At 36.1% G+C, this 72,089-nt stretch overlaps 2 protein-coding genes across 6 annotated transcripts; both read left to right on the forward strand.

Annotated features, from left to right (window-relative positions):
* The first annotated feature begins 22,684 nt into the window (after positions 1-22,684).
* On the forward strand, positions 22,685-37,873 carry LOC116128828 (regulation of nuclear pre-mRNA domain-containing protein 1B-like). Of its 2 annotated transcripts, none has more exons than XM_031414591.1 (8): positions 22,685-22,938; positions 24,039-24,159; positions 24,904-25,151; positions 27,887-28,042; positions 28,184-28,340; positions 31,767-31,906; positions 31,999-32,034; positions 36,730-37,873. In XM_031414591.1, the coding sequence occupies exons 2-8, from the start codon at positions 24,081-24,083 to the stop codon at positions 37,630-37,632; spliced, it is 1,719 nt and encodes a 572-aa protein (XP_031270451.1). In that variant the 5' UTR covers positions 22,685-22,938; positions 24,039-24,080; the 3' UTR covers positions 37,633-37,873. The 2 variants fall into 2 exon arrangements, with proteins under 2 accessions (XP_031270451.1, XP_031270450.1); XM_031414590.1 differs by having other exon boundaries at positions 24,051-24,159.
* A 13,178-nt stretch (positions 37,874-51,051) lies between these two features.
* On the forward strand, positions 51,052-60,072 carry LOC116128810 (serine/threonine-protein phosphatase 5). Of its 4 annotated transcripts, none has more exons than XM_031414570.1 (13): positions 51,052-51,272; positions 51,543-51,712; positions 51,791-51,862; positions 52,607-52,757; positions 54,224-54,433; positions 55,240-55,348; positions 55,441-55,558; positions 56,384-56,531; positions 56,826-57,074; positions 58,319-58,444; positions 58,544-58,644; positions 58,795-58,833; positions 58,915-59,057. In XM_031414570.1, exons 1-12 carry the CDS (start codon positions 51,098-51,100, stop codon positions 58,816-58,818), a joined length of 1,653 nt encoding a protein of 550 aa, XP_031270430.1. In that variant the 5' UTR covers positions 51,052-51,097; the 3' UTR covers positions 58,819-58,833; positions 58,915-59,057. The 4 variants fall into 4 exon arrangements, with proteins under 4 accessions (XP_031270430.1, XP_031270431.1, XP_031270429.1 ...); XM_031414569.1 differs by lacking the exons at positions 58,795-58,833; positions 58,915-59,057 and adding exons at positions 59,339-59,413; positions 59,592-60,072 and having other exon boundaries at positions 51,054-51,272; XM_031414571.1 differs by lacking the exon at positions 58,915-59,057 and having other exon boundaries at positions 58,795-58,838.
* The last annotated feature ends 12,017 nt before the right edge of the window (positions 60,073-72,089 follow it).

The raw sequence follows: 72,089 nt of genomic DNA on the forward strand, positions 1-72,089 counted from the left end.
AATATTATTATGGTCTTATAACAAATGACCATGGTCAGTAATGCCTATAGGACTAAACATAATTCAACAGACCAAGCCATAGCCCACTTGTTAGTAGCTAGTCTCACTGGCTCTCTCAAATCCTGGTGGGATAGCCAACTACAAGATCAAAACCAAAGTGAAATTCTTAACGCAATCAAGATTGATGATAATGGAATACCAATTTTGGATGAAGATGGTAATGAAATTCAGGATGCTGTTAATACCTTAATTTTTGCAATAACTCTTTGCTTTGTAGGAGACTCTACAAACGTAAAAGACAAAAGTCAAGCTGCATTAATGAACTTAAAATGCAAAACCCTTCATGATTATAGGTGGTATAAAGAAACATTATTTGTTAGGGTTATGCAAATGCCTGATAGTAACAAAGCTTATTGGGAGGTTAAATTTTTGGCAAGATTACCCAACATCTTAGCTGAAAACAGTAGCAGATCCATAAATTTCTGTTAGGGTAGGCCAAAATAAAAATTAATTGCACATTAATATTTTTGTCCATTAATATTTTTGTTAGGGTGGGCCAAAATCCAGAAATTATACATATTAGTATTTAAAAAAAAAATAAGGGTGGGCCAACTAGGTTGGATCAGCCCCTGGCTGAAAAGGTTAGAGAAAAAATTAGGAAACAATATGATGGTATTATACCATATGACAATTTAACTTATGGACAATTACATAGTTTTGTCCAGAAAGTTGGAATGAAAATTTGCAAAGATGAAAAACTCTCCTACCAAAGGCAAAAAGAAAGAAAACAGTTAGAAAAAAAATTAGGAAAATTTTGTCAACAATTTGACAATCATCACAAAAATTCTTTTAAAGGAAAGAAAACCAAGAAAACAACAACCTGCAAAGGTCAATGTGATAAAACCATGAATAATCGTAAAAACCGTACATACAAACCCACATTCAGGAAAAAACCTTTTCAACAAAGAAAATTTTCTAAAATAGGCAAACCCACAAAATAATTACGTGCTTCAGATGCGGTAAACAGAGTCATATCGTTAAGTATTGCAAAATTAGAAAAGGAATTAGAGAATTAAGCCTTGATGAAGAAATCATACATAAAATCGAAATGTTAATGATACAATCCTTTGATTCAGATTCAAGTGAAAAAGAAATGTCTAATGACAACCAAATTGATGAAATCGAAACCTCAAATGAAAATGAAATAAATGTCTTAACCAAAGACCAAGAATTCCTCTTAGAAGTTGTTAATAAAATTGATGATCCTCTTTTGAGAAAAGAGTATCTAGAAAGACTAAAAAATACCTTCGAAAAAACTGATAGGAAAATGGAAACCCATAAAGCCTATAGTTTTCAGAATATTATTGACAAATTCGAAAAACAAGAAAAAAGGAAATTAACACTTGAAGATTTAACAAAAGAAATCTGACAAATAAAAATTGAAGTTAAAGAATTAAAAGAACAACAAAAACAACATTCGAAATTACTTATTGCTAAAGAAAAAGATAAATCTGAAGATGGTGAAGATTTTATAAATATGCTAACCTAAATAACTTATAAAAAATGGCATATTAAGATAAAACTCTTAATCAATGATGAATTTATCCTAGAAACAATTGCTCTATTTGATACTGGAGCAGACTTCAATTGTATCCAAAAAGGATTAGTTCCTACAAAATACTATGAAAAAAACACTAGAATCTGCTAAGTCAACCAATGGCTCAACCCTTTTTATCAACTACAAATTATCAGATGTTAAAGTCTGTAATCAAAATATTTGTTTAAAAACCTCCTTTTTATTAGTAAAAAATTTGAGAGGAAGTATAATATTAGGAGCACCCTTCATTAATTTAATACAACCATTTAGTGTTGATGACTCAGGGATATCCACAAAAATAATGGGTGAAGTTCTTATCTTCAAATTTATACACAAACCAATCCAAAAAAACCTTAATATTCTCCAAGAATACTCAACGTCAAGGAAAGAAATTAATCACCTTATCCTAAACAAACAAGAACATATACACTTCCTCCAAGAAGAAGTTAAAACTAAAAGAATCAAATCTCAACTTCAACATAATGATATCCGCTCAAAGATAAAACAAATACAAAAAACTATTGAAACTCAAATCTGCTCTGACCTACCTAATGCTTTTTGGGAAAGGAAAAGACATATGGTCAGTCTACCTTATGAAATGAAAAAGAAATACCTACAAAAGTCAGACCAATACAAATGCATAAAGAATTAGAAGAACATTGTAAAAAGGAAATCAATGATCTTCTACAGAAAAAATTAATTAGGAAAAGCAAGTCTCTTTGGAGTTGCTCGACCTTTTATGTTCAAAAAAATGCTGAACTTGAAAGAGGAGTTTCAAGACTTGTCATAAATTATAAACCTCTTAATACAGCCTTAAGATGGATAAGATACCCAATCCCAAACAAAAAAGATTTATTACAAAAACTATCTAATTCAAAAATCTTTTCCAAATTCGACATGAAATCTGGATTTTGGCAAATCAAAATTAAACCAGAAGATAGGTATAAAACCGCATTTACTGTACCATTTGGTCAATATGAATGGAATGTAATGCCCTTTGGGTTAAAAAATGCCCCATCATAATTCCAAAGAATAATGAATGAATAATTCACTCCATACTCTCAATTTCTTATTATCTATATAGATGATGTTCTTATATTTTCATCTAGTATAGATCAACACTTTAAACATTTAAAAACATTTATTCACATTGTCAAAACAAATGGTTTAGTTGTATCAAAAACAAAAATAAACATTTTCCAAACAAGGATTCAATTTTTAGGCCAAATAATCTACAATGGTACAATCATACCTATTCAAAGATCCATTGAATTTGGTCAAAAATTCCTTGATGTCATCACTGATAAAACTCAGTTACAAGGATTCTTAGGAAGTCTTAATTATGTAATGGATTTTTATCCTAAACTTGGTCAAATTTGCAAACCTTTATATGAAAGATTAAAGAAGAATCCAAAACCATGGACAAGTCAACACACCAATATAATCTACCAGATTAAAGCCCAAATTACCCATTTGCCATGTTTACATTTAGCAGACCCATTAGCCTTCAAAATTGTAGAAACAGATGCCTCAGATTTGGGATATGGAGGTATTCTCAAACAAGAAAAGGATAACAAAGAACAAGTTGTCCAATATACTTCCAAATTTTGGAATGAAACTCAACAAAAATACTCCACTATCAATAAAGAAATTTTATCCATTGTCTTATGCATTTTTAAATTTCAAAGTGATTTACTCAATCAAAAATTTCTACTTTGCATTGATTGCCAAACTGCTAAACATGTTCTACAAAAGGATGTTCAAATTATTGCACCAAACAAATTTTTGCAAGATGGCAAGCAATTTTATGTGTATTTGATTTTGACATTGAATACATCAAAAGAGAAGCTAATTCCCTACCCGACTTCCTCATCAGGGAATTCCTTTAGGGGAGGTAACCATCATGCCAGCCAAAAAGACCAACCCTCTAATTACTTAGAAACAATCAAAAGCTTCTTATGCCTAAAAGCCCACAAACACCACATCATGGTATGAACTAGTATGTGAAGAAGAAGCCTAAGAAAAGGCCCAATAATCAAAAGGAAAAGGCATAGCTTCAACAATCTCTTCTCAGAGCCCAATAAATACAGAGCAAATCCAGAATTGGATCAACTCTTTTTAGCAAAGTCTAGAAGCAGCCTTAGCCATGATTGGGCTGACACCAAATTTACCAAAAAATGAAATTTTGAAATTTCAAGATCCTCAAACTCTTCCAAAAAGCTCCCAAGAGTTTCCCCAATATGAAAAAATTTTGTTAAGTAAACTACAAAAGGCAGCTCAAATTGTTCTTTCAAAAAACAAAGAACTTGTTCCTGTGACTACACCATTAAAAGCCCTTAAACTAGGACAAAAATATATTCAAAAAGGAATTTCTTCAAATTTTTTGGTTTTCAAAGAAGGGTATGATTTTGAAAACCCTAAACAATTAGTTCAACAAATTTTTCCAAAAGGTTCTCATTTTTTTCCTGAAGATTTAAGGAAAACTCAAAAATTTTATGAATTTATTCTTGTTGATTCAGACTCTTGTGAGTTTAAACACTATGTGAAAGAACAACATGCATGAAGAGTGGTGGAAAAGAAGAATGAAAGCATGAAAGGTTGGATTCAAAAAATCGTTTTCAAACAAAGCTTATAAAAAGGGATTATACCTACTCCTTTTCTTTTGATTGATGAAGATTAGCCTCAAAATGATGAGACCTCCACACTTTAACACCACCTTGAGAGATTTAGAGAGTGGCCGTGGCTAGGGAGAGAGTTTTTGGTTTGCTTTGAGTGAACTATATATATTATGAACTAAAATGCAACCTTTTGCATTTATATATACTTGGGCAATTATGTAATTATTTGTTTTTCACTTCCAAGCCCAATAAAATCTTTTTTTAAAAGGGAGCCCAAGTATTTATTATGTCACCCTTTGAATAATCAGTATTATTCAAGGGTCCATGTAAACTAAACTAGTTTACATTAACAACCCATAAATTTACCCTTTTACCCTTTAACTATTAAAAGGTTATTTTTGTTCATCTCATTAATCTTAACGCTTTAAGATATAATAATTAAATATAATTAATTATTGCTTGACCATTTTAACCCTTAAAATGTCACAAAAAATTTACTATGTAACTATTACTATAGAAATCCTGTCATCACCCTCGGAAGGTGCTAGCCCTTTCGGATAATCATTTCTCTCTCTCATCTTTCTCTAACTTCTCAAGGATATTGGTGTGACCATGTAGGTCCACCGTGGATTAGCCGTGAGCCGATTCTGGATGAATCCAAAACCTATCCGGAGGCCCAACGACTATGGTAAACATCTAGCAATATGCCATAGTCCCTAAACCACGATGAAGAAATACTTCATCAAACCCATTTCAGATCATACGTACCATGCAGGTAAAGTCCCTCCATTGAAATATCCTGATCAAGCATGGATTCATGGAACGTCAAAATCCTAAACTCGATCTTCTATCGAATCGTCGATTAATATGTCCGGAACTCGTCATCACAAACTTGCTTTTGTATGACTAATAATAGACTCTGGCCAGAGATTCTGATTTCTGACATTTATCGACGTTCGTCTAGGAACTTGAATCCGGCTGGAGTCAGTGGTACTCCCGATCCTATATTTTCGAGTCAATGGATCCGCTCTTGACCATCGTTCGTTTCCGCATATGAACAACACATGATCAAATAGGCTTTATTATACGATACATGATTAGTCTCGTACTTATACACCGTATGAACCATACACATCCGTATCGAATCCAACTACAATGTCTCAGGTCAAAGGACTACATCGTGCACTGATATTACCAAACGATAAATCATTGACTACATGCTTTTCCAAGTGATTTGTCGTTATTCGGTCACGTTTGAAAAACAGTTCACCAACCGCTAATCCTTACCAATGCCCTAGTGACATGACTATCATCGTCATCCATACTTATGTCAACTCATGATATCTTTCGGAAGCATCTAATATGTATACTGTGCAATATAGTTGCCCGAATTATATTGCTTCCGTAGGGAACCCTTTTCGATAATTCATTTACCGATTAAATGAATCATCTGGACAATTCATATACATACTTTATTTTAAATGTATAACTGAATAAAGGAAGCAATTTATATATATGAATTGAAGAACTCTTTCTTCTATTATTTATGATATATAGATACAAGACAAAATGCTCTGAAACTGACAACACGAATGGTTTTTAGGGCATACACTAATATACACTAACACTATGAAGATAAAAACCAACCAAGATTTATCACTCATTCAAACCTTCACATCATGAGAATCCTTAGTCCTTCTGATTGGGGATCCAACCCAAACCAATTCAAAAAAATTTCCCAAAATTTTGACCCACCTGGCTATAATTATTGGGACTATCAAAGGGCTTGGAACATATCACTCTTTCTCCAAAATAGTCATCACAGACACTCCTGGATGATTTATTTCAAAGGAAACACTTTATTCAAATTTCCCAATTGGTTTTCCCAATGGTGGGGTCATTTTGGATTAATTCCTGAAATCTTACCCCCAACTATCTATGAAGGATTCAATGAGTTAAAGCTCAAATTCAAAGTTTCCGAAGCAGATTCAAATTTCCCTCCATCATTTCATTTCTCAGCAAAGTTCCATCTCTCGTGGATTTTACAATGGGAATATGAAATTGTCCAAAATACTAGCAATCTCCCTAATTTGATCCGGAAATTCAAAGTCTTGTGGTGGGAAAAATATGATGCATCCCATGTGTCCAAAGAAAAAATTTAACTTTGTCTCTCAAATTTACCTCATCCAACTTAGGCAATTACCCTTAAAATCGCCAATTTTTTACAGAAAAAGATTGTGGCATCAGTATCCTTGTATATATATAATAATATATATCCTTATATCTAATATAAAATTTATTATTATTATTAGATATTAATGTATTTTATATGTATTAATATTTATAGAAAATAATAATAACAATAAAAATAAGGGAGACCGACATTTTCCCACCCGTGAAGTTTCAAAATGACACTTTCCCACCCACCATTATGTTCCATTAGCAAAATCTGTTACTATTTGATTGTAAAGACGAAAATACCCTTTATTGTTTGATTTAATAATTTTTTTATTTTTTTATGTCATGTTAATAGAGTCAATTACCAATATACCCACTCTTAAATATGAAATTATTAATATGCCCTTAACTATATATGAAAGTGTAAATTACCAATTTGTCCCTCCATTTTTTTATTAAAAATAATGTTTTAAATCAATGAAGTTACAATTAGATTTTTAAAAATTTGAAACCTTTACAATTACCAATTTATTACCAATTCATCCCTATAGTTGCTGCAACGCGTTTATATTTAAATTTTGTCAATTTAAATCCAAAAAAAACTAAGTATCAACATTACTATATTCTTAAATAAGAATCCAGATTGTAAAATTCCAGTGCATATGTATAAGTAATTTTGTCAATTCAAACCCCCAAAAAATAGAGAATTCAATACAAAGAAAGAAGCTTTTCTAGTTTCTTATTCATTTCTTAAAATCCAAAAAATTTTCCTTTCACCCTCCCGCTTTCTAGCTCCTTGAAGCTTGATTTTCCTTTGCTTTCTAGATCTTCAAAAACTTCTTCACAATCCTTTGCTCTTCCACCAAGAAAGCTCGAATTTGATGTATTATTTTTAGCCGAAGTTACCATCTTTAGTACCTTTGCAACTGCCTTAAGAGGCTATTCTCCATTTAACTTAGCATTAATGAATTGCTTCACCTTATCTTCACTGAGTTTTGGAGTTGCCTAAAATAATCCAGAATTGCATAAAAACCAGCTTGAATGAAGCTTACACCTATATGAATTTGTTATCTATTAGTATAGAGAATAACAAAATAGAAAAAAATATTTATGTTCCAAAACAAGTTAGTGGTAGAAAAGAACAAAGATGAAGTTCACACCCATGTCACAAGGCTCTACTGCTCACACGACAGAGTATGACCAACAGGCTTCCGCCTAGTTAAGAGTTCCAATAGGACAAGACCAAAGCTATAAACATCACTCTTTGCACACATCTGTCCTATCATAGCGTATCTGCAATCCAAAATCAAATATTAAGGCCGGAGTATTTATAGGTGCCTTAGGAAAAAAAAAAAAAGAGACATAATTTTCCAAACCAAGGTTTCAAGTGTACCAATCAATCTGACATTCTTTTTCTATTTGTTTCATCACTTTTAACTTCACTTCTCCAAGAGGGGTTCTGACATAGTTTCTCAATTAATTGTAAGCAAAACCAAGCACTATTAAGTCATATGAAAAAATACTATGACACGCCAAATGTAGCATAATATGCAGAATGTTCCTACATGTACCATCTCTACCTTGATAACATGTTTGATGAGAAGCTTTATGATAGTATGAATGTGTATCTAGAAAAATGAGATATCTACAAATTGCAAAGTTATAAATCTTTGATTACCATGGGATTTACTCCAGAATTAGGCTGTAGATACAAAATCTTTCTCTTATTTTTTCCTCTGAAATATTCCTTATTGCCACTAGTTCTAGAATTTCTAAGGACCTTGGGGAGGCAAATATCACACTAGCTTTCCATTTGCAATGATGGTAAGTCTGGCCGCTATTAGCTCAGAAAATAGCTCAATGAATTTATTTGTAGCTTAAACATTTTGTTCTCATATCACATGTTCAACCTACAACGTTAAATTTTTGACACAAATTTTTAAGGCTATCTTTTAAAAGCAAAATGAGGGCAAAGATAGATCTAGGAATAAAGTTTAGGCGGAGGGAGAAGTTGGGGTTGGAGATTAAGGAAATCCAGTGTTTGGGTACAACTTTAAATTTGACCAAGGATTTGATAGGGAGGCAAACAAATATTTCAATTAGAAGGTCATAATTGTTGGCGATTTTTTCGACTGATGATGATGATTGGTATTGCTGAGAAGAAGAGGAGGCTATAGATTTAGTAGAGTGAGCTATGGCTTTGTTTGTGGAAAGCATGATTGAGCATATGGTGGGAAAACTACAATATATCAAGTGCGGTAATTAATCGAACACTTAGAATGCAGAAACAATAGTAAGAAATCCAAATAAGAAGCAACGATCAACAAATGAGGAGATAATAAAAACACAGTGGGACAGAAATAAACAACACAATGAAAACACAAAGTAATGTGATGTAGAGGAAAATATACCTAAATTCGTAGGTAGTGATAATCCTCATTGTAGTTCTACAATTTCAAAGAAACCCTAGATTCTTCTCCACACGATCTCTTCTCTTGCCAGTCACCAACCGTAAGCTACCACTCGCCAAACCTAAGTCGCTAGTCGCTAAGAACAAGGAGAAATGGAAAATGACTTTTCGTTAGTCGGCAACCCTAAGTCACTAGTGCTTCAGTTACTGAGAATAGGGAGAGTTATAGACTACAGAGAACAAGGATAAAAGGCTTCTCCCTTCTTTTTTTCTAAGTACTTTGTGGGACACGTGGTAACCATTCAGGTGAAGTTTCAATTTTTAAATTTTAATTTTTGGGGCTTCATGTAAATAGACCATCTTACCCTTCTTCAAAACGGATTTGCCTAACACAACATAACGGTGGGTGGGAAAGTGTCGTTTTGAAACTTCACGGGTGGGAAAGTGTTGTTTCGCCAAACCTTGGGTGGGAAAAAGTTGTTCTCCCTAAAAATAAAATACCAAATAGGCAAAGAGTGGATATAGGAATAAATATATTCCAATAAAGGAAAATGGTTAATGCTATTCCAATTAGGAATAGGATATTCCAATAAAGGAAAAGAGTTAATGCTATTCCAATTAGGAATAGGGTTTTTATTTGTTGCACTATATAAGTGCAACTTTAAAATAAAAACATGTGACATTATCAAACACAAAAGTGAAAATACAAGAAGGAAAAAAAGCCCTAGCCACTCACTCTCACTCTCCCAAAAACGTGAAGTAGAATTTTTCTATTGGAAAAATTCTACACTTTTAATTTTTGAGCCAATTGATATTGTTCTAGCACACAAATCAATTGGACTTCCTTCTATCTTCGTGTGGATCACCGTTCGTGCATTCCTAACCTTGGAGTGAAAGCAATTTGAGTTTTGTAAAGAGAATGAGCCATCAACACAGGTATAAAATAATCTCTAAATTATTTTGTGCAATTTAACATATAAATAACGCAAATCAATATAAGGACTTATGGACATTCAGGGTTTTAATCGAAAAATTTAAATTTTGCGCTCCGTATAACTTGATTAGAACCCAACACTTTATTATCGACCTAGAAATCTACTACTATAAAGTCATGCCATTTGGCATTAAGAACGTGTTAGGAAACGGTCCATATACACAATGGAAAACAAAATCATAATAACAAGGATCGTTCCTATTGAGCCAAGATCAAAGGTACAATTTTACAATTTATGTTAAAATAGAAATCTGCAGAAATTAATCATGAGTTTAGAAAAACATACGCACGTTTGGAGGCTCTCCAAATTTGTCAATGAACGTTTTTGCTACCGACCCAAGTGTAGGATCGAACCCACGTAGTCCACACGAAGACAATCATAAAGAACTAAGGAGGGATTTGCTAGATCCTCCTTAGCTTTAAGATTAAAGAAGAAAACTTAAATGAATTGATTTTGGGCAAAATGGAATACTGCCGTGGGAGAGGAAATGGGGCTGCTGTGTTTCTCTTTTTCACAATGAAAAATAAACTAATGAAAATCACACACATTTTACAAATAACCATTTTCTTTCATAGTAAATTAAGTTGCCCTATTCCTATATGGAATAGGCTTGGGCTTCAACCCAAATACCCCATGTTACCAAACACTTCCAATTAGATATTTATTTTTATTTCATCATTATCTCAATTAAAATCAATTAATATATATTTAATCTAATATATATATATAAACATTTAGCAATAATGATGATTTAATTAAATATATGTGAACACATATTTAAACGTAATTTCACTTATTTAATTTTTCTAATAAATTAAATAAAGGCTACGACCTTAGCAAATTTAATTACACTGTGAAATTAAAAAAAATACCCTTTCACCTAAAAAGACGAAAACACCCTTCTTTCTTCCTGAGTCTTAAATTATCTTCTATGTGTGTGACCTATAGGCTCCTCATCATACCGGTAGTGTATAGTATCGCGATTAACACCAATTAATCGTTTCACTAATACAAAGACCAAGATTGGCCCCTAGCAAGGCATCATGGCCACTCGATAGATTCGGATTCAGCAAAGTAGCTACATGTCAACGATATGGTTACCGTACAATTCGATCCTTTCATCATACGTTATCTCGACGAGACGAAGGCATAGAAATAGTGTGAACCTTCGGTTACTCTCAATATTATGTATTCAGTTTATGGACCAATGACCTGTATTATAATCTAGATAGAGCAACAACTCAATCCCACTGTGGCCACAATTTTAGTGTCATTGCCATATACTGAATTGCGCCGTGAGATAACTTCTCCCGTACCCCGGAGTGATGAATCCTCTGTCTATCCACCATAGTCTTGATACACTCCTTGATGCAACCAATCACCACCGTATTGACAGCTCTGAATGAAACTGTGTTAGGCTAATGTCAAACTACACCAATCGGTGCACAAGGTGCTCCGGTGATCTCAAGTCTAAGGATCACATGCACCACCATTCGTTAGAGGATTTGTTCTATAAATACTAGGGTTACCATCCATATGGAATCCTCTGGTGGGTCAGTCCAGTGAACTTGTTGCAGTGTATTCGCCTATAGCAAGCACCCATGTGTTGCACCAAGTTGTCACCAAACAACCTTGACAAGTGAGATCAATCACTGCCTTTCGACAAGGTCGTTCAACACTATGATAGCCTTACTGTATTATCTATGCCCTTACGTCATAATAATACAGGGGCTACGGACGTTTCTAGAATGGCCATCATATGTGCTCATAGGGTTCTCACTATCAAGATTTGAAACACTTGATACCCTCGTCATGGTTCTACCATTCTAAGGACATATATCAATACATATTGCAATAATAATGATTTACGCAATATAGAATACAATATCTTTTATTGATTAATGAACATTATTACAAAGAGTCAATTCTACAATAATTGATTGGCTCTAGGGCACCAACTCTAACAGAACGTTGGAGCGACCTATGAACAACTCATCAATAAAATGTTCGCATAACTTATTGGAAAAATGATGGAAGTATATGTTTATGATATGCTGGTTAAATCAAAGGTTGTTGAATCTCATGTNTGACCATATCTTTTTGGACACGTGTATTAATTTCACCCATAACATTGTTATTATTTTAAGGTTATATGCCCATTTATTTTAAAAATTTAAGGGTAAATATGGTAGAAATGATAAGCATTGTGGAGCAATGTTTTAAAACCCGGCCCGGCCCGGCCCGGTCAGTTCAACCGGGACCCAAAAGCTTCAACGGGCCGAGTTTAATTTTTTCCTATTCATCCAATACCCTAGAATTTTTGGTGATGATCGGCGAACAATTAACTTTCGGCATGTTGGGGCTTTTGAAGATCAATGTCCGGTGAATGTAATGGTGGTGAAAGAGTTCATTTCTGGTGAGTAAATCGACCGGAAATCGAACAAAATTGGCAGCGGCAACGATGAGATTTTTCCGGCGATTGACAGGGCTAACGGCGATGGGGTGAGGTGGGTTTTGGTCGGAAGGAAAAGGGGAGTAATTCTAGGGTGATGGGAAGGGTTGTTGTTGCCAGAATCGATGGGATCTGGCCTGGAATGCCGACGTCAACGTCGGTGAGATCTGGCCAAAATCGAACCTATTTCGGCTAGATCTTGGGTATATTTTGATGGAAATGGACTGAAGGGATGATTGGGGTTGTATCTGAGGTGTCTCCGCCTCTAATCAGTAGCCGGTCGATTTGCAGTTGGGGTGTGTTTGATAAATTTCAAACATATAGGGACTTCACGAATTTTTAGGGGTATATTTGCTTAATTTTAAATTTTTTTGTCAAACCTGGTCAAACCGTTTAGATCGGTCAACCCGGGACCCGGAAGCTTTGCTGGGTTCCACCCCGGGTTGGGTTTTAAAACATTGTTGTGGAGTTGAATTGTTGAAAGATTTATTTATGGTAGTTTTTATTTAATATATAATCCTTTTGGGTTTAATGAAATTATTCGGCATTATGTAGGAGTTAGATAAAGATATGGCTAAACGGCGTCGTTTTAAAGTGTCGAAAGTAGGTGGTTTTGTTCCAAGATAAAAAGGGTTAATGACTTTGCTAAATTATGAAGATTCCAGACTCTGAGAATAAAGAAAATATCATCAGTGACCATTTTTGTCGCTGTAGCATGGATTGCGGCTGCTGGGTTATTGTATTCCTAGTCCAAATCTGAATGGTTTAAGCATTAAATTTTTCCTAATTAACCTCCAAACCCTAGCACTATAAATAAGGGTCTTTAATTAGTTTTTAGAGAGATTAGAGAAGAGAAAGAGGGCTACTATTTGGAGTCAGAATACTTGCAATTTTCGTTACCAATTAGAGAAGTTTTTCTTTTTCTTTCTTGAATTATTTTGTTAATACAATGGTTGTTTTATTATCGCAATTATGAATTAAATTTCTTTTGGCCAAAGATGTAGCCCAATTTATGAATATGTATTGACTTATTGTTGTTAATTAACTGAACATTAATTAGTTTGTTATTGTGTGTAATGCTTTCAATTCTTATGGATCCAGAGCTGAATGATATCATGGGTTGTGTTGAGAAGAAGATGAAACCTGATTGTTAAGGTAAAACTATAGATTGAGCGAAGCTAGAGATAGGTTACTGATCTGTGAGGCTCTGGTAAATTCCATAGAACTTAATGATCTCTTAGCTTCTAAAAACTTTAGAGATTTTTTGGTTATTGCTTAAGGTTATTCGCTAATTGTTCGAGAGAAAATTAGAGAAATATTAGGGAGTTTGACCTTTAGAATAAGCTTAATTAGGTTAAAATAATTATCAATGCATAGATTAAATTGGTGGAAATCCGTGCCTAGGTTTAGTCATATGATCTTTTTACAAGAGTATTAATAAATAAAATATGCTTTGTTTGTTTTTAGTTTGTTTATTTTTATTAAATCCTTCTTAAAATTCCGTTTTATCAAATACTAATAAAATAGATTAGTTGGTACTTGTAAGTAGTTCTCTTGGGATTCGACACTCTTTTACTCGAGTTTTACTACTTGCGGATTTCGTACTTGCGAATAACGTCATCATGTTCTCTTTCCTTTGCTTCGATGTCCTCCATTTTCCTCCATCATGGTTTAGTTTCTTCTTGCCCGAAGGGAAGCCTTAAGTCACTTGGTTAAGGCAAGAAGAGACCTGAGCAATGATGACATGTCTCTTCCTTCTCGAGGTGTTATAGTGTGAGAGGTCCTAAGAGTTTTGTTGGTTATCAAGCGTGCTTATTATTGGTGTGTGTTCTTGTAGGTTACAAGTGTGGGCGATGCCTCCCCCTTGTTTGGTAATGAATGGTTCAACATATTGTAAGGTTTTGAATTTAGTCTCAAGAGTGTGATATGAGCCTTTTGTGTTGTTGGGTGGTTCTTCTTGTATGGGCTGCAAAGCCTTTTCTTCCTTGTGGTGATTGTTACATCGAGGGCAAACCTTAGGGACTTGTTGTGGTGGTTGCTTTTCTTCTTGCCTTCATTGACATCTTCATCTCAATTCGTGTTCAAAGTCATACAATCATCTTCCACCGAATAGGAACAACACTTGGCTATGTTGTCGTTTCCACGAATGACGCTAACTGTTGACAGTCATTTTTGGGCAAATGCCAACTAGGATTGGACCGGGCATTGGGCATTAATAGTGTCTTCAGGTCTGGACTTGCTTGGTCAGACTTTGAGTGCTCAATCAATCAATTAGGTGAAATTCTTGATTAATCCTTGTCAGTTCAAGTTCCTAATTAATGGTCTAAGTCGCTCAAGTCAATGTTAGTTCGAGTAAGGTAAATCCGATGAGTGACTTTTCATCCTTAAAAAACAAGTCACGATTAAAGGGAGTCACAAGGTGGTTTGTTGGCTTAGACACTGATGCTCAATCAAAATCCAGTGTACAGAAAGTCTAAAGAGAAGTCTCAATAATTATTGAAAGAGAGAAATAACAAGTGAATAGTAAATTAAAGTTACATGGATCACAAATGAGATACTATTTATGAGGTGGAGGTGAATGGTCCTGCATGAAAACCCTTGAGGTAAAGCTGCGTGGCGTGATCATTGGTGTACGGTCATTGGAAATCATACTTTACAATATTGTGGCCGAACGAATTACGCATACCAAGGTTTTTCGAAACGACAAGTTGGTACCCAAAAGGTTTTGAAACGACAAATAGGTACCTTCCGTCATGTTCTGTTAGTGATTTCGTTGATAATAGTGAAATGACTAAAATGCCCTTGAAAGTTTAATATTTTAGTTTTATAAATTTAAAAATTTTAAAAAACCCCCTAGGTTTGCTAATTTGACTAAATACCCAATATATAAATTTTATAAAATAACAAAAACAACCCCGCCACCTCGCAGCTGCTAGATTCCAGCCACCCGCCAGGATCTGGCCGAAAAAATTGTGTTACGACACAGACCCATCGGATCGTGTCGTAACACGTAGATTTGGCATTTTCCGGCAAGATCCATGGCTAATTTGAACGGAAAAGGCCAGACTATGGCCAGATCTGGCGTCGAGGCGAAATCTTGCCGAAAAATTGGTTACAACACATACCCGTCGGATCTGTGTCGTAACACGTCGATCTGGCATTTTCGGCAGATCTGGCCGTCGAGGCCGAAAAAGGCCAGATCGAACGCGTTACGACACAGATCCGACGGGTTTGTGTCGTAACACAATTTTCTGGCCAGATCTCGACGGTGGTGGCCGGAATTTGGCACTGCGGGTGGAGGGGTGTTTTGTTATTTTATAAATTTTATATATTGAGGTATTTAGCAAATTAGCAAACAACTAAGGGTTTTTTAGAAATTTAAATTTATAAAAAACTAAAATATTAACTCTTCAAGGGCATTTTAGTCTTTTCACTATTATCAAATGAAAATCACTAACAAAACATGAAGGAAGGTACCTTTTATCGTTTCAAAATCTTTTGGGTACCAACTTGTCGTTTCGGTAAACCTGGGTATGTGTAAGTTGGTCTCCCCAACTATGTACACTTTCCCGTTTTAGTTGAAGAGGAGAACCAACATCGGGAATGAGTCCTTAGGCAACGAGTTCTTGGGCGAGAGGATTTTCTTCTCATTTTATTGATTTCTACTCCACTTCTCCCTTTGTTGATCAAACTCTTATTTATAAGCGACGTTGAGTCCTTCACCTAGAAACAAAAAATGATGGAAGTATATGTTTATGATATACTGGTTAAATTAAAGGTTGTTGAATCTCATGTGGAACACCTCAGAGAAATGTTCGATATTCTCCGAAAATACTGAATGAAGCTAAGCCCTCTCAAATGTCCATTTGGGATAGGCTTAGGGAAGTTCCTAGCATTCATGGTGAACCAGTGAAGGGTAGAGGAAAACCCTGAAAAAATCCAAGCATTGTTAAGCATGAAAAGTCTGACAAAACAGAAGTAGGTGTAGAGCTTGATCAAGGGAGTAGTAGCCCTAGGTTGATTTGTCTCATGATCAATGGACATATGCCTGCCATTCTTTGAAATTTTGAAGGGCAACAAAAAGTTTGAATGGATTGAAGAATGCGAGCGAGCCTTCCAAGAGCTAAAGAAACATCTTGGCCAACCTCAGCTACTATCAAAGCCCATCCCAAAAGAAACCCTTCTCTTATATTTATTCATGTTGCTACACGTGATCAGCGTGGCTCTTGTCCGCGAGGAGGAAAGGATCTAGTGGCTAGTCTACCATATAAGCAAATGCCTTCTTGACATTGAGACGTGCTACCCTGAGATGGAAAAATTAGCTCTAGCCTTATTGACCACATCAAGAAAGTTGTGGTCATACTCTAGGCCCACACAGTCTATGTTCTAACGAAATTTTACAAAAACCAGATTCTTCAGGAAGGATAATTCAGTGGGCAATGAAGTTAAGTCAGTTCGATTTCTACCACATCTTGCAATTAGTAATCAAGGGTCAGGCCTTAGTAGACTTCATCTTAGAGTTCTCGTATCAACATAACGAAAGGGCGATGCCATTGAAAACAAGCAGTCGTAGCATCAGCATCCCAACAAGCCATAAATTGGAAAACATACTAACATGGAACATGTATGTGGATGGCTTGTCAAACAAAAAAGAGGCAGAAGTTGGGCTCTTGCTCGAAAGCCTGAAAGGAGATCACATCCGAGCCATAGTAAATTTTGGGTTCAATGCCTCCAACAATTAGTTTGAGTATGAGGCTATGCTCGCTAGTATTTGCTTGGCCAAAGGAGTCGGTGTGGAATCAATCCACATTTTCAACGACTCCTAGCTCGTAGTCAATCAGCTGATGGGATAATACTAGGTGAAAGAAGAAAGAATGATACTTTACTCTAAGAAGGTAAAATCTGAACTAGAGTCTTTCAAATCCTTTGTTGTCGACATAATCCTTAGAGAGCGAAACTCTACCATCGATGCACTGGCTCGACTGGCATTCTTAATGAGTAATGAAGCTCTAGGTTCGATTCTAGTAAAATTCCCACCTAAGTCCAGTATCGTTGAAAGTGAGTCAACGTCAATGGCAATCGACCAACAGCCAACATGGAACTATTGAACCACTATAAAATCTCTTGTGTTCTTTGCTTTATTTCATCTTTTTTTTGACCTTGCTAGTTACTAGTAACCACACGTACATCTTGCTTGGCCCCTCCTGAGTCCAACTAGGTTTCTTTGGTTGGTATGAATATCGCATCAACAAGTGTGAGTGAGAACGCTTTACACATGATCCCAACAAAGCCACTCTTATCTCCATTGAAGTTTGATAATTACCTATGTGCTCTCTTGGATCAATTAACCTCTGATATGTCTTTACTTGAGGCATCCTAAATCTTGTCGAGTATTTTTCCATAGTAATTTGATCAATGAATGACACACAATGGTGATCACTCCCTTTTCCTTGTCCATGTTGTTCTAACATCTCTTTGAGATGACAAATTTATTGTTGCATCATCCTATATCCCTTTGATTGTCATGATTCTCTACTTCTTCTGCAAAAAGGTAAGATCACGCACTTTGGCCTATTGTGTAACGTTTGATCTAAAGGTAAAGTTATGGTGTCTAAGACTTCTACTTCTTCGATAATAATTTCTCATCTTACCTTTTCGATACTATTTCTCTCTCAATCTCTTCCAACATCATTTCTTTCCCTACCTCTTCGATAGTCATTTCTCTCCCTATCCTTTATCCATTATTTCTATCCCTACCTCTTTGATGGTCATCCCTCTCTCATTCTTGAAGATTGTCCTTGTGTTCATCTGATAAGAGCTAGAAAATACATGTTTTGTTAGTGATTCAATTGGATTATTTGTAGAAAAATGTGTTTAATTTGTGAAATTTGAGTTAATTACTTCATAAATACATTTTATGGGATCACAAGTGTATTTTCAATATTTTTAGTTTAAAAATGATATTTGAATGAAGAAGAATGATATCGATGGAATTTGTGATGAGTAGGAACAAACGGTGCAAGAATTGGAGTTGAAACGAGAAAGTTATGATGCGTTGAAAACGAGACTTAAAACTTGGAAATTCTTCAAGATGACTAGATGAGTATGCTTTGATGTTTTTATCATAACTTGAGCTGTAGAAATCAGAATTCTATGATTCTTGTGGCGTTGGAAAGCTTCTTCAGAGAGATACAAAGTTTGTGTTAATGACTTTGCTAAATTATGAAGATTCCAGACTCATGAGACATAAAGAAATATCGATGCAGTGACCATTTTTGTCGCTGTAGCGATGGATTGCGGGTCTGTCTGGGTTATTGTATTTTCCTAGTCCAAATCTAAATGGTTTAAGACATTAAATTATTTCCTAATTAACCTCCAAACCCTAGCACTATAAATAAGGGTCTTTAATTAGTTTTTAGAGAGATTAGAGAAGGAGAAAGAGTGGCTACTATTTTGGAGATCAGAATACTTGCAATTTTCGTTCACCAATTAGAGAAGTTTTTCTATTTTTCTTTCTTGAACTTATGTTTGTTAATACAATGGTTGTTTTTATTATCGCAATTATTAATTAAATTTCTTTTGGCCAAAGATGTAGCCCAATTTATGAATATGTATTGACTTTATTGTTGTTAATTTTAACTGAACATTAATTCTGAGTTTTGTTATTGTGTGTAATGCTTTCAATTCTTATGGATCCGAGAGCTGAATGATATCATGGGTTGTGTTGAGAATGAGAGATGAAACCTGATTAGTCTAAGGTAATAAAGCCATAGATTGAGTGAACGCTAGAGATAGGTTACAATGATCTGTGAGGCTCTGGTAAATTCCATAGAACTTAATGATCTCTTAGCTTCTAAAAACTTTAGAGATTTTTTGGTTATTGCTTAAGCGTTAATTCGCTAATTGTTCGAGAGAAAATTAGTGAAATATTAGGGAGTTTGACCTTTAGAATAAGCTTAATTAGGTTAACAATAATTATCAATGCATAGGATTAAATTGGTGTGAAATCCGTGCCTTAGGTTTAGTCATATTGATCTTTTTACAAGAGTATTAATAAAATTATGCTCTTGTTTAGTTTTTAGTTTGTTTTATTTTTATTAAATCATTCTTAAAATTCCGTTTTATCAAATACTAATAAAATAGATTAGTTTGGTACTTGGTAAGTAGTTCTCTTGGGATTCGACACTCTTTTACTCGAGTTTTACTACTTGCGTGATTTCGTACACTTGCGAATAGCCTATCATCATGTTCTCTTTTCCTTTGCTTCGATGTCCTCCATTATCCTCTCCATTCATGGTTTAGTTTCTTCTTGCTCGAAGGGAATGCCTTAAGTCACTTGGTTTAAGGCAAGAAGAGAACTTGAGCAATGATGACATGACTTTCTTCCTTCTCGAGGTGTTATAGTGTGAGAGGTCCTAAGAGTTTTGTTGGTTATCAAGCTTAGGCTTATTATTGGTTGTGTTTCTTGTAGTTTCACTAGTGTGGGCGATGCCTCCCCCTTGTTTGGTAATGAATTGGTTCAACATATTTGTTAAGGTTTTGAATTTAGTCTCAAGAGTTGTGATATGAGCCTTTTGTGTTTGTTTGGGTGGTTCTTCTTGTGTATGTGCTGCAAAGCCTTTTCTTCCGCTGTGGTGATTGTTACATCGAGGGCAAACCTTAGGGACTTGTTGTGGTGGTTGCTTTTCTTCTTGCTCTTCATTGACATCTTCCATCTCAAATTCGTGTTCAAAGTCATACAAACTCATCTTCCACCCGGATAGGAACAACACTTGGCTATGATTGTCGTTTCCCACGAATGACGCTAACTGTTGACAGTCATTTTTGGGCAAATGCCAACTAGTGATTTGGACCTGGGCATTGGGGCATCTAAATATGTGTCTTCAGGTCTGGATCTTGCTTGGTCAATGACTTTGAGTGCTCAATCAATCAATTAGTGGTGAAATGTTCTTGATTCAATCCTTGTCTAAGTTCAAGTTCCTAATTAATGGTCTAAGTCTGCTCAAGTTCAATGTTAGTTCGAGCTAAGGTAAATCCGATGAGTGACCTTTTTCATCCTTTAAAAAACAAGTCACGATCAAAGGGAGTCAACAAGGTGGTTTGTTGGCTTAGATCCTCTGATGCTCAAGTCAAAATCCAGTGTATCAGAAAGTCTAAAGAGAAGGTCTCAATAATTAATTGAAGAGAGAGAAATAACAAGTGAATAGTAAATTAAAAGTTACATGGATCACAAATTGAGATACTATTTATAGAGGTGGAGGTGCTGAATGGTCCCTGGCATGAAAACCCTTGAGGTAAAGCTGCGTGGCGTTGATTCATTGGTGTACGGTCATTGTGAAATCATACTTTACAACTATTGTGGCCGAACGACTTACGCATACCCAAGGTTTTTCGAAACGACAAGTTGGTACCCAAAAGGTTTTGAAACGACAAATAGGTACCTTCCGTCATGTTCTGTTAGTGATTTTCGTTTGATAATAGTGAAATGACTAAAATGCCCTTGAAAGTTTAATATTTTAGTTTTTTATAAATTTAAAAATTTTTAAAAAACCCCCTAGGTTTGCTAATTTGACTAAATACCCCAATATATAAAATTTTTATAAAATAACAAAAACACCCCCGCCACCTGCAGTGCTAGATTCCAGCCACCACCGCCAGGATCTGGCCGAAAAATTGTGTTACGACACAGACCCATCGGATCTGTGTCGTAACACGTAGATTTGGCATTTTCCGGCAAGATCCATGGCTAATTTGACCGGAAAAGGCCAGATCTATGGCCAGATCTGGCCGTCGAGGCCGAAATCTTGCCGAAAAATTGTGTTACAACACATACCCGTCGGATCTGTGTCGTAACACGTCGATCTGGCATTTTTCGGCAGATCTGGCCGTCGAGGCCGAAAAAGGCCAGATCGACGCGTTACGACACAGATCCGACGGGTTTGTGTCGTAACACAATTTTCTGGCCAGATCTCGACGGTGGTGGCCGGAATTTGGCACTGCGGGTGGCAGGGGTGTTTTTGTTATTTTATAAAATTTTTATATATTGAGGTATTTAGTCAAATTAGCAAACCTAAGGGTTTTTTAGAAATTTTTAAATTTATAAAAAACTAAAATATTAAACTTTCAAGGGCATTTTAGTCTTTTCACTATTATCAAATGAAAATCACTAACAAAACATGACGGAAGGTACCTATTTATCGTTTCAAAATCTTTTGGGTACCAACTTGTCGTTTCGGTAAACCTTGGGTATGTGTAAGTTGTTCTCCCCAACTATTGTACACTTGTTTTCCCGTTTTAGTTGAAGAGGAGAACCAACATCGGTTAATGAGTCCTTAGGCAACGAGTTCTTGGGCGATGAGATTTTTCTTCTCATTTTATTGATTTCTACTCCACTTCTCCCTTTGTTGATCAAACTCTTATTTATAAGCGACGTTGAGTCCTTCACCTAAGACACATGACCATATCTTTTTGGACACGTGTATTAATTTCACCCATAACATTGTTATTATTTTAAGGTTATATGCCCATTTATTTTAAAAATTTAAGGGTAAATATGGTAGAAATGATAAGCATTGTGGAGCAATGTTTTAAAACCCGGCCCGGCCCGGCCCGGTCAGTTCAACCGGGACCCAAAAGCTTCAACGGGCCGAGTTTAATTTTTTCCTATTCATCCAATACCCTAGAATTTTTGGTGATGATCGGCGAACAATTAACTTTCGGCATGTTGGGGCTTTTGAAGATCAATGTCCGGTGAATGTAATGGTGGTGAAAGAGTTCATTTCTGGTGAGTAAATCGACCGGAAATCGAACAAAATTGGCAGCGGCAACGATGAGATTTTTCCGGCGATTGACAGGGCTAACGGCGATGGGGTGAGGTGGGTTTTGGTCGGAAGGAAAAGGGGAGTAATTCTAGGGTGTGGGAAGGGTTGTGTTGCCAGAATCGATGGGATCTGGCCTGAATCCGACGTCAACGTCGGTGAGATCTGGCCAAAATCGAACCTATTTCGGCTAGATCTTGGGTATATTTTGATGGAAATGGACTGAAGGGATGATTGGGGTTGTATCTGAGTGTTCTCGCCTCTAATCAGTAGCCGTCGATTTGCAGTTGGGGTGTGTTTGATATTTCAAACATAGGACTTCACGAATTTTTAGGGGTATATTTGCTTAATTTTAAATTTTTTTGTCAAACCTGGTCAAACCGTTTAGATCGGTCAACCGGGACCCGAAGCTTTGCTGGGTTCCACCCCGGGTTGGGTTTTAAAACATTGTTGTGGAGTTGAATTGTTGAAAGTTTTTTATGGTAGTTTTTATTTAATATATAATCCTTTGGGTTTAATGAAATTTCGGCAATGTAGGATTAGGAGAAAATATGGCTAAACGCGTCGTTTTAAGTGTCGAAAGTAGGTGGTTTGTTCCAAGATAAAAGAAGGTGTTGGAACCCTTAAATCTGCAATCATTGAACTCAACCGATTTTACAGAGATTTTTCGAATTGTAAAGCTTCACGTCGCCGAATTTTCCCTCCGGCTGTAGAATCGCAAAGTTTTCTTGCTGGTTGTCTTCTTTGTGCTGCCATTGGAAGCCATGAAGTTGTTGTTAAAGTCGTGATCGCCGGCTATCGTCCAAGCTGGCCGTCGATCGCTTCTTCACCGTGAAGTGGTTGGCTGCTTGAGTCGGCTTTCGAACCGTGAGTATGAAATTAAGAAAGTTCTTCTTTTTGAATAAGGTGTAATGTCAGATGAAATCGAATGGTGAAATAGATAGAAAAAACCTTCTGAAATTATATAAACAAGACCATCTTCAGTTGTTTGGTTTTAGGATTTCTTGATAGTGAACAAAATTATAGCATTTACACTCTAAGTGGAAATCCGAAGTACGTAGATGTAGTAATATTACTTGATTTCTTATTTATAATTCAATGTTTTAGTAGTATTGGACTTCAATTATTGTTTTTAGTAGTATTATGATTTCTTATTTACTTTCTAGGTAGAATTATGATTACCTACATAAATAGGGTTGGTAGGTTTCAGTTATTCATTCAAGTTTTCAATAAAATCTCTATTACTTCCTTTGAATGACTTAGAGGACAATTCATTGCTGTAACAATTGCTTCTAGTTGGAAGACATAATATTCCCTTGTGTTCTTTCATGTCTGAGTGCAGGGATGGAGCCACTAACGGCTGAGTGGGGGCTCATGCCTCCACTGCCCTTGGAAAATTCAATTAATTCCCGTCAGTTTTGTTCTTTTAACAAAATGCCCCCTTTCTTCTATGAAAGTAGTTAAGTCTTTGTGCCACCAATTTTTCCATGTTTTAATTCTTTTTCCTCAACCTCCTATACATTTTAAGCTTCTATTTTTCTTTTCTCTCTTATGATTGAATATAGTGTTTATCAATAAAACAACCACTTTATTTTATAATTTCAAAATTATATTTTTTTCTCTAATGATTAAATTCTTCATCTATTCAAAATAGAAGTATTAATTGGGGCCTCAGGTTTTAATTTTATGGTTAGTTTTTAATACTTTAATCTTTAATTTTTTAATATTTCAATTTTTTCTTTTAATTTGCCCCCACTTAAACAAATTGCTGGCTCCGTCATTGAAATGTGAAACACAATGAATATGCATGGAATTATTTCTTTCATATTGGAAATCCATTGCCTATTTGGACTAATTTTTTATGACGACTTTACCTGATTTTGTTTCTGCCTTGTCTTGTTTTTCGCATGTTAATTTTTTACATAAAATTAATTCTTCATTTTCGATCTTTTTTTGTTTATCGAACTTACAGAAATTACTGCAGGATATAGCAAAACCTATTGAACATCAGGATGAGCAGCGAGGCTTTTGATGGAGTGATATTGGCTGAGAAGTTATCTAAACTTAACAATTCACAACAAAGCATTGAATGTATCCTCATGTTATATTTTTAGTTGAAAAATCTGTAGTGCTAGGTATTTTCTTGACCTTTTAATGCCATCTAATAAAAAGTATTTGATGTGTAATAAATTGAGTTATATTGTGATTTTCTTTGTGGCACATGTAACTATAGCAAAATAGCATTGTAAAAGTTTTGAAAGTTGAGAGTAGTATGCAAATCTCAATTTGCTTATAACATTGGATCATGACTCTTGATAGATATACATTTCTTTGGTCGTCACTTGTCTAATATTTCAATTATATGTCCTCGTTCATGTTGTAGCTCCTTTTTTTTCCCTATTTAATTGGCCTTACTTCTATCTGAATTCAGTATTTAACATAGGCATTAAGACTCCTTGCACCTGATGACTAATTGTTTGAAACCTTTAGCTAAGATAATTATTGATGAATTCATATGCCTCTAGAACTGATCTTTTGGTGGAAATGAAGCTCTACTTTCTTCACATTGTTGCACAATATTTATCTTCATCATGATCATAACAGTTCATCTTGAGTATTGATCAAATAATTTATGAGTAGAATGAACAAGTTTATAGCAAATTTCTTTTTTGGTAATTTTGCATTAAGTTAATTTTCAAAGGAACAGTTGACAAAATAGTAATTTTCATCCTCATGCTTCCAGTTTTATGTGGTTTCTGTTTTCACATTTGAGTTTTTCTTTACCCATGAATTTGATTTGATTTGGTTGTTATGTATTTCTTTAACAATGCTCAGCATTGTCTCGATGGTGTATTACTCACCGGAAGAAAGCAAAACAGATTGTTGAAACGTGGGATAAACTGTTCAACTCTTCCCAGAAAGAGCAGCGTGTTTCTTTCCTATATTTAGCTAATGATATTCTGCAAAATAGTAGGAGAAAGGGCAGCGAGTTTGTGAATGAATTTTGGAAAGTTCTTCCTGTTGCTCTCAAGCATGTTTATGATAATGGTGATGAATATGGAAAAAAAGCAGTGACGAGACTGGTAGGGTTTTTTATTTTAATTCTCATAAATGCGGGCATTTCTCTATTAGTTGTTTACATGCCAGATTGGATTATAGATGATATATTTGGAATTAGCAAATATCTGTCTGTTAATTTGTACGGAGAAAGGTTATTTGATAGATGAATGATATTCCTTTTGGTCATCCAGATCTTTTCTTGTGTCTGATTCTATCTTAGATTTATTAATAGATCTTATTTGGAAAGATAAATCATTGGGACTAGCTGGCTTTACCCTGGCTGTTCATCAATATTGTTGGGTAATTAAGAAGGATCTGATCGAGTGTTGTGAATTCTTTCATAATGTTATTGTGAACTCTGAAAAATTATGCTGCTTTCATATGTTTGATGCTTTATGTCTTATTTTTTGAGATCAATGATTATAGACTTTAAGACTTGCCATTAACCATTGAAAGGTTTTAGCTAAAGTCTTGGCTGCAACAATGAAAGAGGTTGTGGGGGATTCAATCTTAGCAACCCAATGATGCTTACTGGAGGGTAACTATATTTTTAATCCAGTTGCTATTGAGATGTTGCAGGAGTACATGAAGTGAGGAGGAATGTGTATTCAGGATTGACTTTGAGAAAGCATATGATTATGTGGATTGATGGTAATTGGGTTTTCTCATGGGAGTTAGGATTTGGCCTAAGTTGGAGAAGCGGATCATAGGTTTTTATAATGTCAACATATATATTTTCTTACATGGAAAGCCGAGAGGGAAATTTGAAGCTTCTAAGGGGTTACGACAAAGGGGGCTGCTTTCTTCTTTCCTTTTAACTTTGGTTGTGGACGTTCGTAGTTGGCTGGTGGATATGGATAAAGAGAATAATTTAGTGCAGGGCTGCAATTCATAATCGTACAGTTGCAATCTCTCATCTTGTTGGTTTCTGATTACACCATATTTTTCCATCTGGAGGACGAATTGTAGCTTGATAACTTCTTTAAGATCGTTTAGTGGAATCCAAACCTTGTTTATTTTAGTGAACTTTATCACTTAGGATGGTAGTCATTTCTATGGCATGGGAAATATATTGTTGGTGGAAGAGAGAGAATTAGATTTTTCGGAAGTTTGATTGGTGAGGCAGCTTTTTCCAGCTTTTTTTAAAGGATATATGGGTCTAAAATTGGGAACAACCTTCCTATTATTAACATTGTGTTGTCCTCTTCTTTTAATTGGGGTTGATCTTAAGTTCACTAGAATTCTTAATGACAAGAGGCTAGAGATTATGCAACTTAGAAGTTTTGGAGTATGTTCTATGAATTCAGCGACTATGAAAGAGTGTGGTCTTTTCTGCTTCCAATATGTTTTTTTTTTTTTTTTTTTTAACTCTGATGAGAGAGAGAAAACTATCTTCAGGAAGCTTTTCTTATTTAAATATTTCTCTGCTTGGTTGGTTAATAGTTCAAAAAACTTTTTTGGTTGATTGGTGAAATGTATTTTTATTTTTTATGATAAATTGAGAAAATGGTTTAGGATTTTACTCCCTTTCAAATCATTGTTTTCATGTATAGTTAAATGCATATATGGATTGCGTAAAATCATTTGGGATTCTTCATGGTCTAGGGTGACTTCCTTAGTCTCATAAAGGCTATTACCAAATACCAGGAATGTTATGACCTCATCCTTTATATCAATCCAGATCTTCTTAATGGTGAAAGGATTATATTCTGGAAAGATCCTCGTTGGAATTATGTTTGGTACACGTTGTTCTCCTAAACTTCACCATTAGTGTATTGCTAAGGTTTGTTTTATCAATTTTAATTTAATTTGTCAGTCTTCCTTTGATTGATAATGATGATGTTGCCATGTTTAACCACTTTAAACTAATGCTAGTGACTGTAGCTATATCTTGTTGTGATAGTGGATATTCTTTCATGGCATTAGGAGTAGAATGATGATATGGTTACAATCCAAAATTTGAATGTGTAGGATAATACAAATGCATACACATAAATGCAAATACTTTTGGATGTTAATGATGATATTGCTTAACTCTATATATTGTTTGATGACTTTAAACTAATTTTAACAAGTGCAGCTATACTTTGTTATGTTGTCGATATTCGTTCTTGGCACTAAGAGTAGAAAGATAATGTGATTACAAAGCAAAATCTTTATGGGGGGTGTGTATATATGTATCTTAATTTTTTTGAAACTTTTTTGGGCCTCTATCTTCTCAAATCTAATGTTGTTGAGAGACGCTGAGTTGGTGATACAAGTAATTACTTTAAACCTCTCTCTTGACAACCTTGGATTAGAAAAAATGAATGACTCATAAATACTATTAAATAATTAAATTACCATATCTTGAATTTGTATATATATTTATTTTCTCCTTAATGTGATGAAAGAATAATTGCTATTAGAGAATTTACTTACATGATCAGAGGAAAATTATTGTGACCCAAACTTGTGTAACCATGCTTGTAGTGTTAACTGTCATTTGGTGTTGAGCTTGGGTAAACAAAACCATGGATCGGTCATTTTACCGTAAACACTTTAAGTTCTACTCTTTCTTTAAATTAACTTATCCAATTGCATCGTGTAATTCTCTTGGCTCTAGTGGGTGGCTCCAACAAGAAGATTTGGTGAATATTTATAACTTAGAATGGAATAATTCATTATTCATCATCTATCTATATATGTGTAGCTCTAAATATTAGTCGTCCCATCTTCTTACTTTATGAACTAGCATCTTCTCTATTCATTTTGATAGGTTGACATATGGGAAGAAAGGAAAGTTTTTGGTTCTCGAGGGCAGAATCTTAAAGATGAATTGCTTGGTAAGAATCCTCGTCCTATTTCTGTGAGCAATGGAAAGAGCTCAAATCCAATCAAGATAGTGAAGAGGGATGTTAATTCATTAAGAATTGTAAGCATTTATCAATTATGTGGCAGTATTTTGTTCCGTTTGTTTCAATTTCATTTGCTCTTTTTTATTTTATTTTCTATCTGTTGATTTTTATGTATCTGATTTGTTAAATGTATTTTTTTATGGTCATCTTAACTTCAGAAATTGGCTGTTGGAGCTCTGCCAGAAAAAATAATTACTTCATTTCAGTCTGTACTCGATGAAAGCCTTAATGAAGAAGCTGCTTTAAACAAGTGTAATGCTGCTGCACACCATGTGGGAAAACTTGGGGAAGATTTTGAAAACTCTCCAGCTCCAGGTATGAGTTTTGTTATGGGTTTTCATGCTTCCCACGTGTTAGGTCTCTACTTTTATGATTTACTGGCAGATTTTATGATGCCATGTCCAAAATGCATGGGAGGGGGTCTTGAGTTTGGTTTCTGAAATTAATCGGGGTAACTTGTCAGTATCCAATGTTACAAGGGTGTGTATGGAATAACCCAAAATAAGACCCATAATCTGTGCTGAGATAGCACTAATTGACAGTTGATCAACATATGATGATGCAAATATAGGGGTGAGAAAGGTACAACGTTGTGTCGGATGCATGTGGTACTTTAAAACTTTGTACCTGCCAATTGCTGCATGGTTATATTGATAATTATTGCAGTTATTGGAGAAGAAATAATTTAGAACTTTTTTTGATTAAGTTGGAGAGATTTTACAAAGACGTGACAATTTATTTTCAGTAGTAATATTGACATAGTAAGTCATCAGTATAAATAGTGAGAGAAGGCTATCTCAGAGCTTTGGTATTTATGCTCTCATGGTTGGTTAGCTTTCTAAAGTAAGGATCTAACTTGTGACTTCTGTTTCTCTAGGCACTATGCTAGGTTGAGTAAATAGTTATTTTAGGATAATTTGGATGCATGTAATGATCGCCTTTTCCCTTAAACCAGGGAGATAATTTAGAATGCATAAGGAAAATTGGAACTTTCTGGCTATTTTATGTGTTTTTGTTAAAATGTGCATGTGGTTTCGAGAGATCTTTAGAGGACATCTGGTGAAAACCTTGGATCTAATGGGAGAACGGTAAAACCTAGATTTGAGAATATGCAAAAAATTATGATGAAGTTATATCAAATAACTTCTGAAGATCCTAGAAGGAATAACTTTAACTTTTATGGGACAGCCAAAGTTTTGGGTTTATCTTTCCTGAAATAATTTTATTTATTTATTTTGCTTCATACAACACAATTGGTAGGTGACAGTGGTTTGTTGCGAAGGGATTTGCGATTTTGACTGATAAAAGCACTTTCTTAAGGTGCTGGATGTTGCTCGTATCCCTGGAGCTGTTGATCCCCATTCTGCTGCTTTTTGACAAGTTCACTTTGACACCAAAAGAAATGCTAAAATACTCAATAGCAGCTTAGTTATTTTTTATTTCTATTTGATGAATATAATAAGGTGTCATCAAAGAATTTGATATAGTTTACCTTTATTTTATCCTTTCTCACCATAATGCCATTAACCGTTCTAGCTTCAACTGCTATATCTATCAATCTACTTAGTTTTTTAACCATATAACTATTACATGTTTATATGCTATTATACTTGCTCATGGGTGGTTGATTATTTATTAGATACATTTATAATTATTGTAGAAATTTTCTTTATGCTCAGTCTCTTAATTTTACTATTGATTTTTGTTAAAATGGGTTTAATTTGTTTAAATATATTAATTTCTTCAAATATAATCAATTGGGTTAAATTTGTTTAAATCGGTTAAGTTGGTTGGAGAGGTTAAACGAGTTTGTGTTATTTGATTGACATATCTATTTGTTAAATTGAGTTACATTAGACTTGTTGTGTCATTTATTTGACATGACGGACTTATTAAAGGGTTGACTTGATTGATTAAGAGTGGTTTGTGCTCTTGTTTGACCTCTATCAGTTAAATGTATCTTGTTTTATTGGACCTAAACCCAATTATATTCTCACTTTTTCAGAAGCCAAACTTGACTACTTAGCATGAACCCCCACCCCTATCGTTGGACGGGAAAAGGTTTTCATATCCCAAAGAAGTAGACTTAAGACTAAATCAATGAATATAATATACTTTTTGTCATTGTTTTTCAAAGGGAAGCTAAAAACAAAACTCTATTACATGAAGAATGGCTGTCCTCTTCTCTATCGGTGTATAGCCCTTTTCTTTTTCTTTTTTTTTCAGTTTTCTCAAGCTTGTCCTTTTTTAGTGACTGCATTTTCACCTTTTATAACACTTTTTATTACTACAATTTCATAGTTTTTTAATTTTTTTTTTTCTATGAATCAGTATAATCTATTTTACCCTTTCATTTCCTGTCTTCAAAATTTTGTACTAGGTATCAAATAGAATTGACAAATTGTCTAATGATTCCTTTTGTCGAGGGATTTGGAGAAGTGGACAATATCATTGAAGATATGGTAGTCTCCTTTTCTCCTTCCTTGGGTTGGTTTTGGAACTTCAACTTTTTGAGAAATTTGAACAATAGAGATAACCATGAACCCTCAGGCCTTTTAGCTGTGGTGGATAGAGAGTTTGGAAGCTCCGTTATTCGGGGCCATTTCATGCAAATCCTTTTTCAGTTGGTTCATTGATGATCGCTCTATTAGTCTTTTTTCAAAGAGCCTGCATGATCTAGGAAGTCAAAGTGCCTTGTAAAATCAATATTGGTGATGTTATTCTAAGAAGGTTTCCAAATTGGTATCTCTCCCCTTCTTTTTTTGTCTTGTTCAAAAGTAACATGGAAACTACAATCATCTCTTCTTACATTTCTAGTCTCTTTAAGATTATGGTACAAACTTCTCCAAGTAGCAAAGATGAAGTGGGTTATTCTAGCCTCTTGTGGCGACTTTCTTTCAGAACACAATTTTGGTTTTGGTAGAGGGGATGAGGCCAAAATCTTGTGTTGTGCTATTTTAGCTACTTCTGTGTGATTTGGTAAGAAAGAAACAATAAGAATTTTCGAAGATAGATGGGAGGAAGATATTCTTAGTTTGTGGCAAAGTTTGTCTGTTTGCTTCTCTTTGGGTTTCAGTCACTAAAATTTTTCAAGATACGTCCTTTTTCTTTGTTCACTTAAGATTGGGGATGAGTTTTAGGTTACTTTTGTGCCATTGGCATTGATTTTTGAGTTGTCTAGCTTTTGTTTGAGTTGATCAGCTTATACTGTATCAATCTTTTGTGATTTATTCGATGGATCTTAACTTTTGTGGACATCTTTTTCACACTCTTGTAATATTTTCAAGCAATGATATTGTTTTAGATTCGTAAAGGAAAAATAAAAAGAGGGCTCTAAATGGTTGTACATGTTCCCTTTGGNCCGGAGCACTCAAAGCTGTTGGAGCAAATGCTTTTTCAATTGTGATGTTAGTACTTGGCACTGACGTTAAATGATCTTTTGAAATGCCATCATCCTGCTTCTTTCTCAATTTTGTCACCTCGTTGGGGATCTGCCAGCTGCTTACCTAGATGACAAAGCCAATAGTAAGTACAATTTGTAAATGATATTTAAGCTATAGCCGCAACACCTGAACATATTTAAGGCTTAGACCTCCCTTTTGAAATTGCATCATCCTGCTTCTTTCTCACTTCTTTTCCATTATAAACCTTGGCAGAATGACAGTCATTTCTCTCACTCATAAATCACAGTTTATCAAAATTATAAAGCATATACTTTTTTTTTTTTTTTTTTTAAATCAGGAAATCAGCATGGGTCTGCAGTGGTTGATCAGCTACAAGAACAGGAAAATGTCCTTCAACAATGCGTTGGACAACTTGAAAGTGCTGAAACATCAAGAGCTGCCTTGGTTTCCCAGCTTAAAGAGGCACTTCAGGACCAAGTACTGTTTTGTTGCAAATCTATGTTCTCGAGTATGCAATCATAATGCTAAATTCTTTAGCAGTATTGACTCTCTGATTTAATTTTTTTCAGGAATTAAAGCTGGAGTTCATTCGTGCTCGGTTGCAAGTAAGAAACATATCTCTCTATGTGCCTTTTAAAAGTGATTTCTCTGAATCTACTTAAAAGTGATTGCTCAAGAAGTTGATTCTGCAAAGAAGTACTTAATTTGAAGTACTTTTGATGTCATCAAAACATGATGGAGACATAAGATTGCCATTGTACTGGTCTGCAGAATGCCATACAACTAGGTTTAGCAATTTGGTGCTGGGTTTTTATTGCAGATTTAAGTTATTGCGTTCTTAACAGTGAGAAAATATGCTATTATATCTTATCTTTAAAATAATTCTTCAATAAGTGTAGCCAGTTGCTCATGCCTTTTTGGGAAAATGTTGTGTTCTATTATCTCTGGGAGAAATGAGTATTATATAAATATATGGACTTTGAGTAGAACAGTCTCTTCACTCTTGGATCGGCATTTTGATGTAACTTGCTATAGAGGTTTCACGTTATGTAGAAGTATCAAATTTGGACATGAGGGTCTGACTGAAAGGATTAGTGGGTGATTCTTAATAGGTATTATTACAGATGCTCAAAGCCTTGTAAAAGGCACACATACATGTCTGTTGCGGTTTGAGCATGCTACGATAAATTATTTTGTTATATCTAAAAGTTCTGTATTGGTGTATTGAAGGCAAAATCATTTTTAGTGAATGGAATTACGTCATTAGTTGCAAGAATGAAGTTGTTGTTTATGCTTGATGCTAAAAAGTGTAGTACCACTTTATTGAATAGGACTGACATATTGTGCTATTTTTGCAATGTAAAGGATCTTTTTGCATGATATTTTGATCAGAAAAATATGACAAAGTTGGCTCCTGTTGAGGATTCAGCTGCAATTGGTCAGTAGTGTCTTCTTGAGTGGCTTTATGCTGAAGCAGCCCATCACTGTTGAAGCCCTGGCCCACTAAATTTAGGGTTTTTTGATATTGTTTTCCAAATTTGTTTTTTAAAGATGAATTTGGAAATGGAAACAAGAAATTGCATTTGGTGTTTAGAAATTTAAAATGTGTTTGGTTGCATAATCGGTATAAATATCTTGGAAACTGTTTGCAATAAATTTGATTAATCAAATGTCATGCTATTGTCATTTCCTTTTCCAGTCTTCTTAAAGAATTATAACAATGTGGGATCTATCACAATGATAAAATAATAATGATGTGTTGGTAAAATATCTGGAATTTTTTCATATGTAGTTTCAAGAATCTTATTCAATTTCAGCTCCCAAATTTTTCCTTTTTTTATATATATTTTTTTAACTTAATTGCTCACTGTATTAGCCTTAACATTCTAAATGGTCTCTTGTTTAGTAGCCTGTGAGGAAATCTTCTTTGCCATGGTCTCATGTATCCTCTCAATTCTGGTCAGTTGTTTGATTGGTAGATTTTTGCTAAAGGAGCATTGGCAAAGATAGATCTCTTTTCTTGAATTATTTTGATGGGTAGTGACTCCCTCTCTCTGTTTTTCTTCATTTTAATAGAATTGTTTGGAAAGGTGGGCCTGTTGTAGTTCAGAGGTTTGCTCTTTTAAGATTGTGTAGTTGCATTCTATAATAATGGGGACACAGAGGTAGGTCAAGGCGTTTTTCTTTTGGGTGGAAGATGTTGGGTACTGAGTTATTCATGTTTTCTTTCTATTTGGAATTCAATCTTTTAAAAGAAAAAAAAAATGAACACAAATAACTGTCTAAAGACATTTTACTTGTCTTTGTAAATTTTGGAGAATGGACCTTCATTTGCAAAAGTAATGCTGGACATGTTTTCAGTATATTTTATTTTCTTGATTTTTAAAAGAGAAACAAAGGAATTGTTTTTGACAAAAAAGGGTGTTTAATGGTCCGTACTAGTTACTATTGGCTTATATATAAGCATTCAAAAGTTATTGAGTCTTCATTATGTTGATGACTCAACGTTTCTTGTTGATTAAGCAGTGTCTTTGCTGGGGGTCAAATTACAGCTGGCTATAGATCATCTACTTGATTGCATTATACTCTCTCCTGTCTCACACACACTAGTGAATGTTAAAAAGTGGTTTCATGTCTCTCAATCTATAGTTTGTGTTGTTCTCGTGTGAGCTATTGTTTTTCATATTTAAGCATTATAGTACGGTGGGATGAAAAAGTATGCCATTTAAAGATTTTAAGTATTTTCACTTACTGAGTTGAGTTATATTGGGTTATTCTTTCAATAGTTTAGAAATGTGGTGGACATAACTGTAAAATGGATGCCAAAATTAGCGTGTGAGATGGAGTTAAATGGTTTTTTTTGGAAAACATCTCTTTCTCGTATGAAAATTTTAGGTACAAAGTTTTTTGTGGCTACTTGTTGTATATGTGTAAGGGATGTAAAGCTTGTGGACCACTATTCTCTGATTGATTTCCTGTTAGTCTATTTAATTTGTTGCAAAGTGTCATTAGACCATTCATATAACACTAATGGATTTATTGTCAAGTTGCTTGAAAGTGAAGAGGTTTTAGTTGCATTGTTGTAGGATGGTTCTCTTAGTTTGCTTTAGAATTTATGGCTAGAGAGGATTTTTTTTTTTTTTTTCAATTGTTTAATGTGGAATCAAATCTAAAGAGGTCTGTGTTTTATTTCATAAAAGCTAGATAATTATAATACAAAACAATGGACCAATTTGCCTACAGCCAGGGGTTGCATTGTAGAGCTAAACACCTGTCTTAGCAGTCCGCATGAGAGGTCTAAACCTGTGGAGCAATGTTGAGACTTAAACAAAGGAGATATTGGTAACTGTTTGTTGTTGATTTGTATTATTGTTGTTTTTATACTTTTGGGAAAGTCAGTTATTTAACAATTGTGGTTCCTCCGAGGCTGTGTATATGCCTTTTGGCAACTAAGGTCTATAAATTTGGGTTTGCAATTTTTTAGAATTGGGATGCAAGCATTCAAATTTGTAAGCTGACAACCTTTTTATTTAAAATCGCTTGAACTGTAAGCACAAATACAACTTGTTTATTAAATAGCTAATATTAGAAATATCAATATAGCTAATTCAGTTAACTGTTCATTTCAGAATTTTGGGGCCATGCGGGATTGGGCTTTTCTTTGGGCATCTGTCACTTCAGAATTCAAAGATTTTTTTTTTTTTTTTTTTTTTTTTTAATTCATCAAAATTGGGAAGCTTCAATCACCTAGCAAGGAAAGATTTTTGTGCAAATTTGATTAGTGTTATTTAGTGTTGAAGTTTATGGATCAGGAGAAGTGTTTTCATTTTGTTTTGTTCCATGAACCCTAGGGTTTAGGGACAGCTCGTCCATTTGTATGGACATCTTGTCCACTCTTATATACTTTGTATACTTTTTATAGGGAATATTTGTTTCTTAGGAAAAAAAAAAGTAAGCTATTCATTTCACGTCAACCATTAATTTCTTTGTATATTTTTAGATTAATGTAGAAATATTTAAGCATGTCATGGAGTGTAAAACTAATAAAGTTTCTTTATCTTAAATATCTTTTTTGAGAATCAGTACATAAATTAAATCTCTTTAATAGGGAAGTATCTTGTTTTGCTTGGACTGTTGCACTAAGGAGGATTATGATCATTGAAATGCTCATCAATGTGCACAGTGGTTGCATTGGTTTGTATGTGCGAGGGGGAAAAAGAGTTGGTGAATAACACTACGTAGCCTTTCACCTTGGAACCCGTGGTATTTATTGTATCTCTAATTGGCATGGAAGATTGGTGATAGTACTCCACTAGATTGGCTAGATTGCTTTGCTGTGCCTGGGTGTTTTGGAATTGGTGGAAATTGAGTAAAGATAGCCCATTTCTTGAGCTCTGTAATATCCACTACTACATTCTTTGCATGAACAAATGACCTAAACTGTACTATTTTCTTTTCTAAATATTGATTCTTCACATTTTCAGTTTATCTGTTGTTTAGTTTGTTGTCTCTTTTATATTGTGTACTTGGTTCCCCTTTGCATTCTATAGTGATATGTCCTTATTGGAAGTCTCCTGCAAAATGGTGGCTATAAATTTTCTCTCATCTTTACCTGGTTTATATACTTGGGTTTAGATGGTTTAGGCTGGATTTGCAGATTGAAATTGTCTCATTTGGACTGCTGGTGATGTAGGGACAGAGCATGTGTATTTTTTTTTTTTTTTTTTTTATGAAGAGACAACTAACTGCTTGTTAGAGTCAGACATGTGCCTCTGGTTGCTAATCTGTAATCTTTAATATATCTTGGAAAAAGAGAGCAAAATAAACTGGGGCATTTTATGTTGGAAGTTTTTCTGAGTCAAAGAGAATTTTGCTTTGAGTGGTATTGGACACCATGGCTTACAAAATTTTGCATGATGACTCACTAAACAGAGGAAAAATGAAGGAAAACAGAAATTTCGGTGCTCAAATGTTGCCTACATATATATACCTGTATGTTAGATGCCTACGCACAATAGCGGCCTTTGGCTTTTTGGGATTTAGAAGTGTTGAATATTCTTTCATGTTTTAGATCCTGACTTCCATTTCCCAAGGTAGGGATTTTAAAATGTTGGCTTTTTATGCCTCATGAATTTTTCGGTTGTTTTAAGTATGCCAATATACTTCTATTGTTGTTTTTTTCTTATTAATGTTGAAGATTTTTCTATTTCGTTGTATTTATTAATGATTGGAGTAAATAACTTTAAGATTTAGTGGCTGCTTTGCTGAGATGAAGTATAATTGTTGGTTATAATGCACAGGTTGCTCGAGGTCAGATTGAGCGAGCAAGTGATATGAGGAAAAGGCTAACATCTCCTCCAGTTCCTGGTCTTCCATCTGGCAATAATATTCCAGCAACAGAGTCTGCAAAGGTGGTAGAGTCCATTATTCCCTCTATTCAGCCAACCAGCGCTCCACCTCACTCTCTCAACCAACCTGTCCTTTCATTTGCACCATTGAAAGCTACTGAAGAAGATAACAAGAAAGCAGCGGCAGCTGCTGTTGCTGCTAAGCTTGCTGCCTCTACATCCTCTGCCCAGATGCTTACCTCAGTTCTTTCATCTCTTGTTGCAGAAGAAGCTGCCTCATTGAATGGTAGCTTAAACTCTGGTGGATTCACTGCAGGTTTATCCATATTCCCACCAGAAAAACGGCCCAAACTTGAGAAACCAATGGCCATTTCTGATGTCAGCAATTCTGATGTGGGCAGCTCAACCTATTTTAGCTCTTTACAACAGCAACCAATGACCAATATGCCAGTTGTACTGTCCTCAAGTATGCAACCGATGGCCCAATCAAACCAGATGCAATCCCCATTTGCTCCAGCTCCGCCACCACCTCCTCCACCCCCTCTATCACCCGTAAATCCACCAGTTAGTCAATATGTTCAGTCTGCTGGTATGATGGTTGGTGTCATGCCATATGGTTATGGAGCAAATACACTACCACCACCGCCTCTGCTGCCTCCACATATTGCAATGGGTTTGGGACGACCTGGTTCTCAGTCACTCCAGCCTCAGCCACAGCCACAGCCCCAGCATTCGCAGCAGCAACAACAGCAACAGCAGCAGCAGCAACCAGCTGGAGGAGGATATTATCGGCCGCCAGGCATTGGATTTTATGGGCAGAGCCAGCCTTCAACGCCTCCAGTACCTCGGCAGTAGGCTACCCTCAAAACTCACGGGTGACAGGGTCCTTAAAGAGGCTGTTGTGTATTGGGTTTTTCAGGCAAAGCCATCAACCAGTACTTATCCAACCTCGGCATGGAGTTTTTCTTAAAATCATGAAACTCATCGGGTCTTCATGATCTGTGCTATTGTGTAAATTAATAGAAATTTAGTTAGATGTGCATGTAGACTTAATATGAAATCCTTTCACTGACGCCCCACCTTAGGATTCATCATCCCCCCCAAATCCATGATTACTTGCAATGTTGCATTGTATCTGTGTATCTTTGACGGAAACGAGACCTGACAGTACGACCCCTACACTGTTTAACGCAAAATAATGTACGTGTTTAGTAGCATAGGGGGTCATCATATCAAGCCGTAAAATATTTGCAGGCACCTCTGTATCTTGTTTTAGGCACCTTTTTTCTCTGCATCCAGCAATTGCTTCAAATGTTGAACTTGAATACCTTTTTCATCCTGCTTTCTTGGATTTAGCTGTTTGGTAAATTATAACGACATACTGGAAGAAAATAAGAATACTGACAGGTGCAATTGTAATATATGATGCAACAGCTTGCACTGTTACCATTTTCTTTTGTGCGTCTGTTAGTGCCTAAGCATTGTTTTAAAACCTGGGCTGGAGGGCAATTGTTCTGTTGACCATGCCTAAGCATTGTTTTAAAACCTGGATTGGAGGGAAATTGTTTTGTTGACCGGATCACAGATCGACCGGTCAAATCGGTTGGACCGATGATGTTATCATGCTGATTTCAGCACTTCCAAAAAAAAATCCAGATTTTTCATTCAAATTTTCAGTGACAACTTAATTATTGCATCGACATGATTCAAATTTAATAACAATCCAAACATGATTTAACAACAATCTTAACATGATGTTGTGTTCATCTATTACAAATTAAATGACAAGATATTAGAAAGATAGTCACATAATAATTAATAACAAAACATTTGGTGTAAGTGTTTTTTCACGTCTCCATGTTTCAACTTTCAAATCAATATATAATATTATACGTTATAGCTCCACCAAAAATTTATAATTGATAAAAACTTTTGTAGTTTACAATATGCTTGAAATGCGAAAACAGAATGTTATTCCAAAAGGCACCTTGACTTTTAATTTAAGCATTATATCTCTTTATTCTCATATTTGGACAAATCTGGGTTATTCAACCGGAGGGAGAAAACACAAATAATCTGAGTACCTTCAAATTATCATCCAGATTCGAGTAAAATAATTCTGCAACTTCCAATCAAATAATAAAAAAAAAAAAACTTCTAAATCTAGAGGATTCTGCCAAAAAAGAAAAAAATTAAATTCCAATCAAATAAACCAAACGTTATAATCAAAACAAAACTTCCAATCAAATAATCAAAACAATACTTCCAAATCCAGAAAAAGAGAATCAAATAAACCAGATGTACCTTCAAATTGTCGTCGTCGTCGATTTCCAGTGAGGGAGCTAGCCGTTGTCGTCGTCGTCGAGGAAGGAGGGAGGCGTCATTATCGATTTCCAGCGAGGGAGGGAGGCATCATCGATTTTGGAGAGTGGAGTTGATTGAGATTGAGGGGTGATTTCAAAGAGTGGTTGTGTAGAGAAACTGAAAAATGAATAGATTTAGGGCTTTTTTTTACTTGTGAAATAGTAAACCGATTTATCAAGTTACACTGTTCATTAGGTTTAATGGCGAGTTAAAGCGGCTTTTTTAGCATAACCGAGTTTTATATTAACCCGGATCGGACACACGACCAGGTCTTGGTTGAACCGGTTGGACCAACCTGTTCGATCCGAGTTTTAAAACAATGTATCTAAGTCAAAATCTGGAGTTAACTATAAAGTTTATAAAATGATTTTGGGACATAGACTTTACAAATATGTTATCACTCTTTTTGGTTTATTATTAAGAGATTTGGTATTAAAGTTGAATGATGTTTTTGTTAGTTAAATATAATAGTGTAAGGGCTAGAAAAATTATCTTTAATAAATAATTGACAATTTTGGACCAGCGACTGAAAGTTATAATTGATTGTCTATTTTTACTAAAAGAGTGATTGTTTGCCCAAACAATTATTAGTTTGGCTACTTGCAATTTTGTTACTTTTTTTGTTTTCTAAATATGAAATATGGTTAGATATTTATTCGAAATATCCTTTTTTTTTTCCCTTAAACAATAATATTTTTACTGATAGAATCTTTATTTTGGGATGAAAATATTAATTTGTCAAAACTTGGAAGCGCCCCAGCCTGGGCCTTGACTCGGTTAAAGGCTCGGGCCTCGGGTTGATTAGTCCAACCAATCCGATTGGTGGGTTGGACCAATGACATCATCGTATCTGAATGACAAAAAAACCTTTGTATATTTCCGGGTTTACTGTCATAAACTAAGGGTAATAAGGTAAAAAAAAAGAGTGATGTTTTCCAAGAAATAAACCAAGGGTAACAAGTCAAAAAGAGAGTAATGGTGTTTTCAAAGAAAAGTGATTGATTAAAAAATTCATTAATGGCAGTGATATGACATGTCATGCAACATTTTAATAACCAATCTGGGGTAAAACCCGACAAAGTTGCTAGGTTTTGAGTTAACTGGTTTAACCGGTTTGACCGGCTGGTTAAACCGGGTGACAAGACTTTTAAATTCAGCAAATACACCCCTAAAAATTAATTTAAGTCCCTACAAGTTTGAAATTTAGAAAACACATCTCAAATGCAAATCGACTGGCAACTGGTTGGCAGTGACGACACCCCAAATGCAATCCCAATCATCCCTTGAGCCAATTCCCTAGAAAATCTAACCAAGATTTGGCTGAAATTAACAACGATACTGGCGTCGACATTCTAGGCCAGGTCTTATCGACGTCGGCATCGACATTCTAGGCCAGATCTCACTGAGGCCGACATCGACAACCCTCCCCCATCACCCTGGAAATACTCCCCTCTTCCTCCCGACCAAACCCACCTCACCCCGTCACTGTTAACCTTGCCAATCGCCGACAAAAGTTGGCTATTGCCGTTGCCTTTTTTTTTTTTTTTTTTTTTTTTTTTTTGCACTCACCGGAAATCAACTTCGTTGCCACCATTGCACTCACCAACACTTTCTCTTCAAAAGCCCCAACATCCTAGCTTTCACTTGTTCGCCGATCATCATCCCAAATTCTAGGGTTTTGGGTGAATAGAGAAATTGTTAACCCGATCAGGTGAAGCTCCCGACCGGTTAAACCAGCCAAGCCGAGCTAGGCCAGGTTTTAAAGTAGTGATGTCATGTATTGAAGATCTAGTGCTAATGCGAATTTCTACACCGACTAAAATGTCGGGACGAAGACATGCATCAACCAGAGATACTTGGTTGACTCTGGGGAGAACCAAGTAGGATGGGTGTGTGATTTCTGGGAACCTGATGAACAATTTTAATTCCTCGCAAGTGCACGAATCGATAGTACAGTATAGTGTGCAAAAGCAAAGGTCGATCCCATAGATATTTGTAAGCACTCAATTAATCCTAATATACAATGCCTTAATTAAACAAATAAAATAAACAAAATTGTAAACAAAAGAAATGGAACTAATTACTAAGAAAGCAAAATAAATTCTTAACCAATTGAATTAAATAACACAATTAAAACTTAATTGAAAACCAATGCAAGAAAAACCTAGGTATCCAATTTCACCATAACAATCTGATTCTCTACTAATTATTTATTGTTGTCTCAATCCAAATCCTAGGCTTCAATGTTCCAGCATTATGATATTATCGTTTGATGTTTGGGTTTAACCAAATATTCTTAACCATTAAACTCACTAGGATGTTTAGTAAAACCTAACAATCAAGAATCCATTAAGAACAAGAAGTACTCAAAATATGAACCAAATTGTATCTAGCCTGATGTTTGCCTCAACACAATCCAATCATTCAAAAGAGTTATTCAAGGTTTGCATATGATGTTTACCTTACCTTGTCTCAAACCATCAATTGTTTTGTATTTCAGAGTTAGCATATGATATACAAAACATCAAGATCGAAATAAGTGTAATAAATGAAACAAGAAATATATTGAATCAATAGAACAATAAAATTAAACAAATCATAAAACCTTCATGCTAGGTTACATCGGATCCTTAAAAAGGAAATTAGTTACACATAAACATAGAGAAATCAAACCTCAAAACCTTCAAAAACATAAAGTACAAGAGAAAAGATGAAAACCATAAGTATGATCTTCTCTACTTGCTTCTCTCAAAGTTGAAGTCTCTCCAAAAAATACCTAAAGACATCCTTTTATAGTGCTAGGGTTGTGGGAAAGTAATGGGAACAATCCTATATGAAATAGGAGAATAAAATTCGGATTAATCTTAAGTAAAGTCCTTGTAGAATTAGGATTCCTATGCCAACCCTTTGGTACTAAAACTAGAATATCTTCCTCTAGAAAACTCGGAATAATGAACCGTAAAATTCTACATAAACTAGATTTCCAAAGCTTTACAAAAATATGTGTAAAAGCTCCCAGTTTGTACTGAGGAATTAATGGTAGCTTCGCGAAGTTACCATTTTTTGTCTATTTCTTGTTAACAGTTGCTACTGGAATTGTGTGCAGAAAGACTTCCACTTTTTAGCATGAAATTTTTTGAATATGACGAAGACATGGGCACATTAATTGTAGATATTCGAATTAGATTTCCAATGGTCTAAGAATAATCACAATATAAGGTCTTTAGCTCAAGTTATTATAGTAATACTAAGGCATGTTCTAGAATGCGCGTCTGCTTGTCTTCCATGCATTGATGTAACTTTCAGATCCATTTTTAACCATCTTCCATGTTGAACTAGATACGACCAAAACATGAAAGTTATATTTCTATCTCTTATATTTCAAACGCCACCAGAATCAGGTTAATTGGAGTTGTGTAGCTCAAGTTACGTCCATTTTCATGCTGCATGTTCATGCACGCCGTGGCACAAAAATCCTCCGCTGTGAACAATCTTCAAATATTCATAGCTTCTTCGTTTGAGCTCCGATTCTCAAACCATTTATTCTTGCATGATTCTTTACTCTTCAACGTGCATGCTCAAAATCCTCATTTTTTAGTACCTAAATGTCTAAAAATTCATAAAACATACATGTGTTCCTAAAAAACAAAAGAAGTATCGAAATTAATTAAAATTAGCAAATTAAACCTAATTCCCACACAACATAACCTTAAAATTACAAAGTTTAAGTGCACTTTCAAGCACTCATCAGAACCAGCAAAGAAGACTTGACCCACATGCGGTGATGGCCAAGGTGGTCATGCGCCTCCTGGAGGAAGGCAGGAAAACTAGACATTTTTAAAATGGTTTGGCCTAGAAACGAATAAGGCCTACATCCACTGATATTTTATTTGACTATACGATATTGGGATACAAAAGATGGTTTCCCCGATGATCGAGGGGGATTTCTCCATCTTGTTTCTCTTCTTTGGAGCTGATGTTTGGACTAGAGAGAATTTTTTCTGTTCTTTCTGCTTGTTTGGTCCTTTCTTTTTTCTTCTTGTCATTCCCTTTGGCCATTACCGCTTTTAAAGAGAGAGAGAGAGAGCTTTAAAATGTTATGATGATAAGTGCGTTAGCCACGTTGTCTGATATCGCACAGTAGTTTGAAACTCACATGCCTCTACGCCATAGCTAATGATGGTGTTTCCTCTGACAACAGGTGTCTTTACAGTTCTCCTCTTGACTGAGCTACATGGAGAGCACGTGGAGTTTGCACTTTCGCATGTCGCTGATTATAGTGTGTAGCTTATACATGGTAAGATGATCTATCCGAGTAGGAATATATTTTCATACAACATGCCCCTTTTATGATCCCGTTCACACGTCGTGTCGCACACTGATAAGAGCTTAAAAATACACATTTACATAGTGGTTTATTGGGATTATTTGTGAGAAATTAGGCTTAATTTTGTAAAGTTGCTTAATATTTTCATCATTGTCTTTTATGGGATCATAGGTGTGTTTGAGTGTTTTTCTGGTTATTAGTGCTAAATGTTATGCTCGAATGAAGTATCATGTCGACAATGGAATGAGTGACGAGTAGAAACAAACAGATCGAGAATCAGAGTTGAATTGAAGAAGTTATGGAGCTTTGAAGTAAAGAGGAGATTCTAGATTACACTCTAGTTTGAGCATGCCTTGGTGTTTCGACAATAAATCAAGCTATAGACCTCAGATTAAGACAATTCTTTAACTGTTGATTCAAAGGGCTACATTTAATATGTTTACCACTTCTCTAGATTCCATAGTTATTGTACTAAAAAATCACCATCTCTAGAGTATTGAGGAATGATGCGAGAGTTGAAGTAAAGAAGAGGAAGTTATCACTGTGCCACAACACACTTTGATCAGAATCAACCACACCGTAGCATAGTGCTGGGGCATAGTCACGACAGTTAGGAATTTTTCTTCCATTTTTTATTAGGAAAATAGGGTTAAGAGTCCTAAACTAAATAGAATTAAAGAAAATAAAACTCTAACCTTTGTGGGATATAAATAGAAGTCTTTTAGCATTATTTTGGGAATTCTTTGGGGAGAATAAGAAAAGGAAAACCTGTAAAGAAGAAAAGTATTAGAATTTTTGGAGCTTTGATTCACAATATAGGGAAGTTCTTCTTGCTTCTTTCTTATAGACTCATGTTTCTTATTTTAATAAAGATGATTGTTTCTTTCATGTTGATTATGAACTAAATTTATTCTCTAGGGCTAAGATGTAGCCCAATCTCTTGATTATGTGTTGATTTATATTAAGATTTCTTCCTAAGTTTTATTATTATGCCTAATGCTTTTGATTCTTAAGGGCCCAAGAATTGAATGAACTTATGGACTACCGCGACTTGTGAGGTTTTGGTAAACTCCATAGAGCGTAATGATCTTCAATTGCTTAAATCTGATTAGAGATAATTTGAATAAGTAATTAGGGGTTAATTTGATAATTGTACGAGTGAAAGTTATTGGAAATTTAGGGCGTTTGACCTGTAGGAAAAGCTTAATGAAATTAGCATATGTGATCAATACATATGAATAAGAGTTGGTGTGAAATCTATTCCCTAAGTCTAGTCATCTTGCATTAAACCCAAAGTTTTATTTAGTTGTTCCCTTTTTAGTTCTCTTTTAATTTCAATTGTTATTTTTTTTTAATTAATTTAGGTTTTCCTTGATACAATTTGGATTAATCAAATAGTAATAGGATAGTTTAATTTGGTAATTGATAATAGTAATTCCCTTGGGTTTGACATCCGTATTCATACACTTTATTACTTGCACGATTTTGTATATTTGCGAAAATCACAACAACACACACGTGGGCTGGTTGTTTGTGCCTTTCACTGAGTATCTTCACTCCCGAGCTTGATGTTCGATCCATACAGAGGCATGTCCTAGGCTTCTCTATCGAGCCCAGGCTGGGTTTTTTTTACCGCACAACATCTACCCCCTAATTTTTGAGGGTCGAGGTGAGCCTGAAAAACTAAGTCTTCTACACTCTAATCCCATCAACACTGTCATGTATGGTCTTATCACTTATTGCAACCTTCTAGTCTGCTTGTAGCTTTACGGTAGTTGACGGGATTCCAATGTCATCTGATATTGCATTTAATGGGACGTGACTAATTCATCGTCTCATACCCCGAAGCGTCAGGGATTGCAGTCGTTTTGGGGATATCGAAGGGATGCTATAACGCTTTTGCCTCCTATAAATGCAAGTGTTTTCGGGTTGGATGTTCATCCTTCATCATTCACTTTCAATTTTGAATCCATCGAACAATTTCTAGCCTTTTAGGGTTCCTTTTCTTCCTTGATCTAAAGATGTCTTCTAGTGGTGGTCACTTTGGTGAAAACGTTGGTTTCCCAGATAATGAGGTCCTTAATGAAAGATTCAGCATGCATGAAGAGTGGTGGAGATGGAGAATGAAAGCATGGACTAAAAAAAACGGTTTACATGCAAAGCTTGGATATGAGATTATACCTACTCCTTTGCTTTGGATTGATGAAGATTAGCTTCAAAAGGATGAAACCTCCACACTTTAACATCACCTTGAGAGGATTAGAGAGTGGCCGTGGCTAGGGAGAGAGAGCTTTTAGTTTGTGTTTGAGTGAACAAGTGAATAATGAACAAAAATGCAACCTTTTGCACTTATATATACTTGGGCTATTTTGCAATTATTTATTTTTCACTTCCAAGCCCAATAAAATCTTATTTTATAAAGGGACCCCACGAATTTAATATGCTACCCTTTGAATAATCAATATTATTCAAGGGCCCATGTAAACTAAACTAGTTTACATTAACAACCCATAAATTTACCCTTTTTACCCTTTAACTATTAAAAGGTTATTTTTGTTCATCTCATTAATCTTAACACTTTAAGATATAATAATTAAATATAATTAATTATTGCTTGACCATTTTAACCCTTAAAATGTCACAAATTGTTTTCTATGTAACTATTACTATAGAAATCCCGTTATTACCCTCGGAAGGTGCTAGCCCTCTTCGGATAATCATTTTCTCTTTTCATCATTCTCTAACTTCTCAAGGCTATTGGTGTGACCATGTAGGTCCACCAGGATTAGCCGTGAGCTGGTTCTGGATGAATCCGGAAACCGTTCGGAGGCCCAACGACTATGGTAAACATTTAGCAAGTGCCATAGTCCCAAACCACGATGAAGAATACTTCATCGAACCCATTTCAGATCTACGTACCATGCAGGTAAAGTCCCTCCATTGAGATATCCTAATCGAGTATGGATTCATAGAACGTCAAAATCTAAACTCGATCTTCTACCGAATCGTCGATCCATATGTTTGGAACTCGTCATCACAAACTTGCTTTTGTATGCTAATAATAGACTCTGGCCAGAGATTCAATTTTCGACATTTTCGATGTTCGTCTAGGAACTCGAATCGAATGGAGTTAGCGATACCCCGATCCTATATTTTCGAGTCAATGGATCCCCTCTGACCATCGTCGTTTCCGCATATGAACAACGCATGACCAAATAGGCTTTATGTACGAAACATGATTAGTCTCGTACTTATACACCGTATGAACCATACGCATCCAATCGAATCGATTATAATGTCTCAGGTCAAAGGACTACATCGTGCACTGATATAACCAAACGATAAATCATTGACTACATGCTTTTCCAAGTGATTGTCGTTATTCGGTCACATTCGAAAAACAGTTTCCAACCGTTAATCCATACCAATGCCCTAGTGACATGACTATCATCGTCATCCGTACTTATATCAACTCATGATATCTTTCGGAAGCATCCGATATATCTACTGCAATATAGTTGCCCAAATTTATATTGCTTCCGTAGGGAACCCTTTTCGAATTCATTTACCTATTAAATGAATCATCTGGACAATTCATATACATACTTTATTTTAAATGCATGACTGAATAAAGGAAGCAATTACATATATGAATTGAAGAAACTTTCTTTTATATTTATGAATATATAGATACAAGACAAAATGCTCTAAAACCGACAACACGAATGGTTTCTAGGACATACACTAACACTTAAGACGTCGTCTTTGTCGTCGGGAGAGGTTTGGGGTTGTTCTACTATGGCCTCTTTGTGACAACAAAGTTGGTCCTTGAATGCACACCAGAGGCGATAAGTCTTCAGCAAGTTCAGCCCCTATCATATGTTCTTACACCCTTGGGAGACGTGGGCGACGATGCTGACAGTTAGAGGGGGGCTCCGTCTATCGCTCCTTCCTTCAGAAGGAGGAGGAGGAGGCAAAGGCTACCCATATGCCAGGCATCACTCCTCCTTGTCATTGGGTTTTAAGACCTAAAGAGACTATAGAGAAGATTTCTGCGAACATACGACCGATGGTAAACGAAGAGGGAAACAGAGAAAGAGTGGTTATTGATGTTGTTGCATGACCAATCAACAACCTTCTAGAGCACCTCTAGGTCCCGCTATTTGCCTTCTATGAGTGCACCACAGAGGCCGGTTGGGAGGAAACGAGGGGGTACAAACTGATTCCCTTTTTGCAGAAGACAATCGCGGAGCATGCTTAGGTTTGAACTTGCTCCTTCACAATCTTCGCTCGCCTTTTTATTTGTTGTGCTCACTTGGTTTCATGTTAGTCGTGCAGCTCCTCTCTCTATTGACTATTCTCTTCCAGCGAGTCTACCCAAGGTTGCAGAGCTTAGAGATTGCTTGTGAATATCTTCGAGAGTCTGCAAAGAAGTCTGTGAGGCTGAGAGTGGCTCTGGCTTCAGCTTGCGACAACCACATCGAGGAGGAAGTTACGTTGTATAGAGGTTTGGGGTTGAGGAATGAGCGCATTGCCACTCTTTTGAGAGAGAACAACTAGCTGCATGCACAAACGCAGCAAATGGAGAGTGCCATTAGCGTTCTCAAGAATGAGAGGACACGGCTCGAATGTCGTTTTACATCGCTTCAGGGCATGGGTTCGAAGGGCTCGTCCTTTTCAGATGAGGATTACTCTCCTGTCGTTCTTGTGATGATTTTTTTTTTTTTTTTTTAAATGTAACTCCTCAAAGACATTAATGTAATGGTAAATAAAGGATTTTACCTTTTTCCTATACCTATTCGCTTTTACTTTGGATGTATCATTCCATCTCTTTGCCCTTTAAGAAACCTTGTGCTTGGTTTTTGGTAAAATCGCTTTGTTGTGCTAGGGATTATCCTGGGAGGCTTTCCTACTCGTAGGTTGTAGCGAGCTATGAACTTGGTTCACCAAGGTAGTGGAGCTCGCTAAACCTCGTAGCTTGATGAGGCATCGTTTCGTAAAAGGAAAAGGGGAGTATAAGCGAGATTTTGATTGCGGGTACTTGAGTAGTCTTATCCCAACATTTAATGGGTAGCCAAGCAAATCGCCATGCTAATGCAATTGGCAGGTTTTTGTTACTTAGTTTGGCAGGGCGATGCCTCGATTATCAAGATGACAGTTATTTTCCTCATCTCGAATGATGACGCGTGGATTGAATGAAGGGTCGTGATCGGTCCCGATTTGGGCTCTTTATAAAAGGCACGTCGTACTCAATTTTTTTCGTACTCTTAAGATTTTAAAGCTTCTTCCGACTTTGAGAGTGTGGCAGTTTTGTTAAGATCCCATCAACATTTTTCCAGACGTTTACCCTCGTAAGTTGCTTCTTCCCTTTTTTCTTTTCTGCTTTTGTTGTACTCGTCGACATCTCCTGGCCAAGGCCCATCGTTGATGGTTTGGGCTGATGGATAAGCTCTAATTTGTATGATAGTTACCTTTGGTTTTTTAGAAGGCAGTCGTTGGTGTATGGGTTGTTGGTCTTAGCTTGTCATTGAATTTGTTAGGTTACTTGGAAGTGACTCCATTGGATGGCTAGCAGTAGCAACCAAGTTGTCGATGCAAACCTCAGGAGTAGTCATAAGGAGGCGGTTTTCCTCAAGAATGAAAGGTTCAAGGAGGACCTTTTTCGTGGTGTCGAGGGTACCATAGTGAAGGTGGAAGGTGGTGACTCCAATGAGGGTGTTGCCCTTATGGCAGTGGAAATGTCGGTTGGTCATCACCCTTCCCTCTTGCTAGAGGACGAGCTACTTCGAATCCGCGAGGACTATGGATTACCCGCCGAGCTGTAGGTGATAGACGGTTGTCTTCTTGATAGCCTGCTTAGTGGCTTGGTGGCGATGTCGGAAGTTCTTTTGAGGTGTGGTGTGTTGTTCCCACCTCACCCGTTTATCTTTAAGGTTTTGCAGCGGTTCTAGATTGTTCCACTGTAAATGACTTCCAATTCTTACCTATACTTGGTAAGCATGTATATTGCTTTCTAGAAGGCCGGTTTGGGTGAGCTCAGAATGACCAAGTTTGTCCACATGTATAGTTTGAAAAAGAGTAAAGGTGGGCCTTATTATCTTTCCAAGGTGAACCGGCCCGGTTTGTAAGGATTAGTGGGAATCCTTGGCAAGATTGACAACTAGGACTCCGACTACTTCTTTTGTCCATGTGGCAGAAAAGGCTCCTTCGAGGACGCCAGTGGGTGACCATTCTTTTCTCTTGTAATTTGTCGGGCATTTGAGTTCCTATTGATGTTATTTGTTTGTTTTTTTTGCAGTTAGTCGCACCCAGCCCGAGGTCTCTGATAGCTTCTTGCATCAGATCTAGCAATTCTCCGAGCTCTCAATGGAAAAACACCACGTGGAGAATTTGATTACTCGAGATAATCTAACTATCTTAGGCTTTTGTCCTACAAATGTGAAGTTTTGGACTATCCTTTCTAAGGCCCAGAAGAACAGTGAGTGAAGACTGCTCACCCTATTTCATTATTCGAGGTGTGCACACTAATCCTTTGCGTTTGTTTGTGTAGGAATGCATTCTTGGAGACCCAAACACCCAAAGGTGGTTCATCATGTTACAGTTATTCATTTAATTTGATTTTTAGTATATTGGTCAAAATTAAAAATGTTTTTGTTACAATTTTTTTAAAATATTAAATTCAAAATCCTCTCTCCAAAAACTGTTTTGTATTATAATAGTGAACATATTTTCTCTATTTTCATATTCAAATCTTGTTTTTTGAAAATGATAATGAACGCATTTTCGAATTTTAAAAATATACAATCATATTTTCATATTTGAATTCATTTTTAAAAATAAAAACGTCTAAAACGTAAATGAACCCCACTTAACCTTTTTATTGTTTTCAGGGGTATATTCGAGATTTCATCACTCGGTCACTTTCACGTCTCAAAAGTTATAACGGGGTACTGATGTCAGGGGCATCTTTTGTTAATTTTCAATACCTTAGGAGACATTGGTCATTGGCTTAAGCCTCGTGGGTGGCTAAAAGCCCCTAATTATTTTATACATTGTACCACACTCTTTCACTAGGGTTTGTCTTGTCTTCTCTGTTCTCTGTATCGGTCAGGAGGAAGATCAGACTCTATCGGGTACTTTCTTTTTCTTATTCAATCCTTCTTTAAGCCTGTTTTACCTGTAAGCCTACAAAGATTAACTTATTTTTGTTTTATTCTTTTCTGGTATTTTTAGTTTACGTTATATGCTCCATTTTTGTATAAAAAAACTAATTTATGGAGCTCAGAAGTTCCTAGGATTTTAATATGTATTTGGTGTATTTTTTATTTACTTATTAATTTTTCTTACTTTTTTGTAGAGTTATTAGTTATTTCCAATAGTGGCTGGTTAATACTTTGTTTTGCTGTTATTATTAAAGTTAAATCGTGCCATGTAGTTGTTTATGGAAGCAAATGCTGTTATTTGTGCAGTTCTAAACATTTTTTAATTCAATTTTGTAATTTACGCCATACTTTAGTTTTGTGTTGTGAGGTATTGGTCATTGTCGTTTAGAAGATTTCTGTTCTGTTTCTTGTGATTGCAAATTTTAATTTCTAGAGAAAATATGGTGGTTGGTAATTTGTTTTTGTTATGGAGCAGGCAGAACGCCATATAACTGGGAGAGATTGTAATTATGGCGTCTATTATTTGCTAGCATTAAACCTCTTCGAAAAGGCAATACTAGTTATGCCCAATATGGAGACTGAGAATTCTAATATTTCAAGAGCAGAAGAACTCAAAGTCCTTGCTAATGAAGCCTTCAAAGGTGCTGGTTTATGTTTTGTTTTTATTTTTAAAGTAATGCAATTCCAGTTTAATATAGTAGTTTTTAAGTAATTGGCTTGTAATCTAATATATTTTTCGTTTTTTGAATCTGATTTTTCATCAACATCACTACTGGCTATCTTTTTGATTTTGCATTTGGGAAAACTTGTTCCCATTGTAAGTCTCATCGTTTGGCATAACTTTATGCTCTGAAGTGCTTGCTGCCTTTTTTTTTTTTGGCTGTGCTAATCCTGGAAGTTTACTTTTTCAGCCCACAAGTATGGCCAAGCAATTGATTTATATACGCAAGCAATTGAATTGAACACTGAAAATGCTGTGTACTGGGCCAACCGTGCATTTGCCCACACTAAGCTGGAGGAGTATGGTAGTGCCATACAGGATGCTTCAAAGGCTGTTGAAATTGATCCAAAATATTCAAAGGCATGCTTCACATGCTAAAATCTTTCTGCTTTCTGTGCATTTTCTTTTCACATTTGGTCTGATGTTCTCCGAATACAGGGTTATTATAGGCGAGGTGCTGCTTATCTTGCCATGGGGAAATTTAAAGAAGCACTTAAAGATTTCCAGCAGGTATTTTTTCTCCTAGGTGTTCTTTGATCACCATAGGAAACATGGTTATTTGTTTCTATTTACCATCTATGTTTTATTCTTTTTGGAGTTGTTGAGTGACCAATTCTTCATGATTTGATTTTGCTCTTAAGTAACCCATATTCTTGTAACTAAAATCTTTTCAACATTTTTCCTAAATTCCTCTTGACAACCCACTTCAACACATTTGCTTGTTCCTAGATAATTCCTATGTCTCTTTATTGTGTGCATAATTTTGTAGCCAAAGATTTTTCATTTCTCTGTAATACATACAAACTTCAAATGAATTCCTTTTGCTCATCTGAGCCAAAGATATATCTACATCACTTTTTTCCTGTTTATAGAGATGTCTGTGTGTGACCAAGTTTGATACTCTTTATCTTAGAAACACTGCAATGACTACATAATTTTTGAGGCCATTTGCTCTCCTTGCAATTAAGCAACCGAGTTCTTAATTGATAATTAGGAGAAACTGAATAAATATAAGTTTTTGGAACACCTCTGATATATGAGTTTAAAGAAATCTGTTGTTCATTGTTACATCATAAATGTTTAGAAAAAAAGGGGATTTTTTATTAAATTCAATGAACTAGTAACCATTTCTTTATTTAGTCTCTGGTGCATTGTACTACCTTCAATGTTCCATTCTTCAGGTTGTAATTTGATAGACTTATCTATTTGGAAGTTTTGCAATATATGTTGCTCATTTGATATACTACAACTTAGGTCAAGAAACTCTGTCCCAATGATCCTGATGCTGCCAGGAAAGTAAAAGAATGTGAAAAAGCAGTAAAGAAACTAAAATTTGAAGAAGCAATTGCTGTACCTGAGTCTGAAAGGCAATCAATCGCTGACTCCATCGACTTTCATTCTATAGGTACTTATAAATTCCTTTTTCTTTTTCTGTTTTCCCTTGTCGGCTTCTATTTGACTGTTCTCATTGGATCTTCTTTTGATGGTTCCCTTTGTATGTCTTCCAAGAAATGACATCTCAATGTTGTTGTAAAGTTCATTAGAATATTCGCTGATCAATATTGATAATATTTTTTGTTGTAATGTTTATCAGAATTTCTGCCGTATAGTATTGATGATTTTTCATTATTGTCATTGTTGATGCAAAAAAAAAAAAAAAGAAAAAAAAGTAGATGAATACTTATGTGAACATGATAATATTTGAAGCATACTGTGAGAGGCATAATTAAAGAAAAATACGAGATAATTCAGTTATTTCGACACCTGTTCTCTTTAGGAGGAAACTTTGTTATCTATAGCATTGATTATTTTGTGAATGTAGTTTATTAGTGGGGCAATGGATAATGCTATTGAATTGTATTTCATGATTTTTCTTACTCAGTAGATACGGCTTCTATCCTTCAGTGTTGTGAATTTAGCTAGTGATCTCTCTTCTTTGTTTTTTTTCCCTTTCTTTCTTTACTTATTTTTATTCATTATTCCATCATTTATGTTAGTACTACCATTGTGCTGGCGAAGGTTGTATTATGTGAGTCCCACTTAAGTAGAATTCACTAGTTAATGTATAAATATAGGATAAGTAGGTTTGGTGGAGTGGTGTAGCCAGCTTCCCCTTCTCTACCTGTTTCATTAATGAATTAATAAAATGTCTATACCTATCAAAAGAGTACACTGTATTTCAACTTAGAGAAAAGTTGATGCATATCCAATTGGGATTGGTTAGAATTGTCTTGACGGTGAATTTTGTCTGTTAAGAGTGCCATCAGTAATTATGGACGTAATTTTAGATATTAAATGGAAAGGAAATGTGGCAATGACTGAAAAGAAGGATATGAGATCATTTTTTGACATGTCATGGTGCATACTGTGGAGGGGATTATGGGATAAGAAATAATTGCACTAGTCACTCTTCTTTATAGTTTGCACAACCAAAAAAGTTTACTCTGAAGGTCTGCCAGAATATCACAAATTACACATTGAGAATTATGTATGAAAATATATATGTATATCCAAGAACATTATGCAATTTGGAGGGAATCGTGCTGACAAAGAATAAGAAAATAATGGATCTAGTTGAGACAATAATCTACATAAATTTTTAATTGAAAAAATGTCTGAAGGATTTATGAATTACGAATGAAAGTTAGAAAAGAACTTAGTTCCGCAAACTGAGCACTAATGTCGCTATAAGAGAAATTGCAAATCCTTATAGACACCCTAACATATATAAGCATCAGAGATGTTCTGCAGAAAGTGGACAAAAGTGACATTGAGAGAATAAATAAGTATATTCATTTCCATTAATTAAATGTGTTATTAATTAAGTATTAATTCTATTATTATTTTTTTTTAATATATTGTACATAATAGGGATGAGCCCCAGTTCATCATCTGTGCCCATCCAAGCAGTCATAGTGGCAGTTACAGCAGCAATTGTGGCGGTGGTGGTGATAGTGGGGCCAGCAATAGCCACAACAATTACTGGAATAGTGGTGGCAGTGCTGATGGTCCTAGGGGTTTATTGGTGGGGTGGCTGCGGTGGTAGTGGTGTCTTTACAAAGGGTCGAAAACTTGAACTAGGTTTGAGCTCAGAATAAATGAGTTATTGAACTAGACTCACTAGCTATTTTTCATAATTTTCCAAAATCAGAAAACCCTCATTTTGGTAGTTAATTGGAGAATATATGTATCAACTACAAATACCCTTCTCATAGTGTAGTAGGAAAAAAGCATCTTACAGCTCGAACATTTTATAGAACTGTGAATGACATTACATAACATTTGGAAGTATTTTCTCTGGTAATACAGGGTCCTTTTCCCTAAATTGACCTTGTGGACATGAGTTGATATTTAATATTTGAGATATTGTAGTAAAAGAAAATGAATAAATGTCCTTTGAAAGAATGACAGAAGCTTTAACTGAAGATAGTTGGCAAAGGATATAATGCTTGGCAACAACAAAAAAGATGCGGTTTTTATTATCATTTGTTGGTTATTACTTTCTTTACTGGTCACAAGTATAAGTAATTGATGGAATTCATGTGTGGAAATGACATTACAAACTAACATGTACAGATCCATAGAGATGTCCACTTTGTGCGTCCTTTTTAATTCCATGCTTCAATGACATACCTTTGTAATCTTAAATTAATAATTCTTTAATTGAATTCATAAGGTCTTAAGTAGGAGCATGAGTAGCCTCACACTTCTAATCTTGACATGACGATCAATTTTTTGCCTCTTGCCTCACCTCTTAATACTGATTGTATTTACTTCTATCATGATTGCTGAAAGAACTTTGTGGTTTTTGTTTTTATGATATTAGAACTTCATCAGATGATTTGATCCATAGATATTGATCACATTGCATTTCTGTTCCATTCTAGAGGTGGAGCCACAGTACTCTGGGGCAAGGATACAGGGAGATGTTATTACTTTGGATTTTGTAATGAAAATGGTTGATGACTTCAAGAAACAGAAGTGCTTACACAAACGGTATGTTTAACAAGCACAGATGGATATGAATTTAGTTCTGAAATGGTGATGTCTTAATCTTTTCTTTGAATGCTGCTTGCATTGTTTTGTAGGTATGCATTCCAGATTGTCTTACAAACAAGGGAAATGTTGCGGGCTCTGCCTTCTCTTGTTGATATAAATATTCCTGATGACAATCATTTTACTGTGTGTGGTGATATACATGGTCAGGTAATTGCTTGCTTAGTCATTCTTGAATTATGGAGTGAGTGTATACTTTGACATTAATTTTGAAATTGATGGAGTAACACTTACAAACACGATAATTGACACCTTTTTAGATTGCAAAAAGGTTAGTTGATGGAAAATGTCATTCTGCACCAACCTGTTGTGAGCTTGGCAATAGAACGATCTGCAAATTTATTAGTATACTATCTTTGGATAAGTGATATATGGAGTTCTATCACAAAATTTGCTAATATTTCGATGTATATATAAAGGATTATTCATACTTCATATCTGTGGTGATACACTGACCAAACTATGTTTTTGGTTTTTACCTCCAATTTTCTTAAAGTTTTCCTGAAAACGTTTCTTAAATAAAGAGATTAATTGATGATCACATAATTATTTTGTCAAAAATCTACTATGTATTTGTTGATTTTCTTGAAGACTAAAGATTGGTGGTAGTATGTGTTTAGATTATGGATTATTTGGATTTACTTTGATGAGTAACATACTATCCAACTTTCCCGATTCTGCATGTGTCTTATCTGCGTATTTATATCCCTGCATTCATTTGAGCACTGAAATGTTACTATAATCTATTGCCATTCCAGTAAACTTCTGGTAGATTGCTACTATTGCGTCTTATGATTAAGCATTTTGGCACCTTTGCTTTCTCAAGTTTTCTATCTGGTTTATATTTCTTTTTAATAGCCGTCCTCAGAAATCTGTCTTTTTGCTTCCAAGTTATGCACAATTGTTTGTTATTATCTTATTTCCAACCATAGCTTGTTGCACTTATTTGTGTACATATGTTTGCAATGCTTGCAGTTCTATGATCTGTTAAACATTTTTGAGCTTAATGGGCTTCCCTCAGAAGAGAATCCATATCTGTTTAATGGTGACTTTGTGGATAGGGGATCGTTTTCTTTGGAGGTCATCCTCACATTATTTGCCTTTAAGTGCATGTCTCCATCAGGTAAACCTTTTTTGATTCTTGTGTTTCTGGTATTCAGCCTCAGCTTTCTCTGCAGGTGTTTTTTTTCTTTTCCCAGCTTCAATGACTGGCCAGTTGTAAGAGATTTTATTTAATGATTCTATATGTGTTTGCTGTTCATTTTGAACCAAGAGAATTGTTTATGTGTCTTGGTCAAAGAATATTAATTGCTGTGCTATTTTTACTGTTATGTGAATTTGTTCCTGATTATGATGTGTTTGTGACCGGTAATTCATTTTTCACGTTGCATTATTTAACTGTGTGGAAAATTTTCAGCTATATATCTTGCTAGAGGAAATCATGAGAGCAAGAGCATGAACAAGATATATGGCTTCGAGGGTGAGGTCCGATCAAAGTTGAACGAAACATTTGTGGAACTCTTTGCAGAAGTGTTCTGTTGTTTGCCTTTGGCTCATGTGCTAAATGAGAAGGTTTTTGTAGTCCATGGAGGCCTTTTTAGTGTTGATGGTGTTAAACTGTCTGATATTAGGGCAATTGATCGGTTCTTTGAGCCTCCTGAGGAAGGTATGTGGCCAGTTTAGTATATTTTTTTGTTATTGCTTCCTTGTGTTTATATTATTGCCATCAACAGGCTCTTTGGCCTATCTGATATAGCATAATATTTTTTTCACCTTTATGTTAATTGTATATCATGTGATGATTTCTTAGTGATCAAAGCAAGAATGATTTTCCTATGTCATCTTAACAAAAATTTGGAAGAGAAGAATTGTAAAATATTGTCATATGTGTAATACTTTCCTAGTGATCACAGTAAGAATGATTTCCTATGTTATCATCTAATCTTAAATAACTTTTGGAAGAGAAGAATTGAGGAACAAGTTTGAGAGAGCGGATTTGTATTTTGGAATGAGAAAAACAACAGAATTTGCCCCTGGTCTCCTTTGAGAGACAGTGCGTTGAGAACATCTTTTTTACTGACTAAGCAATCCTGAGGGACATCTTTCTTCTTAAGTTCTACTGCTTTCTTTGCTCCTTTGAAACTTTTCTTCATCTTGACTTTTCACCAGTGGACACATCTTTGTCCACGTAATTTTCTGAAATACTGATCTTTTTATCTCCTTGTAAAATTTTTTGTTTCCCATCAAAGAACTGGGAGGATTGTGTAGCACATGGTATCTAATTGGAATATGGTATGTTGTTGGTGACTCTTATCTATTTACTTGAGGACATCAAACTCCATCAATTGCATTTTAAGCAATCCATCTTTTTTCTTAAAGCAGATTTAGTTTTTATGTCTGGTCACAGATGGCTGGCTGTCCTTCCTTTCCCATAAAACCGAGAGTTTCAGAAGAAGGCTGGAAGAGTTGTCTTAGTTTGGAAGTAAAAAGGATTCTTAAAGCACTATGAATCCCAAAAGCTTGAGCTAATAAGAGATGGGCTGACAATAGTGACACCATCTTACATGCATACCTGAATTGAGTCGGTGGACTTGTCACATGAACTCAAAAACATGCTGATCTTATTATATGCCTGATTTCCTTTGTGATATAATTTAAATTAATGGAATTTAGGAATCTTTAAGATTCCAACACAAGACTTCTTGATAAAATAGTGTTTGATATGATGTTGGCAAAACCATAAATCCCAAGGGTGATCCAATAAAAGTATTTAAACTCTTAACAAGGACAGTTATGTTTCAACTTTGTCCAAGTTGAGTGTGTCTAATTTATGCGTTTGTTGACCATGCTCTTAGTTGACTTTGTCTGTTGCTCTTTGCATGCTCATTTTTTTTGTCTGATTTTCATTAGGATTGATGTGTGAACTACTATGGAGTGATCCGCAACCTCTCCCTGGAAGAGGTCCTAGCAAACGAGGAGTGGGTCTTTCTTTTGGTGCTGATGTGACAAAAAGATTTCTGCAGGATAATAATCTAGGTAGCTTTCTTTTGTCAAAATGAAATCTAGGTAGTTTTGTACTACTGTCTATATTGTTCGTTCCATGTCAGTGCTTAACATACCTTACTCAATGTACAGACTTAGTTGTGCGATCTCATGAAGTAAAGGACGAAGGTTATGAGATTGAGCATGATGGAAAACTTATTACTGTATTTTCTGCACCAAATTACTGCGACCAGGTAACTAAATTATGGTTACTGGATTATTTCTTTCTATATCTGATGTAGTTTTGACAAACTTTGTTGGTCATTTCTATATATTATGCTAGGTTACTTTGTTTTTGAGCTTGAAATAAATTTATATCAAACTTAAGTTTGAACATTTTTCAGATTAAACTGGGAGCTATGAACTGATGCATGGAGTGGATATACCTGACATGTTAGCAAAAGTATCATAAAGTCGGATACATTTAGGAATTATAATATATGTATTGAGGAGTCACAAAGAAGTACCTAAAAAGATCCCATTTGGATATTGCTTATCTTACAGAAGCATTAAGTCAACTTTGTTCGTCTTTTCAGAAAATGTCAATTACTTTTTACTGAATAAATAACCATTAGATATTATTGTTGAACTTTCGTGCAAAGTTGACAAAGTTTCTGGTATTGCAATATGATAGTTATGCTTACTGGTAGTTCACCTATTATTAAAATAGTTGTACTACTGTCTATACTGTTTTCACAGCTAGAATCCACTTAATTCCCTTTAAACATGAAACTGGAAAACCCATTGTAAGTTCTTATGGCTGTTGAAGATTATACTTTAAGTTGAATTATGGAAATGGATGGTTTTATTACCATTGCCGAATTGTTCTTATAAATGTAGCATGTTTTGTTGTGGTGCTTACATTGGCTTGTAATTCGACTATTGCAGATGGGTAACAAGGGTGCTTTTATTCGTTTTGAAGCCCCTGATTTGAAGCCAAATATAATTACATTCTCAGCTGTGGTCAGTAGCTTCTATTTTTTGAATAATTGTAATGTCTTTCGCTGTTATGGTTACATATATGTATATCTTATTTTCTTCCCTTCCCACGCAGATGATGGTGTGTTTTATTTTCAATAATTTTTGGAACCTTTGGAAGATAACTTTGAATTTTCATGTTTGTCTTGTGATTAACTTACAGCCTCACCCGGATGTCAAGCCAATGGCATACGCGAACAATTTTCTTAGATTATTCTCTTAATACATCTCCTTGCCGAATGGGTTGGCTGTGTACGAATTTGCCATAGATGGTTCTGCTGTTGAAGTGCAGGTTGATTCTGGCAGCTGGAAAAGATCCTTTACAGTTTACATGTTGACAAATGCAGCAGCTTTCTTTAGATTATTCTCATCTTAAGTGACTTTTATTTGTTTGTAACAAATTTGAGGCATTGACCATTCTGAAATTTTCTTTCTTGTCAAAAGCGAGGCTTTTCTAGATGGATCCAAAATGGGGACCGAAGAGGCAATGGGAGGTTAGATTAGATTAGACTTTAGAGTTTAGAGTCTTATTAAATGTACGAATATTTTTTATGTGTCTTATTTTCTGAGTGAATTACTGAATTACATTTATTTCTGCCCATTTTGTGATTTTAACTTTATGATTTATTCTTTTAATGATAATGTGGGATAAAGATAAACTTGTCTTATCATGTATTTATGTTTATTCTATTTGTACATAAAATTTGATAATCTTTATTGCATCACCTTGTCTTATTTTCTTTCAAACATCTCACAAAGATTCTGTTTGATACAGCTTACTTTTTTGGTAGCACTTATTGAATTAAGAGTTTAACGAAGTAAAGTTTATTAGAGTAGAGCTTATGAAAGTAACAGTTGAAAAAAGAAATGTTAGATTGGTTTGAAAATGTAAGAGGTTTTTAATATTTATTTACTTAATATGTTTCTTAGATGGAATTGAATAAAGCTAAGATCAAAGATTGTTGTAGTTTTCGGGTTGGATTTGGCTTACAGATTATAAATAATAAACTGGATTTGTTAAGAAAGAAATGATGTCTATAATCTGGATTTGCTAAGAAAGAAGTGATATGCAATAAAAGAAGGTAAAATCATTGTTTCAAAACCTAGCCCAACCGGTTGGACTGGGCCCTGGCCGTTGAGCGGGTTGGGAAAGTCTCAAAACCGGGGGGAGTCGTTTCACCCAGATTTCCTTCGGGGTTGGACCGGTGGATACTGTTGCAACCCGTTGGTCCAATCGGTTTAAGGGAAAACCGGGTGAACTCTCCACCTGGTTTTCAAGCCATTTCCCCCTATTTTTTTAGTCTTTGTCGAGCCCTAACCCATTTTTCTCTATTTCATTGTCGATTTCTTCATCTTAATCTCTTATGTTCTTCATCTCATCTCTTCAATTCTTCTTCGCAACACCTTCATTTCACTTTGGTTATTAAAAAAGTCCCCTAACCAATTAACGCAAGCAACAATTACCTTCCCAACAAAACATCAATACAATCCCCACCAAAGCAACACCATATTCCTAACTCATACATCAATCAAAGCAAATCAAATCAATCAAAGCATTTCAAAAATATGAAATTTTTTAAGGAAAAAAATGTGAAGAAAATGGGATGAGCGATTGTGAGGCTATGAGATGTATGGGCAATAGGGTGGAAAGAGAAGTGGGTTGGACGGGGTACGGGGTGCCATAGGGTGGTGGTGGCGGCTACCGCCTCTATTGTCTGTGGTGGGGTAAGGTCGTCAATGATGGCTAAGTAAGACAGGCGATGGGGTGTGGGGTAGTGGTTAACGACATGGTTGGATGGGGGAAAGGGAGGGGAGGCGGTGATTCACTTCAGGCTGCTGGGTTTTTGTGAGAAGGCTATTGGTTTTTCAATTTGAATGAAGTAGGCTACTGGGTTTTTGCGATTTGGGTTGATTTTGGGATTTAAATGAAGAAGGTTGCTGGGTTTTTGAGAGGAGGTTGCAACTGCTTTTTGTTTTATTGTGAGGGAGTTGGGTAATGAGGAAGAAGAAGAAGCTGATTTGATTTTGGGATTTGAATGGAGAAGGTTGTTGGGTTTTTAAGAGGAGGCTGCGGCTGCTTATTGTTTTATTGTGAGGGAGTTGGGTTATGGGGAAGAAGAAGAAGATAAAACAGTCGTTTTATTTGGGGATTTATTAATTTTTAAGGGTTGAATCATGCTGACATCAGCACCAATTTGACCCAACGGTTGAACCGTTCAACTTAGGACTTGGTCCCTTGGTCGGATTCCACCTTGAGTTGGGTTTTAAAACATCGGGCAAAATAATAGAAAAACTGAACAAGGCTTCAAGACTTAAGGCCAGCCACAGGTCAAGGGGGAAACCATCACCAATTCTTGGCTAGAATTGGATAAAGGTTAAACACAACCTAAAGAGCTTCAATTGTTCTTAATGCTTCAACCACCTTAAAAAAAAAGCAAGTGACCCCATATATGTAGGCCAAGGAACACACGGTTAATACAAAGTAAAGGAAAAAAAAAAAAACACGAAACATAAACACAATAATCAGGAAAAGACAACCATGATCTCTCCATCATGGTTGTCTCCAAAAAGTGCAATGTGGAACCTAGAATAAGTTAACTCCAAACATAGTATTCTTCAAATTTAGACGCAGCCGCCATTATGTCTCCAAGAAATCTGTCATGCATTAAATGCTTGCAGATGGTTGGAGTTGACTATCTTTTCAGTGAATTTCTTCTTTAATTAAGAGTTTGCTTGATCCATGAGATCATGTTGCAATCAATAGGATTGCTTGGACTGTTTGGGCTCCAATTTGTGTCAATGGGACGGTTTGGGCTACTATTGTTTGTTTTGGACTTCTTATGGGCTATGTCACGAAGTTGGGCCGAATGAAGGGTGTTTGATTTGTTTGGTGAATCCGTATCATTATTGAAAATGGTTTTAATATGTAAGAATAAATCAAATCAAATTTATGAATATTTTTGAAATTTGAATACTTTAAATAAGCTAGAAAAGAGTTTATTTAATATCTTAAAAGTACTTGCTAGATGTAACTAAGCAATCTAAAAGAACTTAAACATGGAAAAAATTTATTTACATCTATCCACCCAAAGTTTGGCTTATCTCCTTGGTACCCTTGCTTTGATTAACCATCAACATTGCACACAATTTTAAATTTTAAATGTTAAATTTATTGATCAAAGCGAAATTATGTCTTTTTAAAATCTAAAACTAAAAATCCCTTAATATCTCACTTTTTTAAATTAGAAAAACTCAAACAAAATCTTTAATCTCTTGCGATTATTAAGAGAACCACCCAAACAAGATCTTGGCTTGGGACCCATCCTTCTCTCCCTGCAATTTCTCTTTTTGTCATTCCTCCCTCCCTGTGGCTTCTCTCTGTCATGGGCCTTGTGTGCCAAGTGGGATCTCAACCATCTAAAGAATCCAAGGATTAACAGCAAAAGATGAGGAAACCAGCTTACTTGTGTGCACATGTCATGAAGTCTGGAGTTGCAGAATGTCTTCTGGAGTTGTGGAAATATTATTCCTATTTAATAGTCTATTATGGAGTCATTGAATTGTTGGCCGGGTCTTATGGAGCCCATGGCCTTAGTTATCAAATCCTTAGGGTGGTTAAGAGGGTCTAGTTGTTATGGATTATTGTCCTTAAATGTTGGTCACATTTTGGAGTTAGTTATTAAGGGTTGTTGTATTTAAAGGTTTTGTCATTTAATTAATGGGTATCTTATTATCAGTCCAAATTAATCAAGTGGAGGATTGGTCCCTCGAAGACCAAAGCTATTATTTACTTCTTTTTCATGAGAACTTGATAGCAGTATCAGAGCCCAGGTCGTTTCCATGGCTGAAGGTACACGTTTGTCCTAACTTGGTGATGCTATTACACAATTGAAGACTGAAAATGCCGGACTGAAAAAAGCACAAACACAAATCTTTGGGGCTCAAACTAGATAACAATCTCTTGGAGGAGCTTATTCAACAAGTCAACTTTTTTGCAACCAACTACACCTTATCACATACAATTTCCCATCCAACTTCTACCCAAGCCCATAACCTTTTCACTGATGCTAGCAGTAGCAACACCCACCACAACAATCCTATGTTTGAAACCCACGGAGACATCCAATCCCGCACTATGCACCTGGATTTCCCAAATTTGATGGCATTGACCCCATTGGTTGGGTCTTTCGAGCCCAACAATTTTTTGCTTATTACAACACCCTTGATCCTGAAAAGATTCACTTAGCCTCATTCCATGTGGAAGGGAAGGCTCTATCATGGTATCAGTGGCTATTGGAGTCACATCCCATCTCTACCTGGACTGAATTCGTGCAAGTATTACGAGTTCGATTTGCACCAACCCCATTTGATGATCTGATGGCTGAATTTATTAAATTGTAGCAATCCTCATTGGTAGAAGAATACCAAACCCAATTTCAACTTCTCTCCAATCGCATCTCAGGCATTTTCGAGGAATTTCGAGTCAGCATGTTCTTGAGTGGTTTATCCGAGGATATTCATATTATGTCACTATGTTCGGGCCAACATCTCTGCCCACTGCTTTTTGGTTGGCCCGATTGTATGAAGAAGAGGTTGGGTGTCGTTCCCGAAATCCAAGGTCCTGTCACAACTCTCCCAACCCACCTGCATTACCCCCTTCTACAAGCTCCAATTTTCCAAGACTACTTGCACCCCTTTGCTCTAATCCCTCTTGCTTGCCTAGACCACCACCTACTTCAAACCATAACCTCAACCCTCATACTAACCCCCCTATTAAATCAAAATTCACATTCCCAATTCAACATATTTCACCAACACAAGTGAATTAGTGATGTGACCGTGGATTATGTTACTACTGCGATGATAAATGGTCTCTAGGACACAGGTGCTGCTCTCCAAAATTGTTCCCACAATATTGGAAAATGGAGATATGATTGAAAATCAAGGGAAATGAGAGTTGTTAGGGATTTCACTCCATGCTATTTCAGGCACTCCAACTCTTGAGACCATGCGATTGTTAAGAATGATTGGCACATACCAGGTGGTGGTACTTACTGCTACAGGTAACACTCATAGTTTTGTGGATCCGAATGTTGCAAGGGAAGTCAAATTACCAATCAAAGAGGGCTCTCATCTCTTTGCCATGGTAGCTAATGGAGATAAGTTGCCATGTTTGGGGTGTTTTGAGACAACAATCTTTCCCTCCAAGGGCATCAGTTTACTACTACTTTCTATCTTCTAGCTTTGGGAGGATGCGACATCGTCGTAGACGTTAATTGGCTCTGTGGACGTGGGACAATTTGGTGGGATTTATCTTGACTATTATGCAATTCATGTGGAGCAACTGACACATTAAACTCTTAAGGACTTACTCCCTCATCACACTTAATTGAGGCTTCCTAAGACAACCTGAGTGATCATGCTCCTCTTGAGCTACAACCCCTCCTCCATAAATTTTGTCACATCTTCACCAAACCAAAAGGGTTACCCCCTCATTTTAGTCATGATCATAAAATCCCCTTTACGGAAGGATTTGGACCCATTAGCATTCGTTCGTATCGCTACCCTTACTATCAAAAAGAGGAAATTGAGCGAATAGTAGTAGAACTTTTAAACAATGGGGTGATTCAACCCAGTCAAAGTCTATACTCCTCACTGGTGTTGTTTGTCCACAAAGCCAATAAAAGTTGGCGAATGTGTGTTGATTATCGGGCCTTCAACTAAATCATTATAAAAAAATAAGTATCTTGTTCCCCTCATTGTTGAATTATTAGATGAATTACATGGAGTTGGAATTTTTTCCAAATTGGATTTGCATTCGGGATATCACCAAATCCGGGTTTTTCCAAATAACATACCCAAAACTGCATTCCAAATCTATTTAGGTCACTATGAATTTCTTGTGATGCCCTTTGGGCTTACTAATACGCCTTCAACCTTTCAAGGACTAACGAACGACATATTTCGACCATATTTGTGGAAATTTGTCCTTGTCTCTTTCGATGACATCTCAGTCTATAGTAAATGTCAAATTGATCATTTACAATATTTAGATGTTGTTCTTAGTCTGCTTAAACATCATCAATTGTATGCCAAGGTGTCCAACTGAAAATTTGGATGCCTAGAAATAGAATACTTGGGTCACATCCTTTCTACTGAAGGAGTTAAGGCAGACCCCTTAAAGATTTCCAACATGCTCCAGTGGCCTATCCCAACATCCCTTCGTGCTTTGAGAGGCTTCTTAGCCTCACTGGCTATTACAGGAAATTTGTCAAGGACTACGATATTATTGTCGCACCCTTAACTTCACTCTTGAGAAAAGATTCATTCCATTGGGATGAGAAGGCTACTGAGGCTTTCAACAGACTCAAACAAGCTATGGCAACACCCTCGATCTTAAGACTACTTGATTTTTCAAAGACTTTCATCATTGAAGCTGATGCCTCGAGAGGGAATTGGTGTAGTTCTCATGCAGGAGGGACGACCTCTGGCTTATCTCAGTCACGGTCTTAGAGGCAAGAATCATAACCTTTCGACATACAAGAAGGAGCTTCTAGCACTTGTGCTGGATGTGAAGAAGTGGCGTCCATATTTGTTGGGGCACAGCTTCAAAATTCGCATAGATTAGCAATCACTCAAGTATTTGGTTGAGACATATTGGAACACCTGCTCAACTAAAATGGGTATCCAAGTTAATTGGGTATGATTTCACAGTAGAGTATAGAGCGGGAAGGGAAAACAAAGCAATTAATGCCTTGTCACGTATGCGCCCTATGGCAAATTCAGTAAACACTCTCAATTTGATCAACCAATCACACCATGGATAGAGAAAGTCAAACATGCTTATCAGGACGATCCTCATCTCCAATTTCTTCTTGAGAACCTACAGAATGGGGAGCTTTCCGATGGTAAATACTCATGGAAGCACATGTTAGTTCTTTATAAAGGTTGGATACATCTTGGTAATTTGACTCATCTTCATAAGCAAGCTCTACAACATATGCACTACAACCCTTTGGCAAGATATTTTTGATACCACAAAACTTTGGCAAGGGTCCGAAAAGAATTCTATTGGCCTGGTCTCAAAACTGCAATTCAGAAGTACATCCGTGAATGTGAAATATGTCAACGCAATAAGGTTGAGCACCTACATCCAACAAGTCTTTTGCAACCCTTCCCCATACCCTAGCGACCTTAGACCGACATTAGTTTGGATTGCGTTGATGGTCTTCCTCTCTCCAACGGGCGAAATGTGATAATTGTGGTAGTTGATAGACTTATGAAGTATGCTTATTTTTTCTCACTTAGTCATCCCTGGACTGCTCGCACCATAGCTCAATAATTCATGGAACACGTATTTCGTCTACATGGTATGCCGAGCTCCATTGTGAGTGATCGGGATGTTGCTTTCACCTCTAATTTTTGGACCGAGCTATTTAAACTCTAACATACAAAACTTAATCTCAATTTCGTGTACCATCCATAATCAGACAGACAAACTAAAATCGTGAATCAAAATTTGGAAGATTATCTTCGATGCTTCACGTGAGAGAAGCCCAAAGAGTGGAGTCGATGGTTGGCCATGGCCGTATATTGGTATAATACCAGCATCCACTCCCCAACTAAGATATCTTCTTTCAAAGCAGTCTATGGTTACGACCCTCCACGTATCTTACATTATATGGTTGGCACAACTCGAACTCAAGCTGTCGAGGATTCCCTCAAGGATCAAGATGAAGTTCTACAAATTTGAAGGTAACTTACGGAAGACCCAAGAAAGTATGAAGGTGATCTAAAACGATGTGAGAAAACTTTGACTGTAGGTGAATATGTCAATCATTGTCTCAAGCCTTATCGGCAACCGTCAACAACGGCAATGAGGAATCAAAAGCTCTCCCCAAGATTTTATGGGCCTTTTCATATCATTGCTAATATGGGGAATGTAACTTATTGCCTTAATTTGCCTCCCGAGACCAAGATACATCCGGTATTCCATATTTCTTGCCTGAAGAAATATCCGGGATCTAATTCCATCCCATAACCCAAGCTATCTCTTACCAATCTTTGTTGGAATTTAGAAGCCAAGAAAATCAAGTCTCTGGCTTCTAAATTCAGGGAAGGAAAAATCTCACACAATAAATTTCCCTTCAATATTTTCTCTCAATATTTTTCCTTAATACATTCATCCTACAATCCCCTTTTATAGATTTGTAAAGGGATAAGAATTCATAACTTACATAATTGTTTAAATAAAACTGAACACGATAAAATTACAAAATTTGACCGTCAGTTTCGTAGTTTAACAATTACAATTTCAACTGAACACAAATTGTTGCCCCAAAACTAAATGTTCCTATCTTGTTACGCTTTCCATCTTCTCCTCACGACATTCCTTTTCTTATGCTGAGGCATCTTCAACTTCAACTTTGCTGCCAATCTTGTAGTCTCCTTTGCTGCCAATCTTGCAGTCTACTTTCATCTTCCACCAAAAAGATTCAATTTCCAACAATCTTGATGGATCTATTCACCTAGAGCTAGAACGCATCCTTGATATAAGGCTGAAACATCGTGGGAACCATGCTTCAACTGAGATTTTGGTAAAATGGGTTGGAATGAGTGAGGAGAATGCTTCTTGGGAAGATGCTTAAGCTTTCAAGGAAAAATTTGGGAACCTTGCAGACAAGGTTTTCGAAGAAGGAGGGTTTGTCATGGGCCTTGTGTGACAAGGGGGATCTCAACCATCCAAACCAAAGAATTCAAGGGTTGGCAACAAAAGATGAGGAAACCCAGTTTACTTGTGTGCACGTGTCATGAAGTTAAAATGGAATTGCAAAGAGTCGTCTAGAGTTTGAAGATATTATTCCTATTTCATAATCTATTATGGAGTCGTGGCCTTATTGGTTGAGTCTTATGGAGTCCATGTCCTTAGTTGTCAAATCCTTAGTGTGGTTAAGAAGGTCTAGTTGTTATGGATTATTGTCCTTAAATGTTAGTCACGTTTTGGAGTCAGTTATTTTGGGTTGTTGTATTTAAAGACTTTGTCATTTCATTAATGGGTATCTTATTATCTATCCAAATTAATCAAGTGGAGGTTTGGTCCCTTTAAGCACCAAAGCTATTATTTACTTTTTTTTCATGAGAACTTGGTACTCTCTTTGTCCTCTCTCTCTATCTCCATGTCGTTTATCGTTGCATGAGATTCCCATGTTGGTTTTGTTGAAAGTTTTGGTTGATTTGAGCTTGATTTTTTTATTATTTATTTTTCTCTTTCATCTTGGATCACGGTCTCCATGCATGAGTTTTTATATAGTTTTTTAGTTTTTTTTTTTTTTTTTTGTTAAGTAAGTATTCATTAAGAAAAAGACTATACGAAGGCCATAAAATATTGGCCAAACTACCGTAGGACAAACCCTAGGCTAGGGTAAAAGAATAAAGTAATATTAAGACTATCTACTAATTGCTAAGCTAAGCAACTAATCACAAGGGAGAATAAAGCAACATCTCAAAACGAAACCAAGAAAACACCTCTACCGAGGCCGACCAAAAGACTAACTCCTCTTGTTAAGCAATCTTTAAACAAAAGATTGGGAACAAGAGAATTCTACAATCTAACACCATAACGCAACAAAAGGAACAAATAACACAAATCCGACAGCCAAAACAAAAAAAAAACAAAAGAATCCTCCCTCAGAACATATAACACAAATTTTATATAGTTATTTGCAGTTGATGGATCTATTTATTGTAATGGAGGTTTTGCTTAGTTTTGTGTAAAATTAGAATGGATAGGGAGGTGTTTGATGAATTATGTGGACAGAAGAGTGTTAAAAAATATTGGAGGTGATTGATGAATTATGGAGATGGAAGATTGTTGAGTTAATTACATTTTAGTCTTTATGGTTTTGGTCAATTAACAGCCAATGATACATTTACTTTTTATTTTTAAAATCGTTCTTCGAACTTATGAACATTAGAGTAAAGTTAACAGATGAAGAGCATATATGACTTTTTATCACTAATTATTATTATTATTATTTTTTTTTTTAATATGAAAAGCTATTAAAGGAGTTTTGAGTTCTTATTTTGATGTTAAATATACAAATTATATGAATAAAAGTTGATTAGTTTATGTAACCTATTAACATTAAAATAAATTTCACTAATCTATTCTTCTTCATCGAAGTTTTTGGTCATAGCCTACAACCACACTCAGCCATCACCACAACCCACCCCATCCACTTCGCTGTGAATCGCCTATACATCTCACCCATTCACAATGAGGCAAAACCAACCCCACCCACGCGACAAACGGCAGAGTGCCTCCTAACCCTCCACAGCTACAAGCGGTCACCACCTTTTTAACTACCCTTGTGATGACCGACGCCGTCTCTTAACCACTCTTGATGAGATTTACCACCCTTAGCTACATCTTCCGCACCCCATCTTTAGATTTGTGGTTCGGTGTGTTTCTTTTGTGTTATGGGTTTTTTGGTTGTGGTTTCTATTCTTTAGATTTTGTGTACATTGTTGTGTGGTTGTTGAAGAAACTTTTGACAGATCAAATGACCTAGGAGGGGGGGTTGAATTAGCCTTTTTAAAGCTCCAAAGGTCAATTTTTGTCATATATTTATTTAATGTGCTTTGTGCTTTGTGCTTTGTGATTTTGTGTTTTTTTTTTTAATGCAATTTGTGAATATGAAAAGTGTTAAGACAATCTGTTACTACTGGAAAATCAAGGGCTGACGTAGGAAATCACGTGATGGGAGGGTGACCTGCTCCTATCAGAACGGTAAACACACGTCAGGCCTGCCAACAGTTATGGAGCTCTCACGTGTCCTTTTCTCTGCTCCAAATCACGTAAAATCAGTTTGGAAGGTGGGAAATGTGACATAAAGCCGGATTTACTCCTGACATTCACACCAACCCATGGATTTACTGATGATTACTTGCACTCACCTCACTATAAAAAGAGGAAGACCCCTTCATTAAGGGGATTCGGCTATTTTACACTTGAAATTAGCTTTCTCTCTCTCTGTTAACTTTGTATTTACTTTTCTTGCCAATCATTTGTAAGTCAGTCCGCTGTTGCGACCTGACCCACTTTATTAATACAAATCAGTGGACGTAGGACTTGCTATCTTAGCATCCGAACCACTTTAAAAGGCTCTCACTACATTTATTCTACCTTTTTGCTCATAATCACGTGTGTTTCTTGATCAACCAACGTTACGCACGTGTCAATTAGTTGGTGTCTAAAACCACGCATCAACAGTTTGGCGCTAGAATGAGGGCCAGATTTAGTGTTCATCATTCATCAGGAGAATCTCTAACCTACTAGTCCTACAGCAACAGATGGCCTGCCAATCTGAACCTGAACAAGCTAACCAGCGCGTTGAGGGAGTTCCCCAGACCCAAGGGGATACCCCTTCCAGAATACTCCCATCCCCACATATTGCTACGGTGGATATCCCAGCAACTGCGCAACTTGACCCCGCCATCAGAGGTTACCTGGAGAGGTTCGACAATACTCTCCAGACGGTCAACCAAAGGTTGGACCGTCTGGACCAAGGCGTGCCCTCTAGAACAGTTGGGGCGGTGCAACCGCCAAAAACACCTGCAGGTCGCGTGAAAGGGCGGCAAAGGGAAATAGCCCGCGCCGCGAGCACTGCAACGCGTAGACGTAAGGGTAAGCAAGTGGCAAAAAGCAAGCATACAGGCTCCAAAGGGCCAGCGAACACAAACCGTGCCCCGAGCAGGGTGTCGGCAAAACTGAGACTCGACGAAAAGATAAATCCCGAGCTGTCCCATGCCACGTAGCAGGTGAACCCGAACAAAAGTGTTGGACGGGGCGATTCTTATCACCGCCAGCAAAACGATTTTGATCGCTATCATGAGGATGTTCCTTACACCTCGCGGGGCGGTTCGTACCACCGCGAGGGTTGTGAAAATACCCCGCACCATCCATCGCCTTCACACGCCTCCAACCAGCGTGTGTCGAGAGCGGCCGAAAACGTCGACGGGGCGAAGAGGAGTCCGACCTCCGGACTCTCCTGAACCGCAATCGCGATGGCCGGACTCGCGTGGGTGAAAGCAATCCCCAATTGGGTCCATTACCACAAATTGAGGAGTTGCAGCGAGCTCTGGACAGGTTGAGAGAGCAGCAGAACGAGTAGCCCCAGGTTGCCTCTGCATCCCCCTTCTCTCCCGAAATGTTAGCCGCTCCACTCCCACCAGGTTTCAGAATGCCCGACATGCGGCTGTTCGATGGGAACCATGACCTGTAGGATCACTTGCATGAGTTTAATGACCTGATGGAGCTCCACCAGGTCTCAGATTTTGCAAAATGCCGTTGCCTGGCTGTGACTCTAACCTCTCATGTCAAACGGTGGCTAAGGTTGCTCCCAGTGGGAACGATCAGTTCGTGGCCTCAAATAAGCATGACGTTCCTACGGCATTTCCAAGTAAATCGGAAGTTCTCGATGCCTTTGAGCTATCTCAGCAATATAAGGCAAGAAAGGGACGAGTCCCTACAATCCTATATCGACCGTTTCCACAGGGAACTCAACAAAGTGGCTCACGCCCCCGAAGAGTCGATCCGAACTCTCATAATAGCCGGGGTTCACCCGCAAACTGACCTGTGGAAAGAATTACAGGCTGAGGA

This window comes from Pistacia vera, unplaced genomic scaffold, assembly GCF_008641045.1.
Source record: "Pistacia vera cultivar Batoury unplaced genomic scaffold, PisVer_v2 Contig204, whole genome shotgun sequence".
NCBI lineage: Eukaryota > Viridiplantae > Streptophyta > Magnoliopsida > Sapindales > Anacardiaceae > Pistacia > Pistacia vera.

Bases quoted from the DNA above. Each gene is read 5' to 3' on its own strand.
- LOC116128810 (XM_031414569.1), top strand. From the start codon at position 51,098: ATGGAGCAGGCAGAACGCCATATAACTGGGAGAGATTGTAATTATGGC. The intron at 56,532-56,825 runs GTAAACCTTTTT...GAAAATTTTCAG, and splicing joins TAAGTGCATGTCTCCATCAG to CTATATATCTTGCTAGAGGA. The intron at 57,075-58,318 runs GTATGTGGCCAG...GATTTTCATTAG, and splicing joins CTTTGAGCCTCCTGAGGAAG to GATTGATGTGTGAACTACTA.
- LOC116128828 (XM_031414591.1), top strand. From the start codon at position 24,081: ATGAGCAGCGAGGCTTTTGATGGAGTGATATTGGCTGAGAAGTTATCT. The intron at 28,043-28,183 runs GTAAGCATTTAT...TCTTAACTTCAG, and splicing joins ATGTTAATTCATTAAGAATT to AAATTGGCTGTTGGAGCTCT. The intron at 32,035-36,729 runs GTAAGAAACATA...TATAATGCACAG, and splicing joins TCATTCGTGCTCGGTTGCAA to GTTGCTCGAGGTCAGATTGA.